Raw genomic sequence first — 72,089 nt, forward strand, 5'->3', positions numbered from 1 at the left:
TAGGGAAACCAGGAGAGAGAATGCATTAAAAATGTAGAAAGCAGTCAAAATGTGGTCAGGCTGTGAAGTTATGGAATTGAATATTAACTCCTACAGGCTGTAACGTACCCAAGTGTAAAGTGAGTTGTTACTCAAGCTTGGGTTTTGCTTCTGTGGAACATTGCAGCATACCCAGGACTGAAATGTTAGCATGAGAGCAAGGGAGGTTATTGAAATGGGAAGCAATGAGAAAGTCTGACAGACAGAGTGGACGGGTTCCCCAAAGTCATCTCTGTTTGGTCTCCCCAATGTAAAGGAGACTGCATTGTGAGCAGCAGTGACAGTCGACCGGATTGAAATGGTACAAATGAAATGTTGCTTCATCTGGAAGGTGTATTCGGGGCCTTGGATAGGGAGGAGGGAAGAGGTGAATCAGGAAGTGTAACAGCTTCTGTAATTGCATAGGAAGGTGCTATGGGGGAATGGGGAAGTGTTCGGGGTGACGGAGGGTGCCTCTGAGGGAACGCTCTGAGGGAATGCCTCTGATGGAACGGACCTTATGAAAAAGAATAAAGGACAAAGAACAAAGAAAAATTACAGCCTAGGGACAGGCCCTTTGGCCCTCCAAGCCTGAGCCAATCCAAACCTACTGTCTAAACCTGTCGCCCAATTCCTAACCATCTGTATCCCTCTGCTTCCCACCTACTCATGCATCTGTCCAAACGCATCTTAAATGAATCTACCGTGCCTGTCTCTACCACCCCTGCTGGCAACATGTTCCAGGCACCCACCACACTCTGTGTGAGGTACTTGCCACGTGTATCCCCCTTAAACATTTCACCTTTCACCTTCAAAGCGTGACCTCTTGTTATTGAATCCTTCACCCTGGGAAAAAGCTTATCCACCCTGTCTATACCCTTCACGATTTTGTAAACCTCAATCAGTTCCTCCCTCAATCTCCTTTTCCCTAATGGAAACAAACCGAACCTACTCAACCTCTCTTCATAGCTAGCACCTTCCATACGAGGCAACACCCTTGTAAACCTTCTCTGCAACCTCTCTAAAGCGTCCACATCCTTTTGGTAATGTGGTGACCAGAACTGTACACAGTATTCTAAATGTGGCCGAACCAGTGTCTTGTACAATTTTAACATGAATTGCCACCCCAATTCCTCCACTTCCGCCGTATCTGCTCCCAGAAGGACCAGTTCCACCACAGACTCCCACAGCTACCTGGATTACGCCTCTTCCCACCCTACCTCTTGCAAAAATGCCATCTTGTATTCCTAATTCCTCCACCTCTGCCGTATCTGCTGCGAGGAGGAGCAGTTCCACCACAGAACACACCAGATGGCCTCCTTCTTTAGAGACAGCAATTTCCCTTCCCACGTGGTTAAAGATGCCCTCCAACGCATCTCGTCTACATCCCGCACTTCTGCTGTCAGACCCCACCCCTCCAACCGTAACAAGGACACAACGCCCCTGGTGCTCACCTTCCACCCTACCAACCTTCGCATAAACCAAATCATCTGCCGACATTTCTGCCACCTCCAAAAAGACCCCACCACCAGGGATATATTTCCCTCCCCACCCCTTTCCGCCTTCCGCAAAGACCGTTCCCTCCGTGACTACCTGGTCAGGTCCACGCCCCCCCTATAACCCACCCTCCCATCCTGGCACCTTCCCCTTCCACCGCAGGAACTGCAAAACCTGCGCCCACACCTCCTCCCTCACCACCATCTAAGGCCCTAAAGGAGACTTCCACATCCATCAAAGTTTTACCTGCACATCCACCAATATCATTTATTGTATTCGTTGCTCCCAATGTGGTCTCCTCTACATTGGGGAGACTGGATGCCTCCTTTCATTTGCCACCTTTCTGCCCAGCTCTGCTACTTATCTATATCCCGCTGTAACCTGCCACATCCTTCTTCGCTGTCCACATCTTCACCGACTTTCGTGTCATCCGCAAACTTGCTCACCCAGCATTCAAGCCCCTCTTTCAGGTCATTTATAGAAATGACAAACAGCAATGGTCCCAAAACAGATCCTGTGGAACACTGCACTCCAAGGTGAACCTTTTCCATCAACTACTACCCTCTGTCTCCTTCCAGCCAGCCAATTCCTAATCCAAACCTCTAATGCACCCTCAATGCCATACCTTCGTAGTTTTTGCATTAAACATCGATTTTACTGCTCCTCGGATGCTGCCTGAACTGCTGTGCTCTTCCAGCACCACTAATCCAGAATCTGGTTTCCAGCATCTGCAGTCATTGTTTTTACCTACCTGATACTCAATACCCCATCCAATGAAGGCAACCATACTATATGCCTTCTTGACCACTCTATCCACCTGTGCAGCAACCTTCAGGGTACAATGGACCTGCACTCCCAGATCTCTCTGCCCATTAACTTATCCCAAGGCTCTTCTGTTCATTGTATAATTCGTTCAAGAATTAGTCTTGCCTAAATGCATCACCTCACATTTGTCTAGATTGAACTCCATCTGCCACTTTCCACCCAACTCTCCAATCTATCTATATTCTCCTGTATTCTCTGACAGTTCCTTATGCTTTCTGCTACTCCACCAATCTTCGTGTCATCTGCAAACTTGCTGATCATACTAACAGTGCCCTCTTCCAGATCATTTATGTACATTACAAACAACAGTGGCCCCAACACTGACCCCTGTGGACCACCACTGGTCACTTTTCTCTATTTTGAGAAACTCCCTTCAACTACTACTCTCGGTATCCTGTTGCTCAACCAGTTCTTTATCCACCTAGCTAGAACACCCTGCACACCATGTGACTTCACTTTCTCCTTTAGTCTACAATGGGGAACCTTATCAAAAACCTTACTAAAATCCATGTATATGACATCAACAGCCCTTCCTTCATCTATCAACTTGGTCACATCCTCGAAGAACTTTATTAAGTTGGTAAGGCACGATCTCCCCCGCACAAAACCATCATTGATAAGATCATTCTTTTCTAAATATAAATAGATCCTAACCCTCAGATCTTTTCCAGCAACTTTCCCATCAGGCGTCAGGCTCACTGGTCTGTACTTACCTGGAATATCCTTACGACCCTTCTTGGACAGGGGGACAACATGAGCAACCTTCCAGCCCTCCGGCACCTCACCTTTGAGGTGTTTAAGAATGCTGACAGGGGATGAGAGGGGACGATGTGTTTGATGGTGCTGTTCTGCAGGAGGTGGTGGAAGTGGCGGGGATGATTGTGTGAATGTGGAAGTGAGTGCAGTGGAGAGTGAGGATAAGGGAACCTCCATCATTGTTCTGGAAAGGAGGTGAAGGGGTGAGGGGATGAGCACAGGAGCTGGGTCCCTCACAGGTGAAAGGCCTGTCCACCAGAGTTGGGGGGGGGGGGGAAGGGTTTCTCATTTGAGGGAAAGTGAAGCCATGTCGGAGGTTTCCCACTGGAATGTGGCATCATCAAACAGAAATAACAGAGAGACGGGGAACCTGGGAGAATGGAGTCACTCTCGGCTGATCATGTGTTCGGGATTAGTGGTGCTGGAAGAGCACAGCAGTTCAGGCAGCATCCAAGGAGCTTCGAAATCAACGTTTCGGGCAAAAGGCCTTCATCAGGAATAAAGGCAGTGAGTCTGAAGAGTGGAGAGATAAGCTCGAGGAGGGTGGGGGTGCGGAGAAAGTAGCATAGAGTACAATGGGTGAGTGGGGGAGGGGATGAAGGTGATAGGTCAGGGAGGAGAGGGTGGTGTGGATAGGTGGAAAAGGAGATAGGCAGGTAGGACAAGTCCGGACAAGTCATGGGGACAGTGCTGAGCTGGAAGTTTGGAATTAGGGTGAGGTGGGGGAAGGGGAAATGAGGAAACTGTTGAAGTCGACGTTGATGCCCTGGGGTTGAAATGTTCTGAGGTGGAAGATGAGGTGTTCTTCCTCCAGGCATCTGGTGGTGAGGGAGCAGCGGTGAAGGAGGCCCAGGACCTCCATGTCCTCGGCAGAGTGGGAGGGGGAGTTGAAATGTTGGGTCACGGGGCGGTGTGGTTGTTTGGTGTGGGTGTCCTGGAGAAGTCCCCTAAAATGCTCTGCGAGGAAGCGCCCAGTCTCCCCAATGTAGAGGAGACCACATCGGGCGCAACAGATACAATAAATGATATTGGTGGATGTGCAATTAAACCTTTGATGGATGTGGAAGGCTCCTTTCGGTCCTTGGATGGAGGTGAGGGAGGAGGTGTGGGCACAGGTTTTACAGTTCCTGCGGTGGCAGGGGAAGGTGCCAGGATGGGAGGGTGGGTTCTAGGGGTGTGTGGACCTGACCAGGTAGTCACGGAGGGAACGGTCTTTGCGGAAAGCGGAAAGGGGTGGGGAGGGAAATATATCCCTGGTGGTGGGGTCTTTTTGGAGGTGACAGAAATGTCGGCGGATGATTTGGTTTATGCAAAGGTTGGTAGGGTGGAAGGTGAGCACCTGGGACGTTCTGTCCTTGTTACGGTTGGAGGGGTGGGGTCTGAGGGCGGAGGTGCGGGATGTGGACGAGATGCGTTGGAGGGCATCTTTAACCACGTGTGTAGGGAAATTGCGGTCTCTAAAGAAGGAGGCCATCTGGTGTGTTCTGTGGTGGAACTGGTCCACCTGGGAGCAGATACGGTGGAGGCAGAGGAATTGGGAATACAGGATGGCATTTTTGCAAGAAGTAGGGTGGGAAGAGGTGTAATCCAGGTAGCTGTGGGAGTCGGTGGGTTTGTAAAAAATGTGAGTGTCAAGTCGGTCGTCATTAATGGAGATGGAGAGGTCCAGGAAGGGGAGGGAGGTGTTTTTGGAGGATCTTGAAGGAGAACTGTTGCTGGTGTTTTTGAATCTGTAGTCTGTCCTGTTTGTCCTGTTCGGGTCTGAACTCTGCTAATTTAAAGGTGGTCTGGAGTCCGTGTGGAATGAGTTGGTGTTCAGCCACATGGAGAAGATCTTCTTGAAAGATTGAAAAGAATCAAGCATTTTAATTGCAGATTTTTGTCTTACACCCAACCTAAAGCGGGATCAAAAATATAGGGTCAGACACTTAAATAGATTTTTCATAACGTTCAGCAATGATTGTTTCTGTTCAAAAAGGAGGACTCAGTAAGAAGATGAACAACCCACAGTTTAAAGACTCTGTCAAAGAGAGTATTCAATCCCAAACTAGAAAATTCAAACTGGCAAGAACTAGTGTAGGCCCGATTTGGAATGCTTATTTTCGGAATAAGAGGCAGATTATATCAAATGAAAAACAAGAAAAATGTGATGAAAATAAATTGGCATGAAATCTCACAACAAGTAGCAAGTATTTCTCCGTGTATCCAAGAAGATAGTTCAAGATGGGTGTGTGATCCTCGGAAGAAAGAAAGTCAGGCAAGTCCACATCTCCATTTTGCCAGAGTGGTGAGGAGAGAAGGACTGGGGAAGCGAGGGCTGCTGGGAAGGGTGAGTTTTCCCACATTAAAAGGGACTTATCTCGGGAGTTGGGCCTCCATTTGCTGAGAGGTGCGAGGGAGGAGCGAAGGACTTCTGGGAAGTCATATATTTGTGTGGTTGCGTTACCCAAAACACTACTCTGATAATGTCTCCCACCCATCTTCCTCCTCTAACCAAAAAAAAAGATTCTGTGCACCAGATTGGTGAGGTCACAAGTTTATTTTTTTATTCTTATTTTTCAACAGTCTCTTTGGGAATTTAGAATCATGGGAATGGAGATTAGGGCAGTTGAATGTACATCCTGCAGAATGTGGGAGCTAAGGGTCACCACTAGTGTCCCTGCTGACGACAGCTGTGGGAAGTGCACCCAACTCCAGCTCCTCGAAAACCACGTTAGGGAACTGGAGCTGGAGCGGGATGAACTTCAGATCATTCGGGAGGCAGAGGGGGTTATTGAGATGAGTTACAGGGAGGTAGTTGCACCTCAGGTACAAGAAAAAGGCAGATGGGTTACAGTCAGGGGATGGAAAGGGAACCAGCAGGCAGTGCAGGGATCCCCTGTGGCTATTCCCCTCAACAATAAGTATACTGTTTTGGATACTGTTGGAGGGGACGACTTACCAGGGGAAAGCAGAGGGGCACAGGGCTCTGGCACAGAGTCTGTCCCTGCTGCTCAGAAGGGAAGGGGGAAGAGGAGCAGAGCAGTAGGTCATTGGGGACTCTATAGTTAGGGGGACAGATAGGAGGTTCTGTGGGGGTGAGAGAGACTCACGGTTGGTGTGTTGCCTCCCAGATGCCAGGGTTCGTGATGTCTCTGATTGTGTTTTTGGTATCCTGAAGGGGGAGGGGGAGCAGCCCCAAGTCGTGGTCCACATAGGCAGCAACAACATAGGTAGGAAGAGAGATGGGGATTGAAGGCAGAAATTCAGGGAGCTAGGATGGAGGCTTAGAGCTTGGACGAACAGAGTTGTTGTCTCTGGTTTGTTTCCCGTGCCACGTGCTCGTGAGGCAAGGAATAGGGAGAGAAAGGAGTTGAACATGTGGCTACAGGGATGGTGCAGGAGGGAGGGTTTTGGCTCCTTGGATAATTGGGGCTCTTTCTGGGGTAGGTGGGACCTCTACAAGCAGGCTGGTCTTCACCTGAACCAAAGGGGTACCAATATCCTGGGGGCGTGGAAATTCGCTAAGGCTATTGGGGTGGGTTTAAACTAATCGAGCAGGGGGATGGGAACCATAATTGTAGTTCAAGTATAGAAAAGGTTAAGAGTAGGGACGTCCAAAATCAAGTTTCAGGGACACAAGATGGCACCGGCAAGCAAGAAGTTGGTTTGAAGTGTGTCTACTTCAATGCCAGGAGCATCCGGAATAAGATGGGTGACTTTGCAGCATGGGTTGGTACCTGTGACTTTAATGTTGTGGCCATTTCGGAGACATGGATAGAGCAGGGACAGGAATGGTTTTTGCATGTTCCAGGATTTAGATGTTTCAATAAGAACAGGGAAGGTGGTAAAAGAGGGGGTGGTGTGGCATTGTTGGTCAAGGACAGTAGTACAGTTGTAGAAAGGATGTTTGGGGACTCGTCAATTGAGGTACTTTGGGCTGAGGTTAGAAACAGGAAAGGAGAGGTCTCACTGTTGGGAGTTTTCTATAGGCCTCCGAATAGTTCCAGAGATGTAGAGGAAAGGATAGCAAAGATGATTCTCTATAGGAGTGAGAGAGACAGGGTAGTTGTCATGGGAGACTTCAACTTTCCAAATATTGACTGGGAACACTATAGTACGAGAACTATCGATGGGTCAGGTTTTGTCCAGTGTGTGCAGGAGGGCTTCCTGACACAGTATGTAGACTGGCCAACAAGGGGTGAAGCCACATTAGATTTGGTACTGGGTAATGAGCCTGGCCAGGTGTTAAACTTGGAAGTAGGTGAGCACTTTTGTGATACTGACCATAATTCTGTTATGTTTACTTTCGTGATAGAAAGGGATAGGTGTATACCACTGGGCAAGAGTTATAGCTGGGGGAAAGGCAATTAGGATGCGATTAGGCAAGATTTAGTAAGCATAGGATGGGGAAGGAAACTGCAGGGATGGGCACATTAGAAATGTGGAGCTTATTCAAGGAAAAGCTCCTGTGTGCCCTAGATAAGTATGTACCTGTCAGGCAGGGAGGAAGCTGCAGAGCGCAGGAACCATGGTTTACAAAGGAAGTAGAATCTCTGGTCCAGAGGAAGAAGGCTTAAGTTAGGATGAGATATGAAGGGTCAGTTAGGGTGCTTGAGGGTTACAAGGTAGTCAGGAAAGACCTAAAGAGAGAGCTCAGAAGAGCCAGGAGGAGACATGAGAAGTTGTTGGCGGATAGGATCAGGGTAAACTCTAAGGCATTCTATAGGTATTTAAGGAATAAAAGAATGATGAGAGTAAGATTAGGGCCAATCAAGGATAGGAGTGGGAAGTTGTGTGTGGAGTCAGAGGAAGATAGGGGAAGCACGAAATGAATATTATTCGACAGCATTCACTCGAGAAAACAACAATGTTGACGAGGAGATTACTGAGATACAGGCTACTAGACTCGGTGGGATTGAGGTTCACAAGGAGGAGGTATTAGAAATCCTGCAGAGTGTGAAAATAGATAAGTCCCCTGGGCCGGATGGGATTTATCCTAGGATACTCTGGGAAGCAAGGGAGGAGGTTGCTGAGCCTTTGGCATTGATCTTTAAATCGTCATTGTCTACAGGAATAGTGCCAGATGACTGGAGGTTAGCAAATATGGTTCCTCTGTTCAAGAAGGGGAGTAAAGACAATCTTGGTAATTATAGACCAGTGAGCCTTACTTCAGTTGTTCGTAAAGTGTTGGAAAAGGTTTTAAGAGATAGGATTTATAATCATCTAGAAAAGAATAATGTGATTAGGGATAGTCAGCACAGTTTTGTGATGGGTAGGTCATGCCTCACAAACCTTATTGAGTTCTTTGAGAAGGTGACCAAACAGGTAAATGAGAGTAAACCAGTTGATGTGTTGTATATGGATTTCAGCAAGGCGTTCGATAAGGTTCCCTACAGTAGGCTATTGTATGAAATGCAGAGGAATGGGATTGTGGGAGATATAGCAGTTTGGATCAGTAATTGGCTAGCTGAAAGAAGACAGAGGGTGGTGGTTGATGGGAAATGTTCATCCTGGAGTCCATTTACTAGTGGTGTACCGCAAGGGTCAGTGTTGGGTCCACTGTTGTTCATCATTTTTATAAACGACCTGGATGAGTGTGTAGAAGGCTGGGTTAGTAAATTTGCAGATGACACTACGGTCAGTGGAGTTGTGGATAGTGACGAAGGACGTTGTAGGTTACAGAGGGACATAGATAAGCTGCAGAGCTGTGCCGAGAGGTGGCAAATGGAGTTTTATGCGGACAAATGTGAGGTGATTCACTTTGGTCGGAGTAACCGGAATGCAAAGTACTGGGTTAAGTGAAAGATTCTTGGTAGTGTAGATGAGCAGAGAGATCTCGGTGCCCAGGTACACAGATCCTTGAAAGTTGCCACCTAAGTTGACAGGGTTGTTAAGAAGGCATACAGTGTTTTAGCTTTTATTAATAGAGGGATCTAGTTCTGGAACCATGAGGTTATGCTGCAGCTGTACAAAACTCTAGTGCGGCCGCAATATAAGAAGGATGTGGAAGATTTGGAAAGGTTCTGCTTGCCTGGTATGGAGGGAAGGTCTTACGAGGAAAGGCTGAGGGACTTGAGGCTGTTTTTGTTGGAGAGAAGAAGGTTGAGAGGTGACTTAATAGAGACATACAAGATAATCAGAGGGTTAGATATGGTGGACAGGGAGAGTTTTTTCAAATTATGGTGATGGCGAGCACGAGGCGGCATCGCTTTAAATTGAGGGGTGATAGATATAGGACAGATGTCAGAGGGAGTTTCTTTACTTAGAGAGTAATAAGTGTATGGAATGCTTTGCCTGCAATGGTAGTGGATTCACCAACTTTAAGTACATTTAAGTTGTCATTGGACAAGCATATGGACGGACATGGAATAGTGTAGGTTAGATGGGCTTCAGATTGGTATAACAGGTCGGCACAACATCGAGGGCTGAAGGGCCTGTACTGCGCTGTAATATTCTGTGTTCTATACCGAGAGAGACTCAATTAAACTGGATAAATAGAACATAGAACATAGAACAATACAGCACAGAACAGGCCCTTCGGCCCACGATGTTGTGCCGAACTTCTATCCTAGATTAAGCACCCATCCATGTACCTATCCAAATGCCGCTTAAAGGTCGCCAATGAATCTGACTCTACCACTCCCACGGGCAGCGCATTCCATGCCCCCACCACTCTCTGGGTGAAGAACCCACCCCTGACATCTCCCCTATACCTTCCACACTTCACCTTAAATTTATGTCCCCTTGTAACACTCTGTTGTACCCGGGGAAAAAGTTTCTGACTGTCTACTCTATCTATTCCTCTGATCATCTTATAAACCTCTATCAAGTCACCCCTCATCCTTCGCCGTTCCAACGAGAAAAGGCCGAGAACTCTCAACCTATCCTCGTATGACCTACTCTCCATTCCAGGCAACATCCTGGTAAATCTTCTCTGCACCCTCTCCAAAGCTTCCACATCTTTCCTAAAGTGAGGCGACCAGAACTGCACACAGTACTCCAAATGTGGCCTAACCAAAGTCCTGTACAGCTGCAACATCACCTCACGACTCTTGAATTCAATCCCTCTGCTAATGAACGATAATACTCCATAGGCCTTCTTACAAACTCTATCCACCTGAGTGGCAACCTTCAAAGATCTATGTACATAGACCCCAAGATCCCTCTGTTCCTCCACCTGACCAAGAACCCTACCATTAACCCTGTATTCCGCATTCTTATTTGTTCTTCCAAAATGGACAACCTCACACTTGGCAGGGTTGAACTCCATCTGCCACTCCTCAGCCCAGCTCTGCATCATATCTAAGTCCCTCTGCAGCCGACAACAGCCCTCCTCACTGTCCACAACTCCACCTATCTTTGTATCATCTGCAAATTTACTGACCCACCCTTCGACTCCCTCATCTAAGTCATTAATAAAAATTGTGGAGTAATTTTTGGATTGGGTGCCTACTTGTTCGACACCCGTCTTGCAAGAACGTTTCAATAAAATTCGCTGAATCAGAATTTGACTCGGACTGAAATATATTGATACATGAGCTCTGTTTCTCACAATTTGGGTGCTCGTCTGGGATGGCCATCATCACCAGCAGGGTAGGCACCATCGATGGCTGGGAAGGCATGTCCCGTTCCTTTGAGAACAGTCCTGTGTTCCTCGGCGGTGGGTTCCCCCTTCTGGTTGACTGACCGAGATCTGATGAGAATCTATCTGAAGGGCATGGATAGGATAAATAGACAAAGTCTTTTCCCTGGGGTTGGAGAGTCCAGAACTAGAGAGCATAGGCTTAGGGTGAGAGGGGAAAGATATAAAAGAGACCTAAGGGGCAACTTTTTCACAGAGAGTATGGTACGTGTATGGAATGAGCTGCTAGAGGTTGTGGTCGAGGCTGGTACAATTGTAACACTTAAGAGGCATCTGGATGGGTATAAGAATAGGAAGGGTTTGGAGGGATATGGGCCGGTGCTGGCAGGTGGGATGAGATTGGGTTGGGATATCTGGTTGGCATGGACGGGTTGGACCAAAGGGTGTGTTTCCATGCTGTACATCTCTATGAATCTATGAGTGCTTATGAATTGGTCCCAAAAGCGTACAGACAGCAGTTCAGAAACATAAAGAAGGAACCACATCAAATTTAAGTTAAGTTTGAAAGAATGAAACATAATCATTTTGATAGATGGATGTGAGCCTTAACGATAGATAAGACCTATGAGGCTCTGAGAGATTACTCTGCTGGAGGAGTTTAAAAACTCACTTCCAGAGATGGTAAGAATTCGTGTGGAAGAACAGAAAGTTCAGGAAGTGAGATGTGCAGCAGGATTAGCAGATGAATACATATTGGTGTATATGAGAAGTTTCCGGGCAGAATTTCGCCCTGTGTGGGATAGAAGTTGGGAGAAGGGGAGATTCTGCACGAGGAAACAAAAAGTAGAGAACATGTAAATATTTACCAGGTTCGAAAACAAGCCCAAGATGGTGGAAAGGAGGTGAAAGGCCTCAGGTGTTCCCACTGTGGGAAAGTGACACATGTAAAGTCACAGTGCTGGTTGTTGAAGAAAGGCATTGTGGGAAAAGATGTGGTAAAAGGAGCTGAGCCAGTGGCCTTAGTGAAGGTAGTAAAGGAGACCCCAAGAAGAGCCGAGGAGCTGAAGGAGAGTGCACAGCCGAGGCAGGGGCTGGGTATGGGGTTAGTATCTGATCTCCTTTGTGGGTAAAGGTTACTCTGGGACAGCAGGGGGAGAAGAACAAGAAATTATAATTTTGAGAAATACACAATCTAACCAGTCTCTAATAGTAAGAGATGAGCGAATTTGTACACTTCCTGATCTGTTACCCGAGAGTTTGGTAATCTGTGGGATAGACAGACAGAAATGTAACATTCCCTGATGTAAGATCAGGTTGCAGTGCCAACTCAAGACTGGGAGAGTAACAGTCCTGCTCCTCGGATGCTGCCTGATCTGCTGTGCTTTTCCAGCACCACTGTCTAATCTCGACTCTGGTTTCCAGCATCTGCAGTTCTTGGTTTTACCTGGGAGAATAACAGTCAGAGTTTGACAGAGTGTTGGTTCCAGGAATTCAGTTTGTTCTTCTGAATGATTTGGCAGGATCCAAGGTGGGAGTGACATCCCTTCTTGTGGTGAAGCCTAAGGAAGATCAAGAAACTGAGGAGTTAAAAGAAAAATATCCTGATATTTTCCCAGATTGTGTAGTAACAAGATCCCACTGACATAAGTCACAGCAAAAAGCAAAAACTGAAGAGAAAGATGAAGGAGTTGAAGTTCAGTTGGTGGATACCCTGTTTGATGTAATGGTGCAGAAAAACCTGAACAGGCAGAGGGTCAGACAGAAGCGTTTAGTCCTGAAAGGCTAAGGGACTTGCAACAGCAAGACAAGGCAATAAAAGATATATGTGTGGATGTTTACTCCGAAAAGGAGGCAGAGTGTATTCCTAAGGGTTATTATCTGAAAGATAGAATTCTCACATAGAAATGGAGACCACGGCAGGTTAGTGCAGAGGAGAAATGGGCCAAAGTGCACCAGGTTGTGTTGCCGGTAGCATACAGACAGGAAGTGTTACGGTGAGCACATGAACTTCCTGTAGGAGCTCACCGAAGGGTATGAAAGATTCAGGCTAAGGTACAAAAACATTTTTATTAACCTAGAATGCACAATGATGTGGTTAACTTTTGCTGTATGTGTCATACATGCCAAATGGTTGGTAAGCCCCAGGTCATAACAAAACCAGCCCCTCTGTTGCCAATTCCCTTTCGCGTGGGTTGTAATTGATTGTGTAGGTCCCCTCCCGAAAATTAAAAGTGGGAACCAGTACATGTTAACTATAATGGATGTGTCTCCCAGATTTCCGGAGGCAATTCCATTACAGTGTATCAAGGCAAAAAAGATGGGAGAAGAGTTAGTAGCTTTGTTCACACGGTATGGGCTACCAGAGAGATTCAGTTGGATCAAGGGTCACATTTTACTGCTAGGCTGTTTAAGGAGATTACAGATAGCTTCAGCATATGGCATTTTAATCCCAGTGTATATCATCCTGAATCCCAGGGAGCTTTAGAAAGGTGGTATCAGACCTTGAAGACCATGTTGACAACATACTGTCAGGATTACCCGAATGACTGGGGTAAAGGTATCCCATTCATATTGTTTGCCCCAAATAAATCTACTCATATTACTCCCTTCTAGTTAATATTCCACATGAAATGAGAGGCTGTTTGAAATTAATCAAGGAGAAATTGACAGGACCAAAGTCGGAGATCTCACACTTAGATTACGTATCAGAGGTGATGGAGACACTAAATCGAGTCGATGATTTAGCTAAACAGCACATAAAGAGGGCACAGTGTAGAATGAAGCAGGTTGCAGGTTAAAAACTCTGAGACTCAGACGTTTTCCTGAGGGGAGGATGTGTTCGTATTGTCACAAGCAATAGGCGATCCCTTCAAAACCAGGTTTAGTGGGACCTATCAGATTGAGAAAAAGTTAAGTCAGGTGATCTATCTAGTAAAGATGGCAGATAGAAGAAAAACTGTACTGGGGATGTCATGTGAACATGTTGGAACCTCATTATGGTCGAGAGAAAGATTGGGAGAAATGGGTGTTAGTTACTGCCCCACAGAGCGAGGAATCAAATCCAGATATTGTGAATTTTGATGTCCCTCAAAATATGTTAAAAAATGAAGAGATCCTCGAGAAGTTGGACAGGTTAGTGAGCTGTCGGTCTAGGGGCTCAGTTGAAAGGTTTGCTACTGCAGTTTGAAGACATATGTGAGAATCAGATGGAGAGGACTAATGCTGTTGTACATGAACTGGACATAGGGAATACTGTTCTGATAAAACAACACCCCTGTTGGCTTAATCGTTTCAAAGCCAGACAGGTCCAGATGGAGGTGGAGGCCATGTTTGACAAGGACAGCATTGAACAGAGCCAGAGTGAGTGGAGTTTGCCGATTGTCTCAGCTCCCAGTCCAAACAGGAGTCAATGATTTTTTTGTGTGTTATCAGAAGGTGAACAACATTACAAAATTGGACTCATATCAGACAAGCCAGTTACATCACAAAGTTAAGCTTACTGTGTGATTACCTTTTTCAGAGACGGTGATAGAAATTTCTGTGTTTGTAACCCCGAATGGGCTACATCAATTCAAGGTGATGCCTTTTGGAATGAATAATGCACCCACCACATTCCAAAGACTCCTGAACAAAGTTGTGGCTGGGTTAACAGACTGTGCAGTCTATGGGGACAATGTCGTGATCTTTAGTAAGTCCTGGAAAAGGCACATGGTACAGTTGGCAGAACTCTGAATGACGACGAGAAGCAAAACTTGTAACAAACTTCAACAAAACTGAATTTGCAAAAGCAGAGGTGACATTATTGGGATGTAACATCAGTCATGGAAGGTTGACCCCCATGGAATGCCAAGACGAAGGCCGTCAAGGAATTTCCACAACCAACCTCGAACAAAGAGGTGCATCAATTCTCGGGACTAAGCAGATTCTATTTGCTGAAGAGTAACACAGCGTTTTGGTGGGCAGAACAATGCCAGGAGGCTTTCGGCCATTTCAAAGCAATATTAACCATCACACAGTTTCAGCGATACTAAACCTTTCAAAACCTTTCAAAGTTGCCATCGATGCTCGTGACACAGGAGTTGGAGCAGTACTGCTACATGAAGATAAGGATGGGATTGAACTGCCAGGTGGTTACTTTTCAAAGAAACTCAACACCCACCAGACAAAATACTTCATGTTCAAAAAAGAACTATTGAGTTTGGTACTGGCCTTACAACATTTTAATTTGGATATCACAAACAATGTGTCAGAGACGGTTGTACACACGGATCACAATCCTCTTTCATTCTTGGAAAGCTTTAAAGACAAGGAAATGAGACTATTTCATGGGAGTCTTATGTAACAGATTTTAATTTAAAAATCATACATGTTCCGGGTCATAAGAATGTAATCACAGATGCAGTATCACGGATTTAACTGATAATGTATTGGTATCTATATATAGGGAAGATGTTAATATGAAATTTGGTTAAAGTCATATGTATGTCATGGTAATGTGGTTAAGAAATAGAGACAAGAAGAAGCAATTTTTTCTTTATGATGGTTCATTTTCTTCTTAAGGGGGAAGTGTTACGAAGGTGTGGGCGTGTCCTGTACCTTTAAGAGAGAGAGGAAGCTAGCAAGGCCTGACTGAAAACACAGAGTGTCCTGAATAATTTAAAAATGTAACACTTGGTTGAAACAAATAGCTGCAGTTGCATTGCCATGGAACAAAAACAAATTCAAATTCAGCCAATCAGTTTAAATTCTGCCCCAGATACCAAAATCCAATCGAATTTGAATTTAGTGTTTTGATAACATCAGACCGATGAAATGATTCGATGTTTTAGGGGATAAAACCACACATTTTGAACAGTTAGGGGGAACACTGTCATGAACCCCAACAAGAATAGACTGCTCATCGAATAATTCTCTGACAGGTACCAGTCCATAAAAAAAGCTGAGCAGGAGAAGGCCGAGGAACAGCCAACCTCGAAAAATCTACAGAGGAAAATCTACAAAGGAGAATCGACAAAGCTGACAGGTTTTGAAATGTGACTTTCTTTTGTAAACTTCATCGAGTTTTTTTAATCAGCCCAGTATTGTGGAGTGGGCGGTAAAAGACAGGTTTAAGAAAAAGGAGTTGTAAATAATTGTCTAACATTCTCTGTTGAACTTAAAGAATAAAATTGTTAATTTTTATGTGAAGTAGTGAAAACTGGGATGGTCCTTTGCCTCTTGCAATTTAACAGGTTACAGCAAGAGGTGAACATCTCTGTGTGTTGGGTTTAAATTAACAGAGGGGTTTATCCCATGTCATAACACCCTGCTGACTCCATCTGTGGGAAGTGCACCCAACTGCAGCTCCTTGAAGAACACTTTAGGGATCTAGAGCTGGAGCTGGATGAATTTTGGGTCATTCCGGAGGCGGGGGAGTTAATGAGAGGAGTTACAGGGAGGTAGTTGCACCTCAGGTACAAGAAAAGGGCTGATGGGTTACAGTTAGGGGATGAAAAGGGAACTAGCAGGCAGTGCAGGGATCCCCTGCAGCTGTTCCCCTCAATAACAAACAGACCAATTTGGATAGTGTTGGGGGGGAGCAACTTACCAGGGGTAAGTCATGGGGTACAGGTCTCTGACACAGAGTCTGTCCCTGTTGCTCAGAAGGGAGGGGGAAGATGAGCAGAGCATTAGTCATTGGGGACTCCATAGTTAGGGAGAAAAGCAGGAGGTTCTGTGGGAATGAGAGAGACTCACGGTTGGAGTGTTACCTCCCAGGTGCCAGGGTGCAGGAAGTCTCGGATCATGTTTTTGGAATCATCGAATCATAGAATTCCTACAGTGTGGAAACAGGTCCTTCTGTCCAACACGTCCACACCGATCCTTGGGAGATTAACCCACCCAGACCCATTCCCCTACCCTATTATCCTATATTTACCCCTGACTAATGCACCTAACCTACACATCCCTGAAAACTATGGCCAAATTAGCATGGCCAATTCACCTAACCTGCACATGTTTGGATTGTGGGAGGAAACTGGAGCACCTGGAGGAAACCCATGCAGACACAGAGAGAATGTACAAACTCCACACAGACCGTCGCTAAAGGCTGGAATCGAACCCGGGCCCTGAGTGCTCTGAAGTGACAGTGCTAACCATGTAGTCACTGTGCCACCCATAAGGACCCCCATGAGGGTGACGGGGGAGCAGCCCCAGGGTGTGGTCCACATAGGCACTAATGACATTGGTAGGGAAAGGGGTGGGGACATAAGGCAGAAATTCAGGGAGCTATGGTGGAAGTTTGGAGCTCGAACTAAGAGTTGTTATCTCTGGTTTGTTGCCCGTGCCAAGTGCTGGCGGGGCAAGGTATATGGAGAGAGAGGAGTTGAACACGTGGCTACAGGGATGATACAGGAGGCAGAGTTTTGGATACCTCGATAATTGGGGCTCATTCTGGGGTAGGTGGGACCTCTACAAACAGGATGATCTACACCTGAACCAGAGGGGCTCCAGTATCCTGGGTGGGGAACTTTGATATTGCACTTCGGGACGGTTGAAACTAATTCAGCCAGGGACGGGAACCAAAATTGTAGTTACAGTGTCCAGGAGGATGAGAATAGTGTGGTCAGAAATATGGTTTCATGGTCACAAGAGTCCACCAGCCAGCAGGAAAATGGTTTCAATGTCAGGAGCATCCAGAATAAGGTGGGTGAATTTGCAGGATGGGTTGGTATCTGGGACTTTGGTGTTATGGCTGTTTTGGAGACATGGATATAACAGGCACAGGAAAGTTTGCTGCAGATTCTGGGGTTCAGATGTTTCAGTAACAACAGGGAAGATGGTAAAGGAGGGGGAGGTGTGGCAATGTTAGTCAAGGACAGTATTATGGTGGCAGAAAGGACATTTGAGGACTCATCTACTGGGGTAGAATGGGCTGAGGTTAGAAACAGGAAAGGAGAGGTCACCCTGTTGGGTGTTGTCTATGGGCCTCCGAATGGTTCCAGAGATGTCAAGGAAAGGAAAGGAAAGATGTCGAGGAAAGAAAGCATACGGTGTGTAAGGTTTTATTGGTAGAAGGATTGGGTTTTGGAGCCACGAGGTCATGTTGCAGCTTTCCAAAACTCTGGTGCAACTGTACTTGGAATGCTGTACAGTTCTGGTTGTCGTATTATAGGAAGGATGTGAAACCTTTGGAAAGGATTCAGAGAAGATTTACTAGGATTGCCTGCTATGGAGGGAAGGTCTTATGAGGAAAGGCTGGGGGACTTGAGGCTGTTTTCATTAGAGACAAGAAGGTTGAGAGGTGACCTAATTGAGACGTATAACATAATCAGAGGGTTAGATAAGGTTGACAGTGAGGGCCTTTTTCCTCAGATGGCATTGGCTCATACGAGGGGACATAGCTCTAAATTGAGGAGTGATAGATAACAGACAAATATCCAAGGTAGTTTCTTCACTCAGAGAGTAGGAGGGCCATGGAAAACCCTGTCTGCAACAGTAGTGTACTCACCAACATCGAGGACTGAAGGACCTGTCCTGTGCTGTATTGTTCTGTGTTCTATGTTTCGTGTGAGGAATTGAATGGAAACAAAGTATGTTATTGTTGAAAATAAAGGTGCAATCAAAAGACACAGAGTGCTGACACGATGTTATTTCCTCTTTTAAACTTCTCATGTATTTTGTTAGTTTGCCCAGATGTGTGGCTCAGAGAATTCAGTGAGGACAGGGGCCTGTCGTTGCATTTCCCTCTCTGGCCTGCAGTGAACGATTACATTCCTGCCTCAGGTGAATGTCTGTGTGGGGTTTGCACATTCTCCCTGTGTCTGCGTGGGTTCCATCAGGGTGCTTCAGTTTCCTCCCACAATCCAAAGATGTGCGGGTCAGGTGAATTGGTAATGCGAAATTGCCCACAGTGTTAGGTGCATTAGTCAGCGGTAAATATAGGGGAATGAGTCTGGGTGGGTTACTCTTCAGAGGGTCAGTGTGGACTGGTTGGGCCAAATGGCCTGCTTCCATACTCTGAGGAATCTAATCTAATCTCATTTTATACTCACCTTCCTCCATATCATTTATTTTTCTCCCCACTTCACTCACTGTGAACAGATTACTTGACATGAATGTTGCTTTTGTGCATATCTAATTCATCTTTTGGTTTTGCTTTTGTTGTCCCACTTCCTACTAATTGTTGCTGATTACTAACAGCCCTTTACACTGGCTTTACACCTCCAGTCTCTGTCATTTTGCCCCTCAGATGGAGTCAGTCCTTGCCCATGAGGAAAGGAGTGTTATCATGTTGCTGCTCCTCCTTCTCCTTTCGGTCCATTCCTCACGTGGACTCCTCGTTCCGTTATCTGCTGCATCCAACGTTGGCTCTGAGTTACTTGGATTGATTCACCAATTGAATTATTGTTCTAACTGGATATGTCACGGCATACTTTAACTGGTCTCTGAAATGTTTCTGTGTCACCACATAAATAAGGGCATTTGTGCAGCAACTTAAGTTCCTCAGCATATATCCAATCTGAGCAAAGAGACCAAAAGAAACAGAATCCAAGGAATAACCGGCATTAAAGAAATATAAAATATGCAACAACCAGAGAAGTATGAAGCTGGCAGATATGGCAAAGAGTAAAATCACAGAATTCTTCCTGCTCTCTACCTCTGGATCATTCTCTGTTTTTCTCTGACCTCTCAGTTCCTTCCGCACCTTAATGGCCTCGAAGATATGTCTGACAGTCAGAATATTGATAAAGAGAATAAAAGTGAATGGGAACAGTGGTGTTAAAAAAGTCTCAAAATATCTAAAACCTATCCACCGAGGGTCATTATAATAACTAGACCTGATATAACAGTACCAGCGAACATTGTTGATCATCTTTCCAGGGTAATACACAAAGTAGTTGGGAATATTCTTTAAACAAAAGAAGATGCAGATTTTTGCTAGAACCCTGGTTGCAGTTTTCCCTGTGCAATACTTAGTCTTCATCTCATGTAAACAAATGGCAACAAATCGATCAAAGGAAAAAGCAATGGTGAACCACACAAAACAATCAATGGTCAAGCGGTTGAGGACATAGAGAACACTACAAACAGGAGTGATTTGCAGGAAACATAGTGGATAATAATAACGTTGAAATCGGTGAAGGACGTTCCAAATACAATGAACAGTAGATCCGAAATTGTCATGGCCACCAGATAGCGAGTGCTGCATGTAGAAAGGCCACAGTTTCTCCGAGCTAGGATTATAATTACCACAAGACTAACTGTAAGAGAATGGAAAAAGAGACTTGAGGTTATTGATCAAACATTCTCTGTGCCTGAGCCCAGACTGTAAGTAATGATACAAAGATAATTGTTGTTCCATGTTATATAAAGTTTAAAGAATCTGAACCACAGCAGCAAACTCTCTCTAAAAGGAACATTTGCATTTTAAACATGAGCAGCAGATTACTCACAGAAACACAGTCATATATTCAAGGGGTTTTTTTTGGTTCAGCAGCAGGCGATTTCACCTGCTTTCCAGATTACTCTGACTGGCTGACATTTCCTATAAGCCCACAGCATTCACACAAAGACACCTGGGATCAGGAAAACAAAGAATAGGAGACACCGAACATGGACATTGATCGCAAAATTACTGTATTTGGTTTTGGAGTCTCCACTGTTCAGTTTGCCTCCAGAATTCTATATCCCCACTGTATGATCTACAGGACAGGGCATTGGACCACCCCACAGTGTCCCAGAATGGTTGGCCTTCACAATGATAGGATGAACAAATGAGAGGGCATTGAGTCCCTCCCTCAAGCACAGGATTGAACGTCCTGATGATCTGAACCATGAAGTTGTTCAGCAGTGAATCCAATCATATTGTGGTGAGTATTCAACCTGGTGCAATCAGAAAAACTTCAATATTTGTCCTAACTCCCCCTCCCCTCCACCCCCCCCCCCCCCCCCCACCTGTCCACGATGGTACAGCACAGCCTTTAGCAATTAAAACCTGAATTCAAGCAACATTGGTCACTGTAACTGTCCTGAAGAAGAGTCCTGCTTGAAACCTTGACTCTCTTCCTCCTGAGATGTTGCCTGACCTGCTGTGCCTTTTCCAGCACCATGTTCTATCTGCAGCCCCCATTGTCTCCACATTCCTAATGACCTGCCGGACCCACCCATTGTCCTGTTGTATCTGGGCTTCCATTTGGAGCGAGCTGCCTGAGCAAGATCCACCAACACAATCCCTTTCCATCAAGGAATGGGAAACACCAGGTGTCACTGCGAGGTGGGTTGTTACAAACCCATCTGACCAATAGCAGGCTGTGAACTACCACAGAGAGAGGGTGGTCTTCCGAAACCCTTTCTAGACCAGCCAGGACCGGTGCTCAGCCAAACCCCATCAATGTGGCCTCAGTGTAAACCCATCCTGCACAGTATAGGGAAACACACAATACTGCACATTACTGAGGAGCCCCCGAACTGACAAACTATTCACTTTAAATTCAGTCAGTGAGGACACTATTGTCTGACAGTGGGATTTCCCTACGAAGTGGAAATATATTATCATCAGTTGTTGTCGAAATAAGGATGATTCAGTGCAGAGTTTTGTATGAGCTAAGTTGTTCCAAGACTTACCAGGAACACCAACGACAGCGAGGATGGTGTTGTACACTCTGTCGATCCTTTCCCTGAGAAGATCCATTTCGTTGTTTGTGACACAACCTTTCCCTTCCTGCTGCTGGCAATCTGTCGGAATTGGAGAATTCTCTCGGAGATGGAGCTGACACAGTTCCAGAGACTTTGTTTTATATTGTGTGGTATCTTCACTGGGAAACCATGATTATATCTTTTTATATCATTTTGAACAATTAACGACAACAGGTTTATTTTAATGAACTTCCTCTCGGTCACATTTTCTCAAAACAAAGACAAAACAAAAATCAGAACCTTACATTCAAATTAATAGCATGATGGCATCATACAGGGTAAATGTCCCCTTTGGTCCATCGAGTTTGTACCTCCAAAATTACTCTAAAGCAACACAAGTCTCAGTCCCCAGCACTTAGTCCATGGTCTTGAATGTTATGACCTTTCAGTGCGAGTCCAAGTACTTTGTGATGGTTTTGAGGATTTCTCCCTCAATTCCCCTCCTGGACAATGCAGCACAGGCCCCTACCATCCTCTGGGTGGCATGTCCCCTCTAAACCCTTCGCTTTTCAGCTTAAAATTACACCACTTTGTTAATTGCCCTCTGATTAAGGGGGAAAACTGCTTTCCATTCACCCTGTCCACATCCCCCTTGGTCTTATATACCCCGATCTCTGCTCTAAAGAAAGCAGCCTGAGCTTATCCAGCCTCCCCCTTCACAGCGAAACTGCTGCAGCCCAACCCATGTTCTGGTGAATGTCCTTTACCCTCCCTCCAGTGCAATCACATCCATCCCATGGTGCAGTGACCAGAACTGTACACAATACTCCAACTGTGGCCTATCCAAATGGCTGTAGAGCTCCAACAGGACCCTCCCTGCTCTGATCATCTCTGCCTCAATGGGTAAAGGCATGTTTCCTATCTGCCTTCTTAACTGCTCACTTAACTCACTGGCCTCTGCACTGGGACTCGATTCCCCTGACTGGCCTCCGCACTGGGACTCAATTCCCCTCACTGTCTCTGCACTGGGACTCGATTCCCCTCACTGGCCTCCGCACTGGGACTCGATTCCCCGAACTGGGACTCGTTTCCCCTCACTGGCCTCCGCACTGGGACTCGATTCCCCACACTGACCTCCGCACTGGGACTCGATTCCCCTCACTGACCTCCGCACTGGGACTCGATTCCGCTCACTGACCTCCGCACTGGGACTCGATTCCCCTCACTGGCCTCCGCACTTGGACTCGATTTAACTCACTGGCCTCCGCACTGGGACTCGATTCCCCTCACTGGCCTCCGCACTGGGACTCGATTCCCCTCACTGACCTCCGCACTGGGACTCGATTCCCCACACTGACCTCCGCACTGGGACTCGATTCCCCTCACTGGCCTCCGCACTGGGACCCGATTCCCCTCACTGGCCTCTGCACTGGGACTCGATTCCCCTCAATGGCCTTCACACTCGGACACGATTCCCCTCACTGGCCTCCGCACTGGGACTCGATTCCCCTCACTGGCCTCTGCACTGGGACTCGATTCCCTCACTGGCCTCTGCACTGGGACTCGATTCCCCTCACTGACCTCTGCACTGGGACTCGATTCCCCTCACTGGCCTCCGCACTCGGACACAATTCCCCTCACTGGCCTCCGTACTGGGACTCGATTCCCCTCACTGGCCTCTCCACTGGGACTCGATTCCCCTCACTGGCCTCCGCACTGGGACTCAATTCCCCTCACTGGCTCTGCACTGGGACTCGATTCCCCTCACTGGCCAACGCACTGGGACTCGATTCCCCAAACTGACCTCCGCACTGGGACTCGATTCCGCTCACTGGCCTCCGCACTTGGACTCGATTCCCCACACTGGTCTCCGCACTGGGACTCGATTCCCCTCACTGGCCTCCGCACTGGGACTCGATTCCCCTCACTGGCCTCCGCACTGGGACTCGATTCCCCTCACTGGCCTCTGCACTGTGACTCGATTCCCCTCACTGGCCTCCGCACTGGGACTCGATTCCCCTCACTGACCTCCGCACTGGGACTCGATTCCCCTCACTGACCTCCGCACTGGGACTCGATTCCCCTCACTGGCCTCCGCACTTGGACTCGATTCCCCTCACTGGCCTCCGCACTGGGACTCGATTCCCCTCACTGGCCTCTGCACTAGGACTCGATTCCCCTCACTGACCTCCGCACTGGGACTCGATTCCCCACACTGACCTCCGCACTTGGACTCGATTCCGCTCACTGGCCTCCGCACTGGGACTCGATTCCCCTCACTAGCCTCCGCACTGGGACTCAATTCCCCTCACTGGCCTCCGCACTGGGACTCGATTCCCCTCACTGGCCTCCGCACTGGGACCCGATTCCCTTCACTCGCCTCCGCACTGGGACTTGATTCCCCTCACTGGCCTCTGCAGTGGAACTTGATTCCCCTCACTGGCCTCTGCACTGGGACTCAATTCCCCTCAACGGCCTTCACACTGGGACTCGATTCCCCTCACTGGCCTCCACACTGGGACTTGATTCCCCACACTGACGTCCACACTGGAACTTGATTCCCCTCACTGGCCTCTGCACCAGGACTCGATTCCCCTCACTGGCCTCTGCACTGGGACTCGATTCCCCTCACTGGCCTCTGCACTGGGACTCGATTCCCCTCACTGGCCTCTGCACTGGGACTCGATTCCCTCACTGGCCTCTGCACTGGGACTCGATTCCCCTCACTGACCTCTGCACTGGGACTCGATTCCCCTCACTGGCCTCCGCACTCGGACACAATTCCCCTCACTGGCCTCCGTACTGGGACTCGATTGCCCTCACTGGCCTCTGCACTGGGACTCAATTCCCCTCACTGGCCTCTGCACTGGGACTCAATTCCCCTCAATGGCCTTCACACTGGGACTCGATTCCCCTCACTGGCCTCCACACTGGGACTTGATTCCCCACACTGACGTCCACACTGGAACTTGATTCCCCTCACTGGCCTCTGCACCAGGATTCGATTCCCCTCACTGGCCTCTGCACTGGAACTTGATTCCCCTCACTGGCTTCTGCACTGGGACTCGATTCCCCTCGCTGGCCTCCGCACTGGGACTTGATTCCCCACACTGACCTCTGCACTTGGACTCGATTCCGCTCACTGGCCTCCGCACTGGGACTCAATTCCCCTCACTGACCTCTGCACTGGGACTCGATTCCCCTCAATGGCATCCGCACTGGGACCCAATTCCCCTCACTGGTCTCCGCACTGGGACTCGATTCCCCTCACTGGCCTCTGCACCAGGACTTGTTTCCCCTCACTGGCCTCCGCACTGGGACCCAATTCCCCTCACTGGCCTCTGCACTGGGACTCGATTCTCCTCAATGGCCTTCACACTGGGACTCGATTCCCCTCACTGGCCTCTGCACTGGGACTCGATTCCCCTCAATGGCCTTCACACTGGGACTCGATTCCCCTAACTGACCTCCGCAGTGGGACTCAATTCCCCTCACTGGCCTCCGCACTGGGACTCGATTCCCCACACTGACCTCCGCACTGGGACTCGATTCCCCTCACTGGCCTCCGCACTGGGACTCGATTCCCCTCACTGGCCTCTGCACTGGGACTCGATTCCCCTCACTGGCCTCTGCACTGGTACTCGATTCCCCTCACTGGCCTCCCCACTGGGACTCGATTCCCCTCACTGGCTTCTGCACTGGGACTCGATTCCCCTCACTGGCCTCTGCACTGGTACTCGATTCCCCTCACTGGCCTCCCCACTGGGACTCGATTCCCCTCACTGGCTTCTGCACTGGGACTCGATTCCCCTCACTGGCCTCCGCACTGGGACCCGATTCCCTTCACTGGCCTCCGCACTGGGACTCGATTCCCCTCACTGGCCTCTGCACTGGGACTCGATTCCCCTCACTGGCCTCTGCACAGGGACTCGATTCCCCTCACTGGCCTCTGCACTGGGACTCGATTCCCCTCACTGGCCTCTGCACTGGGACTCGATTCCCTCACTGGCCTCTGCACTGGGACTCGATTCCCCTCACTGACCTCTGCACTGGGACTCGATTCCCCTCACTGGCCTCTGCACTGGGACTCGATTCCCCTCACTGGCCACCGCACTGGGACTCGATTCCCCAAACTGACCTCCGCACTGGGACTCGATTCCGCTCACTGGCCTCCGCACTTGGACTCGATTCCCCACACTGGTCTCCGCACTGGGACTCGATTCCCCTCACTGGCCTCCGCACTTGGACTCGATTCCCCTCACTGGCCTCCGCACTGGGACTCGATTCCCCTCACTGGCCTCCGCACTGGGACTCGATTCCCCTCACTGGCCTCTGCACTGTGACTCGATTCCCCTCACTGGCCTCCGCACTGGGACTCGATTCCCCTCACTGACCTCCGCACTGGGACTCGATTCCCCTCACTGACCTCCGCACTGGGACTCGATTCCCCTCACTGGCCTCCGCACTTGGACTCGATTCCCCTCACTGGCCTCCGCACTGGGACTCGATTCCCCTCACTGGCCTCTGCACTGGGACTCGATTCCCCTCACTGACCTCCGCACTGGGACTCGATTCCCCACACTGACCTCCGCACTTGGACTCGATTCCGCTCACTGGCCTCCGCACTGGGACTCGATTCCCCTCACTAGCCTCCGCACTGGGACTCAATACCCCTCACTGGCCTCCGCACTGGGACTCGATTCCCCTCACTGGCCTCCGCACTGGGACCCGATTCCCTTCACTCGCCTCCGCACTGGGACTTGATTCCCCTCACTGGCCTCTGCACTGGGACTCAATTCCCCTCAATGGCCTTCACACTGGGACTCGATTCCCCTCACTGGCCTCCGCACTGTGACTCGATTCCCCTCACTGGCCTCCGCACTGGGACTCGATTCCCCTCACTGACCTCCGCACTGGGACTCGATTCCCCTCACTGACCTCCGCACTTGGACTCGATTCCCCTCACTGGCCTCCGCACTTGGACTCGATTCCCCTCACTGGCCTCCGCACTGGGACTCGATTCCCCTCACTGGCCTCTGCACTGGGACTCGATTCCCCTCACTGACCTCCGCACTGGGACTCGATTCCCCACACTGACCTCCGCACTTGGACTCGATTCCGCTCACTGGCCTCCGCACTGGGACTCGATTCCCCTCACTAGCCTCCGCACTGGGACTCAATACCCCTCACTGGCCTCCGCACTGGGACTCGATTCCCCTCACTGGCCTCCGCACTGGGACCCGATTCCCTTCACTCGCCTCCGCACTGGGACTTGATTCCCCTCACTGGCCTCTGCACTGGGACTCAATTCCCCTCAATGGCCTTCACACTGGGACTCGATTCCCCTCACTGGCCTCCACACTGGGACTTGATTCCCCACACTGACGTCCACACTGGAACTTGATTCCCCTCACTGGCCTCTGCACCAGGACTCGATTCCCCTCACTGGCCTCTGCACTGGGACTCGATTCCCCTCACTGGCCTCTGCACTGGGACTCGATTCCCCTCACTGGCCTCTGCACTGGGACTCGATTCCCTCACTGGCCTCTGCACTGGGACTCGATTCCCCTCACTGACCTCTGCACTGGGACTCGATTCCCCTCACTGGCCTCCGCACTCGGACACAATTCCCCTCACTGGCCTCCGTACTGGGACTCGATTGCCCTCACTGGCCTCTGCACTGGGACTCAATTCCCCTCACTGGCCTCTGCACTGGGACTCAATTCCCCTCAATGGCCTTCACACTGGGACTCGATTCCCCTCACTGGCCTCCACACTGGGACTTGATTCCCCACACTGACGTCCACACTGGAACTTGATTCCCCTCACTGGCCTCTGCACCAGGATTCGATTCCCCTCACTGGCCTCTGCACTGGAACTTGATTCCCCTCACTGGCTTCTGCACTGGGACTCGATTCCCCTCGCTGGCCTCCGCACTGGGACTTGATTCCCCACACTGACCTCTGCACTTGGACTCGATTCCGCTCACTGGCCTCCGCACTGGGACTCAATTCCCCTCACTGACCTCTGCACTGGGACTCGATTCCCCTCACTGGCCTCCGCACTGGGACTTGATTCCCCACACTGACCTCTGCACTTGGACTCGATTCCGCTCACTGGCCTCCGCACTGGGACTCAATTCCCCTCACTGACCTCTGCACTGGGACTCGATTCCCCTCAATGGCCTCCGCACTGGGACCCAATTCCCCTCACTGGTCTCCGCACTGGGACTCGATTCCCCTCACTGGCCTCTGCACCAGGACTTGTTTCCCCTCACTGGCCTCCGCACTGGGACCCAATTCCCCTCACTGGCCTCTGCACTGGGACCCGATTCTCCTCAATGGCCTTCACACTGGGACTCGATTCCCCTCACTGGCCTCTGCACTGGGACTCGATTCCCCTCAATGGCCTTCACACTGGGACTCGATTCCCCTCACTGACCTCCGCAGTGGGACTCAATTCCCCTCACTGGCCTCCGCACTGGGACTCGATTCCCCACACTGACCTCCGCACTGGGACTCGATTCCCCTCACTGGCCTCCGCACTGGGACTCGATTCCCCTCACTGGCCTCTGCACTGGGACTCGATTCCCCTCACTGGCCTCTGCACTGGTACTCGATTCCCCTCACTGGCCTCCCCACTGGGACTCGATTCCCCTCACTGGCTTCTGCACTGGGACTCGATTCCCCTCACTGGCCTCTGCACTGGGACTCGATTCCCCTCAATGGCCTTCACACTGGGACTCGATTCCCCTCACTGACTTCCGCAGTGGGACTCAATTCCCCTCACTGGCCTCCGCACTGGGACCCAATTCCCCTCACTGGCCTCCGCACTGGGACTCGATTCCCCTCACTGGCCTCCGCATCGGGACCCAATTCCCCTCACTGGCCTCCGCACTGGGACTCGATTCCCCTCACTGGCTTCTGCACTGGAACTCGATTCCCCTCACTGGCCTCTGCACTGGGACTCGTTTCCCCTCACTGGCCTCTGCACTGGGTCTCGATTCCCCTCACTAGCCTCTGCACTGGGACTCAATTCCCCTCATTGACGTCCACACTGGGACTCGATTCCCCTCACTGCCCCCTGCACTGGGGCTCGATTCCCCTCACTGACCTCCGCACTGGGACTCGATTCCCCTCACTGGCTTCTGCACTGGAACTCGATTCCCCTCACTGGCCTCTGCACTGGAACTTGATTCTCCTCACTGGCCTCTGCACTGGGACTCGATTCCCCTCACTGGCCTCTGCACTGGGACTCGATTCCCCTCACTGACCTCCGCACTTGGACTCGATTCCCCTCACTGGCTTCTGCACTGGGACTCAATTCCGCTCACTGGCCTCCACACTTGGACTTGATTCCCCACATTGACCTCCGCACTGGGACTCGATTCCCCTCACTGGCCTCTGCACTGGGACTCGATTCCCCTCACTGACCTCCGCACTGGGACTCGATTCCCCTCACTGGCTTCTGCACTGGAACTCGATTCCCCTCACTGGCCTCTGCACTGGAACTTGATTCCCCTCACTGGCCTCTGCACTGGGACTCGATTCCCCTCACTGACCTCTGCACTTGGACTCGATTCCCCTCACTGGCCTCTGCACTGGAACTTGATTCCCCTCACTGGCTTCTGCACTGGGCCTCAATTCCCCTCACTGGCCTCCACACTTGGACTTGATTCCCCACATTGACCTCCGCACTGGGACTCGATTCCCCTCACTGGCCTCTGCACTGGGACTCGATTCCCCTCACTGACCTCCGCACTGGGACTCGATTCCCCACACTGACCTCCACACTGGGGCTCGATGCCTGTCCTGCTGCCTTCAGGGATCTGTTAACAATCGCCTCAAGATCTTTCTGCTCCTATTAGCTTCCTCGTATCCTCCCCTTCATTGCCTCCTGTCTTATCGTGTAACTTCTGCTCGAGCCATCACCTCTCGTTTATCAGAGTTACATTTCATCCGTCATTGATCTGCCCATCGGACCAATCTCTCCATTTCTACCAATAACCTGAGACTTTCTTACTCACTGTCAATGACTTGATCAGTATTTGTGAATCTATCAAATCATCATTCCCAAGTGTCTCCTGCCCTACCCCTCCCCCACAACAAACACACACAAACACACAGACACACACACAGACACACTTACACAGACAGACACACACACAGACACATACACACTCACACACACACACTTACACAGACAGATACACACACAGACACGTACACACAGATATAGACAGACAGACACACACTCACAGACATTCACACACATAGACACACAGACACACACATGCAGACACACATATTATCACAACCACACCGACTCACGCACACAGACACACATATGTAGACACACACACACACTCACACAGACAGACACACAGACACACAGACATTCACACATACAGACACACACATAGACACACTCACACATACAGACATACCCACACAGACACACACGTATTCACACACACACACACTTACACACACATAGTCTCACACAGACAGACAGACAGACACACACACACACACACACACACACACACACACACACACACACACACACATAAACACACACTCAAATATCCTGAGTCTCTGACTTCTCGTTTCCCTTCCTTGACATTTCTGTTTCTATTTCATGGGATAGACTGGCCACCAATGTCCACCATAAACACCAAGTCTATACATCCACATCCTGTATCCTGCAAAGACTCTATTCCATTCTCCAACTTCCTCTATCTCCATCACATCTGTTCTAATGATGCCAACTTTGCCACGTTCCTCCTTAACAAAGAATTCCCCAGCTCCATTGTTGACAGGGCCCTCAGCGGGTCCAACCTATCTCCTGTACTTCAGTCCTCACCTCTTCTCTTCCCTCTCCAAAAGAGATAGGGTTCCCATTGTCCTTACCTACCATCCCACCAGCAACCATATCCAGAGGATCATTAGCCACCATCTCCAGCGAGATGCCACCACCAGACATGCTCCAGGTAAGTTGAAAAAAAATCAGAAAAAAGGGGAAAAGGAGAAAAAAAAAGAAGAAAGAAATGGAAAAAAGATCAGGTGGAGCAGAGGAGTTCTGGCTGGAGCATCTGACTCTGCTGCCATTTTGGATCTGCACAAAAAGCTGACATGTTTCCAACTACCATCAGGTCTGAGGAAAGGCCACTTGACCCCAAACATTAACTCTGATTTCTCTCCACAGATGCTGCAGACCTGCTGAGCTTTTCCAGCAATTTCTGTTTTAATTGCTAATTTACAGCATCTGCAGTTCGTTCAGTTTTTATTTCATGATCAAACCTTGCCTCTCAGAATGGAGATCAATTCTTTGTTTCAGAATTTTCTCTCATAGTTGCCCTGACACTGATGAATACTCACTACTCTGTTATTCCTGGTCAATCCCTACCACTGTTCTTGAAAGGTGGAAACACATCAAATGCCCTCAAATCTCCTGGCACCTTCCCTGTGACCGGAGAGGAACTAAAGATTTGGGTTAGAGTCCCTGTAAATTCCTCTCTCGTCTCCTTGGATACAACTCCTCTAGACCATGGGGTCTGTCTACTTTTAAGCTCCCCAAACTGAGGGTATCTGCTCACATCATATATAAATCCCCTGAAGAGAAGCTGGGAGCGATGTTTATTTTGGAATTTTCCTTCCCAATGCTATTCTCATCCTAGATGGGGGCAAAATGTGTTCAAAGAGTAATAGAGTCATTGAGATGTGCAGCATGGAAACAAACCCTTTGGTCCAACCTGTCCATGCCAACCAGATATCTCAACCCAATCTAGCCTCACCTGCCCAACATCCGGCCCATATCCCTCCAAACCCTTCATAATCATATACTCATCCAGATGCCTTTTAAATGTTACAATCATACCAGCCTCCACCACTTCGTCTGGCAGCTCATTCCATACAGGCACCACCCTCTGTGTAAAAACGTTGCTCCTTAGGTATCTTTTATATCTTTCCCCTCTCATCCTAATCCTATGCCCTCTTAGTTCTGGACTCCCCGACCCCAGGGAAGAGACTTTGTGTATTTATACTATCCATACCCCTCGTGATTTTATAAATCTCTATAAGGTCACCCCTCAGCCTCCGACGCTCCAGGGAAAACAGCTCCAGCCTGTTCAACATCTCCCTTTAGCTCAAATCCTCCAACCCTGGCAACATTCTTATTATTTTTTTTCAGAACACTTTCAAGATTCACAACATCCTTCCGATAGGAAGGAGACTAGAATTGCATGCAATATTCCAAAAGCGGCCTAACCAATGTCCTGTACAGCCACAATATGACCTCCCTAATCCTGTTCTCAATACTCTGACCAATAGAGGAAAGCATACCAAAACCCTTCTTCACTATCCTATCTACCTATAATTCTGCCTTCAAGGAGCTATGAACCTGCACTCCAAGGTCTCTTTGTTCAGCAACACTTACTGGACCTTACCATTGAGTGTCTAAGTCCTGCTAAGATTTGCTTTCCCAAAATGCAGCATCGTGCATTTATCTCAATTAAAGGCCATCTGCTACTTCTCAGCCCATTGGCCCATCTGATCAAGATCCCATTTTAATCTGAGGTAACCCTCTTCATGGTCCACTACACCTCCGATTTTGGTGTCATGTGCAAATGTACTAACTATATCTCACATCCACATCAGTTATATAAATGATGAAAAGTAGTGGACCTAGCTGTGGCACTCCACTGGTCACAGGCCTCTGCAAAACAACCCTCCACCATCACCCTCTGCCTTGGTTTTGAATTCCAATTCTTCAAATAAACACATTCCAAAATCATTTCAGGCAAAGTGAAAGATAGTGTTGTTAATAAAATAACATAATGCAGAAGAATGTCAGGTATTTTACACACATTGTGGTCTCCATCCTACAGAAAGGATATTATGAAACTTGAAAGGGTTCAGAAAAGATTTACAGGAATGTTGCCAGAGTTGGAGGTTTTGAGCTGTAGGGAGAGGATGAATAGGCTGGGCTGTTTTCCTTGGAGTGTTGGAGGCTGAGGGGTGACGTTACAGAAATTTATAAAGACATGAAGGGCATGGATCGGATAAATAGACAAGGTCTTTTCCCTGGGTTGGGGGAATAATGAGCTAGGGGGCATAGATTTAGGATGAGAGGGGAAAGATTTAAAAGGGACTTAAGGGGCAACATTTTCAAGCAAAGGTTGGTGTGGGTATGGAATGAGCTGCCAGAGGAAGTGGTGAAGGCTGATACCATTACAACATTTAAAAGCCATCTGGATGGGTGTATGAATGTCCAGATTATACAGGAGGAAGTGCTGGATGTCTTGAAATGGTTAAAGGTGGATAAATCCCCAGGACTTGATCAGGTGTACCTGAGAACTCTGTGGGAAGCTAGAGAAGTGATTGCTGGGCCTCTTGCTGAGATATTTGTATCATCGATAGTCACAGGTGAGGTGCCAGAAGACTGGAGGTTGGCAAATGTGGTGCCACTGTTTAATAAGGGTGGTAAAGACAAGCCAGGGAACTATAGACCGGTGAGCCTGACCTCAGTGGTGGGCAAACTGTTGGAGGGAATCCTGAGGGACAGGATGTACATGTATTTGGAAAGGCAAGGACTGTTTAGGGATAGTCAACATGGCTTTGTGCATGGGAAATCATGTCTCACAAACTTGATTGAGTTTTTTGAAGAAGTAACAAAGAGGATTGATGAGGGCAGAGCAGTAGACGTGATCTATATAGACTTCAGTAAGGCGTTCGCCAAGGTTCCCCATGGGCGACTGATTAGAAAGGTTAGATCTCATGGAATACAGGGAGAACTAGCCATGTGGATACAGAATTGGCTCAAAGATAGAAGACAGAGAGTGGTGGTGGAGGGTTGTTTTTCAGACTGGAGGCCTGTGACCAGTGGAGTGCCACAAGGATCGGTGCTGGGTCCTTTACTTTTTGTCATTTACATAAATGATTTGGATGCGAGCCTAAGTGGTTAGTAAGTTAGTCAGTTAGCAGATGACACCAAAATTGGAGGTGTAGTGGATAGTGAAGAGGGTTACCTCAGATTACAACAGGATCTGGACCAGATGGGCCAATGGGCTGAGAAGAGGCAGATGGAGTTTAATTCAGATAACTGCAAGGTGCTGCATTTTGAGAAGGCAAATCTTAGCAGGACTTATAGACTTAATGGCAAGGTCCTAGGGAGTGTTGCTGCACAAAGAGACCTTGGAGTGCAGGTTCATAGCTCCTTGAAAGTGGAGTCGCAGTTAGATAGGAAAGTGAAGGCGGCATTTGGTATGCTTTCCTTTATTGGCCAGAGTATTGAGTACAGGAGTTGGGAGGTCATGTTGCGGCTGTACAGGACATTGGTTAAGCCACTGTTGGAATATTGCATGCGATTCTGGTCTGCTTCCTATCAGAAAGATGTTGTGAAACCTGAAAGGGTTCAGAAAATATTTACAAGGATGTTGCCAGGGTTGGAGGATCTGAGCTACAGGGAGAGACTGAACAGGCTGGGGCAGTTTTCCCTGGAGCGTCGGAGGCTGAGGGGTGGACCTTATAGAGGTTTACAAAATTATGAGGGGCATGGATAGGATAAATAGACAAAGTCTTTCCCTGGGGGTCGGGGAGTCCAGAACTAGAGAGCATAGGTTTGGGTGAGAGGGGAAAGATATAAAAGAGACCTAAGAGGTAACTTTTTCACACAGAGGGTGGTACTGGTATGGAATGAGCTGCCAGACGAAGTGGTGGAGGCTGGTACAATTGCAACATTTAAGAGGCATTTGGATGGGTATATGAATAGGAAGGGTTTGGAGGGATATGGGCCGGGTGCTGTCAGGTGGGACAAGATTGGGTTGGGATATCTGGTCGGCGTGGACAGGTTGAAGCGAAGGGTCTGTTTCCATGCTGTACATCTCTATGACTCTATGAATAGGAAGGGCTTAGAGGGATATGGGACTAGTGCTGGCCAATGGGACTAGATTAGTTTGTGATATTTGGTCAGTCTGGATGAGTTACACACACACACACACACACATACACACGTAAATAATGTTCCTGTCTTTCTACATAACACCTTCCTTTGCATGGGAAAACCATTCACTCTGCTCATCGACAGTTCCTTCAAACTTCAAACTTCAAACTGAGTGAATGTGCGCGGCACGGTGGCACAGTGGTAAGCACTGCTGCCTCACAGCGCCAGAGACCTGGGTTCAATTCCCGCCTCAGGTGACTGACTGTGTGGAGTTTGCACATTCTCCCTGTGTCTGTGTGGGTTTCCTCTGGGTGCTCTGGTTTCCTCCCACAGTCCAAAAATGTGCAGGTTAGGTGAATTGGCCATGCCAAATTGTCCGTAGTGTTAGGTGTAGGGGAATGGGTCTGGGTGGGTGTGCTTCGGCGGGTCGGTGTGGACTTGTTGGGCCTGTTTCCATGTTGTAAGTAATCTAATCTATCAGAATCAGATTGGGTGATCTCATACTTGTTCAGATAGGATTCCGATTAATGTAGTTGGCAGCACTAAGTCTGTCTGTATTTCTGTTTTCTAGGTACCAAGTAATGATAAATTAATATGACACTCAATGATGAATAATAAAACTTAAACCTTTATTTTGTAATTGGGATAGAAATGTCAAGTTGGATTCTAAATGAGCAAGGAGGCCAGCCATCGCATTAACTCATATTCAGATACTTCCCAACTATTATCATGGACCCGGGTCAAATCCTATCAATGACAGATATCAGAACTTCAATTGAAACACATGGAATTATGACTCTAATCTGACTATGAAACCCTTGTCAATTGTTGTTAAAACCCATCTGGTTCTCTAATGCCCTTCAGGGATTAGGGCTGTTCTTGTCTTGTCTGGTCTACATGTGACTCCATACCCACTGCAATTGGTGAGGTTGGTGGAGGTCAGCCATCTAAGCTTCAGGCCCTCACAGCAGGAGGTCCTCAAGATTGTGTCCTAGCCCGAACTATCTTTAGTGACTGTGTAACTGACCTTCCCTCAGGCAGAATGTCATGAGTCCGAGGGTTCTCTAATACTCACACAATGTTCAGCAGCATTCTTCCCTCCTCGGATACTGAAGCACTCCATGTGGCTCTGCAGCAAGATCCTGGCAACTTCCAGGCCTGGGCTGACAAATAACAATGAATATTCGGCCACACAAGTGCAAAACAATTACTACCTTCAATCATCTAAATAATGCCATTCAATGCCTTTGCTGTTACTGAATCCCCCAAGATCAACAACCTGGGAGTTACATTGAGCTGAAAATGAAATGGATTTACAATGTGGCTATAAGAGCAGGTCAGGGGGCAAGGTCAGTGCAGTGAGGGATGTACCTCATGGCTCCAAAAGCCTCTCCACCATCTCCAAGTCACACGTCAGGGGTGTGATGGAATACTCCCCACTTGCCTGGATGGAAATAGTTTCAAGATCCCTCATGAAATGGGATCCCAGCATGACCAAGCAGCCATATAAAAGCACAATGTTGCAGACACTCAAAATCCGAAATGAAATCAGAACGTGCTGGAGAAATTCAGCAAACCTGGCAACATCTGTGGAGAGAAATATAGAGTTAACCTTTGGAGTCCACATCTAACTCTTCTTCAGAACAGTGCTGACAAGGTGTCATGTCAGACTAGAAACATTCATTCTCTTTCTCTCTTCAAAGTTACAACGGGCCTGCTGAGTTTCTCCAACATTTACTCTTTTACGATGAAGTAACCAGTTTGATTGACACCACATCTACAACATTCAGTCCATGCACCACCAGCGTTCAGTAGCAGCACTGAGTATCATTGACAATACACACTGCAGAGACTCACCAATGCTCCGTAGACATCATCTTCAACATCTATGACCACTACCTTCCTAAAGACAAAGGCAGTCGATGCATGAGAACACCATGACCTGCATATTCCCTTCCAAACCACTCACCATCCTGGCTTGGATTATATTCCTTCAGTAAAGTTGCTTTAGTCCCAGTGGACCATAGGGCTGCTCTTTCAGAGACACAGTTGGTCGTGAGTTTAACCAGTGGAGGGGCGGGATTGAGAAGGTGGGAATTTCATGGTGATCTCAGCCAGTGTAGGGATTGAACCTGTGCTGTTAACATAGAACCTAGAACAGTACAGCTCAGGACGGCCCTTCTGCCCTTGATGTAGTGCTGACCTTTTTTCCACCCGAAGTTCAAACGAAGTGACATACTTTATTGTTCTATCTTCTATGTGCCTCTCCAAGAGTCGCTTAAATGTCCCTAATGTATCTGACTCTATTACCACCGCTGGCAGTGCATTCCACACACCCACCACACTCTGTGTAAAGAATCGACCTCTAAAACCTCCCTAATCCTTCCTCTAATTACCTTAAACCGATTCACCGTTGTGACAGCTTGGGAAAAAGTCTCTGCCTATCCAGTCTTTCATTGCTTCTCATCATCTTGCGCAACTTTATCATCCTTCTTTGCTCAAATAAGAAAAGCCCGAGCTCCCTCAACATTTCTTCATAAGAAATGCCCTCCAGTTCAGGCATGCATCCTGATAAATCTTCACTGCACCCATTCCGGAAGCTTCCATATCCTTCTTATCATGAGGCGACCAGAACTGAACACAATATTCCAAGTATGGTCTAACCAGGGCTCTGTAGAGCTGCAGCATAACCTCACGGCTCTTAAATTCAATCCCCCTGCTAATGAAAGCAAACACACCATACAGCTTCTTAACAATCCAACAACGTGGGTGACAACTTTGAGGGATCTATGGACATGGACACCAAGATCCTTCTGTTCCTGCCAAGAATCCTGCCTTTAACCCTGTATTCTACATTCAAATTTGACTTCCAAAATGAATCATTTCACACTTTTCCAGGTTGAATTTCATCTGCCACTTATCAGCCCAGCTCTGCATCCTGGGAATGCCCCATTGCAACCTACCACAGCCCTCCATACTGTTCACCACTGCACCAACCTTCATGTCATCAGCAAACTTGCTAATCCACCCTTTCACCCTTCCACTTCCTCATCCAGATCATTTATTAAAATCACAAAGTGCAAAGGTCTCAGAACGGATCCCTGTGGAGCACCATTGTTCACCAAGCTCCAGGCTGAATACTCCCCATTTATCACCAGCCTCTATCTTCCATGGGCCAGCCAATTCTGTATCCAGATTGCCAAGGGGATTTCAGCAGCTTTGAGACACGTCTTTGAAACTTGTTCTGTGCCTGTCCGTGGAACGCCTGTGTTAGTAACTCTCTGCTGATCATGTGTTCAGTAACATGAGGATTCCCCTCGACTGTTATTGATTTAGACCAGGCTTCTAACTTTGAGTTGAGAGGTATTTGATTTAATTCTCCTTTCCTCAAGGTTGTGTTCTCAAATCATAAAATCCCTTCAGTGTGGAAGCAGGCCATTCAGTCCATCAAGTCCACACTGACCCTCTGAAGAATATGCCACCACCCCCAAACCTGTAACCCTGCATGTCCCATGCAAACCCACTGAGCCTACACATCCCTGGACACAATAAGCAATATAGTGTGGCCAATCCAATTAACTTTCACACCTTTGGACTGTGGTAGGAAATCCACACAGACACAGGGAGAATGTACAAACTCCACCCAGCCCCTGGGTCCTGCTGCTGGAAAAATGGGAGAGGGCACCAGTTAGTACCTCCAAGCTCTGAGGGGCATCGAGCTTCTTGGCACCGTTACAGCTGACATGCGGCAGGTTGTCCCACAGAACCTTGTCAGCTTCCTCGCTGGACAGATCCGGAGAGAACAGAGCAGGAATAGACCCTGACTTGGGCCCTTAATCTGAAACAAGGGATCATCACGTGAACACGTGGCTGCAAGGATGGTGTAGGAGGGAGGGCTTCAGATATTTGGACAATTGGACTGCATTCTGGGGAAGGTGGGACCTGTATAAACAGGACGGGTTGCACCTGAACCAGAAGGGCACCAATATCCTGGGGGGTAGGTTTGCTAGCACTCTTCGGGGGGGTTTAAACTAATTTGGCGGGGGATGGGATCCGGACTTGTTGTCCAACAAGTAAGCTAGCTGTGTGTCAGGATGCCCAAGACTGTAGGGAGGCTGTGGAGAAGGTAGCACTGACAGGGACTACTTGCGGACACAGAGATGGGCTCAAGTGCGTATACTTCAATGCAAGGAGTATCAGAAATAAGGTGGGTGAACTTAAGGCGTGGATCGGTACCTGGGACTACGATGTTGTGGCCATCACGGAAACATGGATAGATGAGGGACAGGAATGGCTGTTGGAGGTTCCTGGTTACAGATGTTTCAGTAAGATTAGGGAGGGTGGTAAAAAAGGAGGGGGGGTGGCATTGCTAATTAGAAATGGTATAACGACTGCAGAAAGGAAGTTTGAGGGGGATCTGCCTCTGGAGGTAGTATGGGCTGAAGTCAGAAATAGGAAAGGTGCAGTCACCTTGTTGGGTGTTTATTATAGGCCCCCCAATAGCAGCAGAGATGTGGAGAAACAGATTGGGAAACAGATTTTGGAAAGGTGCAGAAGCCACAGGGTCGTAGTCATGGGCGACTTCAACTTCCCAAATATTGATTGGAAGCTCTTTCGATCAAGTAGATTGGATGGGGCGGTGTTTGTGCAGTGTGTCCAGGAAGCTTTTCTAACGCAGTATGTAGATTGTCCAACCAGAGGGGAGGCCATATTGGATTTGGTACTCGGTAACGAACCGGGACAAGTGGTGGGCTTGTTGGTGGGTGAACATTTTGGTGATGGCGACCACAATTCTGTGACTTTCACCTTGGTTATGGAGAGAGATAGGTGCGCACAACAAGGTAGATTTTACAATTGGGGGAAGGGAAATTACGATGCTGTAAGACAGGATTTGAGGAGCATACGTTGGGAGCATAGGCTGTTAGGGAAGGATGTGGTGGAAATGTGGGACTTTTTCAAGGAGCAGATACGACGTGTCCTTGATATGTATGTACCGATCAGGCAGGAAAGAAATGGTCGTGTGAGGGAGCCTTGGTTGACGAGGGAGGTTGAATGTCTAGTAAAGAGGAAGAAGGAGGCTTACATAAGGTTGAGGAAACAAGGTTCAGACAGAGCAGTGGAGGGATACAGGATAGCCAGAAGGGACCTGAAGAAAGGGATTAGGAGAGCTAAGAGAGGGCATGAAAAATCCCTGGCGGATAGGATCAAGGATAACCCCAAGGCATTCTATGCATATGTGAGAAACCTGAGAATGACGAGAACGAGGGTAGGTCCGATCAAGGACAGTGGTGGGAGACTGTGTATTGAGTCGGAAGAGATAGGAGAGGTCTTGAACAAGTACTTCTCTTCAGTATTTACGAACGAGAGGGACCGTATTGTTGAAGAGGAGAGTGTGAAACGGACTGATAAGCTAGAAGAGATACCTGTTAGGAAGGAAGATGTGTTGGACATTTTGAACAACTTGAGGATAGACAAGTCCCCCGGGCCTGACGGGATATATCCTAGGATTATGTGGGAAGCAAGAGAGGAAACTGCAGTACCGTTGGCAATGATCTTCTCGTCTTCACTGGCAACGGGGGTGGTACCAGGGGACTGGAGAGTAGCGAATGTTGTGCCCCTGTTCAAAAAAGGGAATAGGGATAACCCCGGGAATTACAGGCCAGTTAGTCTTACTTCTATGGCAGGCAAAGTAATGGAAAGGGTACTGAGGGATAGGATTTACGAGTATCTGGAAAGACACTGCTTGATTAGGGACAGCCAGCACGGATTTGTGAAGGGTAGGTCTTGCCTTACAAGTCTTATTGAATTCTTCGAGGAGGTGACCAAGCATGTGGATGAGGGTAGAGCAGTGGATGTAGTGTACATGGATTTTAGTAAGGCATTTGATAAGGTTGCCCATGGTAGGCTTATGCGGAAAGTCAGGAGGCATGGGATAGAGGGAAATTTGGCCAATTGGATAGAAAACTGGCTAACCGGTAGAAGTCAGAGAGTGGTGGTAGATGGTAAATATTCAGCATGGAGTCCAGTTACAAGTGGAGTTCCGCAGGGATCAGTTCTGGGTCCTCTGCTGTTTGTAATTTTTATTAATGACTTAGAGGAGGGAGTCAAAGGGTGGGTCAGTAAATTTGCAGATGATACAAAGATAGGTGGAGTTGTGGACAGTGAGGAGGGCTGTTGTCGGCTGCAGAGGGACTTAGATAGGATGCAGAGCTGGGCTGAGGAGTGGCAGATGGAGTTCAACCCTGCCAAGTGTGAGGTTGTCCATTTTGGAAGAACAAATAAGAATGCGGAATACAGGGTTAATGGTAGGGTTCTTGGTCAGGTGGAGGAACAGAGGGATCTTGGGGTCTATGTACATAGATCTTTGAAGGTTGCCACTCAGGTGGATAGAGTTTGTAAGAAGGCCTATGGAGTATTATCGTTCATTAGCAGAGGGATTGAATTCAAGAGTCGTGAGGTGATGTTGCAGCTGTACAGGACTTTGGTTAGGCCACATTTGGAGTACTGTGTGCAGTTCTGGTCGCCTCACTTTAGGAAAGATGTGGAAGCTTTGGAGAGGGTGCAGAGAAGATTTACCAGGATGTTGCCTGGAATGGAGAGTAGGTCGTACGAGGATAGGTTGAGAGTTCTCGGCCTTTTCTCGTTGGAACGGCGAAGGATGAGGGGTGACTTGATAGAGGTTTATAAGATGATCAGAGGAATAGATAGAGTAGACAGTCAGAAACTTTTTCCCCGGGTACAACAGAGTGTTACAAGGGGACATAAATTTAAGGTGAAGGGTGGAAGGTATAGGGGAGATGTCAGGGGTGGGTTCTTTACCCAGAGAGTGGTGGGGGCATGGAATGCGCTGCCCGAGGGAGTGGTAGAGTCAGATTCATTGGCGACCTTTAAGCGGCATTTGGATAGGTACATGGATGGGTGCTTAATCTAGGATAGAAGTTCGGCACAACATCGTGGGCCGAAGGGCCTGTTCTGTGCTGTATTGTTCTATGTTCTATGTTCTATGTTCTAATTTCATGCGGCCGTTCGGGCCATCGCGTCGTGTATCCACAATGTCTTTGTCGCAGCCAAGCTGGAGTGGGTCACCTAATCTGGCTGGAGCAGAGTTCAGGCAGATCTCAACTGCATGAAGGAGCTGCTGGAGAGCCCTGTCGCCTGGAGGTACTTCATCGACGTGTGTGGCCAAGACTTCCCCCTGAAGACCAACCGGGAGATAGTCCGCAGCCTCAGAGCTCTGAACGGCTTCAACGTGATTGAGTCAGATCCTGCACCAGGGTTCAAAAAGGTAACCGCCTTCCTGGCTGCTGGGCCTCTCTCCATCCAAGTGTTTTCCATCCTCCCTCCCTCCAACATCTCTCTCTCTCTGTCTCTCCATCCCCACCCCCCCACCCAGTTCTTCACTCCTGCCTGTTACAAAGGGGAAACGGAAGGGTAACCCCTTTGTAACTCCTCTCCTTCTATAACCCCTCTCCCTTTTGTAATCCCTTTCCTCCACTAACTTATCTCTCTCCCTCAGTAACTCTTCTCTCTCCCTCTGTAACAAAAGAGAGACAGGGTTGTTAAAACAGTTCAATTGCATGGAGGGAGGTTCAGAATGTACAAAGGAATATAGGAGGAGTTGGAGAGTTGAGCTGCAAACAGAATAGAAGGGCAATTGATGTTTCAGGTCGGAAACATGCATCAGAACCCGGGGAGAGGAAGGGGCTGCAGAATGGGGGTGTGGGGCTGGGGAAAGGTAGGTGGGATGGCGATTGGTGGATGTAGGGAGAAGGTGGCTGTGATTGGACAGTGGGTGGGGTGGAGCAGATGGGTGGAAGGGAAGGTGGTCAGGTGAAAGGGATGGGGTAGAAAGAGGGGGCTGAGCCTGGGATAAGGAGGGATATAGACTGATTACGAGAGTATACAGGAATGTAGATAGGTTAAGAGTGTAGGAGAAAATGAGGACTACAGATACTGGAGATCAGAGTCAAGCGTGTGGCACTGGAAAAGCACAGCGGGTCAGGCAGCATCTGAAGAATCAATGTTTTGGACACAAGCCCTTCATCAGGAATGAGGTTTGTGGACCGGGGGCCGAGAGATAAGTGGGATGGGTGTGGGGCTGGGGGTGGTAGGTAGCTGGGAATGTGATAGAAGAAGGTATCGGGGGGGGGGGGGGGGGGGGGGGGAAGGTGGAAAGTCAAGTGGACAGGTGGGAAGGAAGATAGACCAGTCAGGAGGGTGGTTCTGAGTTGGAGGCTTGGGACTGCGATAAGGTGGGGTGGGGAAATAATGAAACTAGGGAAATCAACATTGCAACCAGACAGATCAGGGTTCCAAGGTGGAATATCCAGGCGTCAGGACCTGCATTCCCTTGGTGGGAGGGGGAGTTAAAGTATTCAGGCACGGGGTGGTGGGGTTGGTTGGTGTGGGTGTCCCAGAGATGTTCTCTGAAACAATCCGCAAGTAAGAGTTCTGTCTCCCCGATGTAGAGGACACCACATTGGGTACAATGGATGCAGTAGATGACATTGGTGGAGGTACAAGTATATTTGTCAGATGTGGGAGGATCCTTTGGAGCCTTGGACGGCGGTGAGGGGGAGGTGTGGGTGCAGGTTTTGCACTTTTCAGAGGTCAGGGAAGGTGGGTTGTTGAGGGGTGTGGATCTGACAAGGGAGTTGCAGAGGGAATAGTCTCTGAAATGCAGATGGAGTGCAGAGGGAAATATGTCCCTAATGGTGCAGTCTGTTTGTAAGTGGCAGAAGTGGTGGAGGATAATGCAATGTATCCGGATGTTGGTGGGGTAGAAGGTGAGGACCAAGGGGTTCTGTCCCTGTTGCGTTGGGAGGGGTGTGGTTCAAGGGTGAAGGTACAGGATATTGAGCAGATGAACTGGAGGGCATTGTCAACCATGTGGGAGAGGAAGTTGTAGTTTTTGAGGTAGGACACCATCTGGGATGTTCTGTGGTGGAATTGGTCCTCCTGGGAACAGATGCAGCAGAGGCAGAGAATAAGGGATAATGTTTTTACAGGGGTAGGGTGGGAGGAGGTGTATTCCAGGTAGCTGTGGGAGTTGGTGGGTTTGTAGTAGATGTCCGCGATTAGTCGGTTGCCAGAGTTGGAGATGGAGATGGAGAGGTCCAGGAAGGGGAAGGAGGTGTCCGAGATTGTCCGGATGAATTTGAGGTCAGGTTGGAAGGTGTTGGTAGAATTAGAATTAATGAACTTTTCAACCACCTCATGCAAATACGAGGTAGTGCCAATCAAGTCATCAATGTAGTGGAGGAAAAGGTGGGGAATGGTGCTGATGGATGAAGAGGCAGGCATAGTTGGGGCCCATGTGGGTGATTATGGCTACCCCTTAAGAGTTAAGAGTGAACAAAAAAGAATGTAAGTTTGGTTCAGAGCATGTAAAGGATTGTTCTTAGTTTGATAGTGAAATAGTCTCACAAACTTGATTGAGTTTTTTGAAGAAGTAACAATCAGGATTGATGAGGGCAGAGCGGTAAATGTGATCTATATGGACTTCAGTAAGGCGTTCAACAAGGTTCCCCATGGGACACTGATCAGCAAGGTTAGATCTCATGGAATACAGGGAGAACTAGCCATTTGGATACAGAACTGGCTCAAAAGGTAGAAGACAGAGGGTGGTGATCTAGGATTGTTTTTCATACTGGAGACTTGTGACCAGTGGAGTGCCATAAGGATCGGTGCTGGGCCCTCTACTTTTTGTCATTTATATAAATGATTTGGATGCGAGCATAAGAGGTATAGTTAGTACGTTTGCAGATGACACCAAAATTGAAGGTGTAGTGGACAGCGAAGAGGGTTACCTCAGATTACAACAGGATCTGGACCAGATGGGCCAATGGGCTGAGAAGTGGCAGATGGAGTTTAATTCAGATAAATGCGAGGTGCTGCATTTTGGGAAAGCAAATCTTCGCAGGACTTATATACTTAATGGTAAGGTCCTTGGGAGTGTTGCTGAACAGAGACCTTGGAGTACAGGTTCATAGCTCCTTGAAAGCGGAGTCACAGGTAGATAGGATAGTGAAGGCAATGTTTGGTATACGCTCCTTTATTGATCAGACTATGAAGTACAGGGGTTGGGAGGTCATGTTGCGGCTGTACTGGACATTTGTAAGCCCACTGCTGTAATATTGCGTGCAATTCTGGTCTCTTTCCTATTGGAAAGATGTTTGAAACTTGAAAGGATTCCAAAATGATTTACAAGGATGTTGCCAGGGTTGGAGGATTTGAGCTATAGGGAGAGGTGGAACAGGCTGAGGTGGTTTTCCCTGGAGTGTTGGAGGCTGAGGAGTGAGCTTATAGTGGTTTACAAAATTATGAGGGGCAAGGATAGGATAAATAGACAAAGTCTTTTCCCTGGGGTCGGGGAGTACAGAACTAGAGGACATAGGTTTCGGGTGAGAGGGAAAAGATATAAAAGAGACCTGAGGGGCAACATTTTCATGGAGAATGTGGTACGTGTATGGAATGAGCTGCCAGAGGATGTGGTGGAGGCTGGTACAATTGCAACATTTAAGAGGCATTTGGATGGGTATATGAATAGGAAGGGTTTGGAGGGATATAGGCCGGGTGCTGGCAGGTGGAACTGGATTGGGTCAGGATATCTGGTCGGACCGAAGGATCTGTTTCCTTGCTGTACATCTCTATGACTGTAAGTGGGTACTGCAGATGCTGGAGATTACAGTCAAGATTAGAGCAGTATTGAAAAAGCACAGCAGGTCAGGCAGCATCCGAGGAGCAGGAAACCCCGACATCAGGAATAACTTCACAGAGGCCATTATCCAGTCACCAACTCACCATTTTGTTTACACATGCAGTCCTTGACACGGATCCAGCTTCCTCAGAGCCAGCTCAGAGTGAACAGAACATCTGATCATCCTGTTTATTTTTTTTAGAAGCAGCCTCAGGAGTAGCAGTCGAAGTCGTCCCCAGGTGTAGGTAGGCCCAGGCAGCAGCAGCAGGGGTGCAGGCGAGGTCCAGGCTTCAGTTGGAGGAGCAGGCCCAGACTATAGCAGCAGTGGTGGTAGGAGCTGCCTGGGCAGCTGAGCACAGCTTCAAATTAACAGAAATAAGCAGAAAGAAACCCAAGAAAACAAATCGCAACAAACTATGAAAAAAAATTAAAAATAAACTGCTCCTCAGTAGGAAGACACCAACAGCAGCACATAAGACACACTGAGGCTGTTTTGAAGTCAGTCTCCTCAAGACGATTGAAGAGTCCTTCATATGCTGATCCAGCTCCCCTAGAGCCAGCTCTCAGTGAGCAGATCCCTTGACATGCCTGTTTATTTTTCTTCCACTTCCACCCGACAGCAGTCATGCTTATGTTTCCTTAGTACCCATGTCATATATGTTGGTGTCAGATGCAGTGAAAAACAAGTGTGTAAACCTTAATTTATGTGGGAAATAGAACTCACTCACTTCAATAATTTCAGTCCAAGACAAGATCTTGCAGCAGCAATATCATCTGATATACTCTTGCAAGAGTGGTGTCTACAAGATAGGCACACAGTACAAAACCTTGAAACAATTTATTTCCCTTTCCCTCCTCCCACTACTCTAAACCCAGCGCCCATTCCTCTTGTTTATCTCTTGCCTTATCTGGCCCTGTGCGTAACAGTACAGGTTTTGCGTGGCCATTTCACCACATCCCTCTGTAGTCTACTGTTAGCGTATATCTTCCTTCAGTGCCATCTGCTTCCTTGCTTGCTAAAGCAACATTTCCTCTCATTCTTCATCCACACTGAGCCTTATGACCTCTTGATTGTGGTTTTGTTTTTGCAGAAGCGGGAAACAGATGCTTATAACTGTTTGTACAAGTATATCTAGCTTAACCTACACTCCCCTTCCTCTTTCATGATTCAGCTTTGTGATTTTCACAGACAACATTAATAATTGCTCCTCACAATTTATATTCCATCACCAGGAAGAAAGGAAACAGACAGTCCTGTTTATTTATATTTTATTAAACAATTCACAGTTTATACAAACAATTACATTTACAGCTGTATACAGAGAAACAGCAATTTTACAAGGGAGGGGAATGACAAAGCCAAGCCCCAAACCCTGACATTCAACCGGTTTTCAGGGAAATGAAGACAAACCTCAAACCCCAGTTTCAATCATTACCAACAGTAACAATGACATTCATACATATAAGACATTCCAACTGTGTAAGAAACAGTCCATACAATACAGACCCCCAAAAAAACAGCAAGTCTTCCCACCACCCCCACCCCAATCCCTCCCACCTTCCGGCCGCTCTAAGGCAGCCCGCCCCTACGTACCTTCCGGCTCTCGGTCTGCCATGACATACCTTTCGACCACCTCTAGGACAGCCTGCCCCGTTACCCGCCCGGGGCAGCAGCGCTGAGGACTGCTTCTGGCTCTCTGTCTGCCCCTACTTACCACTGGGTTCTCATCACCCCAATGCACCGTCCGGCCAGTGGACTACCCCGACACACCTTCCGGCACCTCTAGGACAGCCTGTCCCCTTCCCAGGGAAGGACAGCATGCAGGGTAGCCCACAAGCCTTCCGGATCTCAGCCTGCCCCTATGCGCCTTCTGGCTCTTGGCTGCTCTGAGACATCTTCCGACCACCTGTAGGACAGCCCATCCAGATTACCCCTTCTCAGGGCAACTGTGCTCAGAATGGCCTACTCACCTACTGGCTCTAGGGGCAACTGGCATCAGGGTGGCCTACCCACCCTCTGGTTCTCGGGGTGACAGCTTTCAGGACAACCCATGAACGTCCCAGCTCACAGTAAGGCCTGCCAGACCCAGGGACACACAAGACAGTGCAGGTGATAAGCCCAACAAGAAACACAATCGAGTTAATTGTGAAAAAACAGAGTCCTTTCTGGTACACAGAGACTAAATATAGAGTCTTCAAAAAAATAGAGTTCTCAGGAACAGAGTCCACTCCAGTTTACAACATGTGTTGTCAGAAATAGAGTCCACTGCTAAAAACAAGGTCTACAACCAAGGGCAGAGTCCACTCCCAAAGGCAGCAAATGCACACCCCACAGCACACAGGTGTTCAGTCTCCATGGAGTCCTGGCACATCCTTGGAGAGCCAGGCCCACTCACAGGAACACAGTACATTGTAAAGGTGGTTAACTCACAGGGGTTTTGGTCCACTCCTGAAGGGAAGGTCTTCTCCCAAATTCCAGGATACAGCAAGTGTCTTGTTGGGTCTGCATTATCTGCACTTTTTAACGTAACAGGATTGTCTTATGCATAAATGTCATTGTTGCTGTCTTTTCATATTTGAAACTGGGATTTGTGGTTTGTCCTCAATTCCCTGTAAACTGGTTGAACGGTAAGGTTTGGGGCCTAGCTTTGCTGCTCCTCTCCCTTGTAAAATTGCTGATGTATACAGCTGTAAATGTTAACTGTTGTGCAGTAACCTCTTTTTTGTACTTGTTTAATAAAATAAACAGGGGAATGCTCCTCTCCCTTGTAAAATTACACACACACAGGTGTTCAATCTTTAGAAGCCCAGTCTCAGGGCTGGGCCTCCCCATAGGAACAGATCCTCTGGTAAAATGTATGTCTTCCACAAGGGCTCAGTCCAAACAGTGAGGACACATACAAAAAACAAAACTAGAGTCCAAGGGCTAAGCCCTACCACAAAATTAACATTGTCCTTTTCTCAAAAGTGAAGAAAAGAGTAACACACAGACTATAACCAGTCAGTGAAACAACAGTCCCGTAATGAGAACAGAGTTACACCTGAAACACAGTCTGTGCATCAGGAGTTTAACAATCAGTCCTCCCTAAAGGAATACCATTTAACAAACTGGCTAAATAATTCAGCCAGTTCAGGAATCAGGTTTCCCCCACACAAAAAACAAGCAGAAACCAACAGTAACACACTGACTGTGACCCAGCCAGCACAGAGTCAGTCCCCTCAATCAAGAAGACCTCTGAATCTCCTGTTTATAAATTTTGTTAAACAGTTACAAAACAATTTACAAAAACAGTTAACATTTACAACTGTATACAAGAGATAGCAATTTTACAAGGGAGAGGAGCATTCCCCTGTTTGTTTATTAAACAAGTACAAACAAGAGGTTACTGCACAACAATTAACAGTTACAGCTGTATACAACAGCAATTTTACAAGGGAGAGGAGCAGCAAAGCTAGTCCCCAAACCCTACCGTTCAACCAGTTTACAGGGAATTGAGGACAAACCACAAATCCCAGTTTCAAATATGAAAAGACAGCAACAATGACATTTATGCATAAGACAATCCTGTCACGTTAAAAAGTGCAGATAATGCAGACCCAGCAAGCCCCCGTCCCTCCCACCTTCCAACCACTCTCAGGCAGCCCCCCTCCCACGCGCCTTCCGGCTCTCGGTTCGCCCTGACACACCTTTCGACCACCTCTAGGACTGTCCGCCCCAGTACCCACCTGGGGTGACAGCGCTGAGGACGGCTACCCACCTTCTGGCTCTCGGTCTGCCCCTATGTACCATTGGGCTCTCACCCACCCCGATGGGCCATCTGGCCAGTGGGCTATCCTGGCACACCTTTCGGCCACCTCTAGGACAGCCTGTCCCCTTCCCTGGGACGACAGCGTGCAGGGTAGCCCACAAGCCTTCTGGATCTCAGCCCGCCCCTACACGCTTTCTGGCTCTTGGCTGCTCTGATACAGCTTTCGACCACCTCTAGGACAGCCCGTCCCGATTACCCCTTTTCGGGACAACAGTGCTCAGAACGGTCTACCCACCATCTAGCTCTTGGGGAGACTGTCATCAGGGTGGCCTACCCACCCTCTGGCTTTCGGGACAGCCTACCAACCTTCAGGTTCACAGGATGGCCTACCCACCCTCCGGCTCTCAGGGTGACAGCTTTCAGGACGACCCACGAGCCTCCCAGCTCACAGTAAGACCTGCCAGACCCAGGGACATGCAAGACAGTGCAGGTGATAAGCCCAACAAACCATATGACAGTTAATTACCAACAAACAGAGTCCTTTCTAGTCCAGAGTCTATTAACACAGACATTTTTCTTCAAAATGTAGAGTCCATTTCCAGACCTGAGGGGTGGAGAGAGTGCCACATAAGGCCTTGATGAGACCACATCAGAATTAGTCTGTACATTTGTCTCTCATTTAAAACATAAAATAATTACATTGACAGCAAGTTTCACCTGCCTTTTTCCTGGGAATTAAGGGTTTATCTTATGAAGGAAGATTGAACAAATTGGCTTTTACACATTTAAGTTTGGAAATCTGAGAGATCTTTTTGAAATGTATAAATTTCTCTAAGGGGACATGATAAGGTAGTTGATGGGACATTGATTCCTCTTGTAGGTTTGACAAGATGTTCTGTAGAATAAGATATCGTCAGAGTCCTACAGCACCGAAACATACCCTTTCGTCCAACTCATCCATGCCAACCAGGTATCCTAATTGGAACGAGTCCCCTTATCCTGTGTTTGGTCCATATCCTTCGAATCTTGTCCTATTTATGTCGTCTGTTAAATCTTGTGATTGTACCCACTACAACAATTCTTTTTGGCAACTTGCTTCGTATTTGCACCACCCTCAGGTCTCACCTTAAACCTATGCCCTCTGGGTTTGGACTCCCTCATCCTGGGGCTATTCACTTTTATTGATGTCCCCCACAATTTTATAAACCTCTATATGGTCACCCTTCACCCTCCAATACTCCAGTGAGAAAAGTCCTAGCCTATCTAGCCTCTCCTTATAACTGCAGTCCTGGCAACATCTTTGTAAATCTATTCTGCATCCTTTGCAGTTTAACAACACCCTTCTAACAGCAGGGTGATCACAAGTTTATCCAATACTACAAAAGTGGCCTCACCAATGCCTTGCAGAATTATGTTCCCCTGAGAGGGCTGTTGCACTGTGTAAGTCTCTTCTGTACGAAGTTGTGAAGGCTGAGTTGATGAAGTTATGAAAGGGTGAGCAAGGTGACCTTTTTTTAAAAAAAAGATAAGGACCCCGGGACAAACGATAGAAATGTGGAATTGAAATTACAACCAGAAGAGCAGTGATCTTCTTGAATGGTGGAGCAGACTTGAAGGGATGAATGGCTGACTTATGCTTTGATATTGGTGGAGACAGGTTATGCCTTAGTTCAAATAAAGAGTAGGGAGTTTTCTGACCACTCAGCTAAGGGCTTTGGTGTCCCTCCTGATAACATGAACCTTGAAGTTAATCTCCCTCTGCGCCAGTCACAGAATTAAAGAATTCTTGCGGAAGGATGTCATTCAGCCCATCGTGTCTGTAATTATTCCACATCTAGTACCAATCTCCTGCATTTCCACATTCAGCTCTGGCAACATCTTGTAAATCGTTTCTGAACCTTTTCAAGTTTCACAACATCCTTCCTATAGTAGGGAGACCAGAATTGCATGCTGTATTCCAGAAATTGCCAAACCAATGTCCCGTTCAGCCACAGCATGACCTCCCAAATCCTACACACAATGCACTGACCAATAATGACAAGTGTAGCAAACGACTTCTTCACTACCCTGTCTATCAGCGACTCCTTTTTCAAGAAACTATGAATCCGAATTCCACGATCCCTTGTTTCATCATCACTCCCCAGACTTTTCCATGAAGTGTATTATTCCTGCCCTGATTTGCCTTTCCAAAATGGAGCACCTCACATTTATCGACATTAAACTCCATCTGGCACTCCTCGGCCTATTATCCCATCTGATCAAGATCCCGTTGTACTCTGAGGTTGACTTGAAATATTACTCTGGATGTAGGTTTGCTCATTGAGCTGGAAGGTTCATTTTCAGATGTTTTGTCACCATACTAGGCAATATCTTCAGCGAACCTTCCAACTCAGGGAGCAAACCTACATCTCGAACCTCAACCTGAACTACAAACCTTCTCAAACCTTGCTGATATATTACTGTCATGTATAATCGAGTTACAGTAAAAAATGTTGTCTTATGTGCTTTACAGTCAGATATTGATAGGTTAAGTTGGCAAAAATGTTGGCAAATGGAGTGCAATGTGGGAAAATGTGAAATTGTTCATTTGGAAGGAAAATCAAAAGAATAGAATATTATTTAAATGGAGAAAGCTTCAGAAAGCTGCAACACAAAGGGACTTGGGGGAAGTAGTGAATGAAACATGGAGAGCTTGCACACGGGGGCAGCAGGTAATTGGGAAGACTAATGGAATGTTGGACGAAAACAGAAATTTCTGGAGAGACTCAGCAGGTCGGGTAGCATTCATGGAGAGAAAACAGAGTCAATGTTTCGAGTCTGGTGACCTTTCTTGAGAACTGAAGTGGAATGTTTGCCCTTATTTGAAGGGGGGTTGGAGTATAAAAGTCAGGAAGTCTTACTGCAACTGTGCAACGTGCTTGTGAGAGCACATCTGGAATACTGTGAGCACTTCTGTTCACCATATTTAAGAAAACATGTTGTTTCATTGGAGGAAGTTAAGAGAATGTTCAGTGGGATGGCCCCATTATGGAGGGATTATCTTAAAAAACAAAAGGCTAAACAGGATTCTACTCACTGGAGTTTAGAAGAATGAGAGGTGACCCCATTGAAATGGACAGGATTAAGGGGCTTGACTGGGTAAATGCTGAAACGATGTTTCTCCTCATGGGAGAGTCCAGGTCTGGGTGGGTCGGGGGGGGGGGGGGGGGGGTATTGTCTCAGAATAAAGGGGCACCAGTTTGAGACTGAGATGAGGTGGAATTTCCTTTCTCAGAAGGTTGTGAATCTTTGGAATTCCTAGCCACAGAGAGCTGTCCTTGTATATATTTAAGGCTCAGATGGATAGATTCTTGCTCAGTTGGGGAATTAAACATTACGGGGATAGGGCAAGAACATGGACTTGAGGAATGTTGAATCAGCCACGATCCGAGTGAAGCTGGCTTGAGGGACCAAATGGCCGACTCCTGTCCCGACTTGTTAATGGTCTTACATTTACTGATGAACCTGTTCAAAGATGTTATCGCACAACTCTGGAACAGAAGCGACTTGAACCTGGGTCTCCGAGGCTCACACCGCATGGATCCTAGTTTACTTTATATCATGCACTTGACATTCATGCTGGTAGTTACGGCTGCAATTCGCACCAACCTGCTTTAGATCAAATGAATGAAGCAAAGCCAGTGCAGGTTTTCAAAAGGTAAGTCTCCAACCTCACATCATGCATTGATGAAGTAGCTGAGAATTTGGATGCAGAGAATATTGTCTGAACTGGATTCAATGAAGTGTTTCACTCGGCACTAGATAAAAATGGCTGGACAACAAAATTGACAACACAAGCCCTGCTTCATGGATCTTGTTTTGGACGAGAGGTTGGTAGGTTGGTAGGTGGGAATGATCCACACAGCTGGGACATATAAACATCAAGACCCGGAGCAGGAGAAGATGATTTGGCCCTCCATGAGGCCCACCATACTATATGATCGTGGCTAATCCTCTATCTCAATGCCATACTACCGCTTTCTCCCCATGCCTTTGATGCTTTTGAAACCTAAATATTTGTTCATCACATTCTTGGATATATTCAATGACTCAAACTCCACAGCTTTCTGTGGTACAGAATTCCATAACTTCACTATCGTGTAAGTTAAATGTTTCTGTTTCTCAGCCTTAAATAGACGACTGCTTTTATTCAATATGTCAGTGATATCAATCTTGGAGTATGTGGCAGAATGCCCATATTCGGGGCAATGATAAACCTGGAGGATTGGCAAATGGTGAGGATGATGTGAATTGTCCAGAGTCACCACAGTGAACAGACAGCATCCAGTCAGAGGTGAATACAGAAGAGTGTAAGGTGATATGTTTTGGGAGAAGGATGTGGAGAGGTAATAGAAATGTAATGGTACAATCATAAAGAGTGCGCAGGATTAGAGGGATCTGGCGATAAACATTCATCAACATTAGAAGATGGGGGAGGCCATAAGAGGGTAGAAAAACAGAAGGCTTCATAAATAGAGGCATTGATGCCAATAAATGGTTGAGTTATGCTGCATGTCGAATTGGTTTAGCCCCAGTTGGATTGTTGAGGTCATTTCCGGTGACTATAAAACGATGTGAGGGCCCTCAGGACAGGGAGGAGATTTCACAGAATGGTGCCAGGATTTAAGTTGGATGGCACAGTTGGAAAGGTCAACAATGCTCCCATTTTTTAAAAATTTCAAAATATACTTTATTCATGTAAATAAATCTTTGGTACTTGTACAATTTTCCATGTTGTTCATAGTTATATACATTGCATGTCTTAACATTATAAAGAACAAATTTAATTAATCGAATTCACAGTTATCCTATTAACAGTTACCTTTATTAACTATCCAGTCTCTTGGTATTTGGCTGTGGCTTCAGCGGAACCCACCTACTGAGTGGGTGCCCTGTTATATGAAAGCAAATGAAACTTCTTTAACCCCCAGTTTATGGGGGTTACCATTGTCCATATGACTGTCCTGTCTCTGGGGTGGCTGTCTACATCCCCAAGGTAAGCACGAACTGCTGAACCTTCGCTGGGCTGAGGTAGCTATCCAGCTCCTCGCTGGGGTCATTTACCCGCTCTGGTGTCATTGAGCCAGGGCAAGGGTCCTCACTGTCCAGTTCTGTGTCTGACAATGGGACTGTCAGAGGATCACAGCTCTCGGTTGCCTGTAGTTGTGGGGCAGTGGGTACCCCCTGGTTCTCACTGGGTGGAGGGTGGACTTCGGGGGGTCCATTGTTTCCTGGTTGGGAGGAAATGCCCTCCTCTTTACCGACGGCGCTCTGTCTCTCCTTCTGGTGGTGATGGCCTTCTTTGCGTCCATCTTCCCCCTCCGAAGAGCTGGCCGTCCCTCCCTCGTGCAGCTGTCTTTTCCCCTTTTGCTGGGAGGCTTTGGGGGCCTGGCAAGATTTCCTCTTCCTGTTTTTAACAGGTATCCATTCCTCCGCCTGCTTGATTACCTCCTCCTCCATTTCTTCCATCTGCCCGGCTAGAGCTAGGATCAGCTGCTGTGTCTCCCCGCTGGCTGCTGCCTCCTCCACTCCAGCCTGTTCTTCTTTCTGGGTGCCACCAGACTCTGTTTCCCTGCTGTCCGGGTGGACCTTACTGGTCTTTGGGGGTCCACGGCTCACATTACCACCTCCAGCCATCTGTGCGTAAGTGGGGGCCCCCCGTCTTGGGCAGGTCTTATACATGTGGCCCGCCTCTCCGCACAGGTTGCAGCTCTTTTCCTCCCGACAGTCCTTAGTCAAGTGACCCTCCTGTTTGCAGTTCCTGCAGATGGTCACTTTGCAATCCGCCGCCACGTGTCCCGACTTCCCGCAGGTTCGGCACACTTTCGGATGCCCTGCATATGTCAGGTAGCCTCTGCTCCCTCCAATTGCGAAGCTCGAGGGTGGGTGGAGGATGTTCCCACTATCATCGGCCCTCAGAGTTACCCTGACCTGCCGCTTACTGGTCCAGATTCCAAGGGGTCGATCACATCAGTGGCTTCTCCCTCAACTTGGACGTATCTTCCCAGGAAGGTCAGGACATCAGCCGCTGGAACGTAGGGGTTGTACATATGGATTGTAACAACCCGATTCCTCTGTGCAGGAAGCACACACAATGGGGTCGCCGACAAGATGGAAAACAGCGGCTCCCCTTCCTTCTCCTTGAAGACCTTCAGGAGCTGTTCACACTGCTTCACACTTCGGAAGGTCACATCGAAGTAGCCTGCCCCAGGGAAATCTTGCAGGCAGTACACATTTTTTTAAATTTCAAAAATATACTTTATTCATAAAATGATTTTATGGTCTGTACATTGGATCATGCCATACATATGTCCATATTTACAAACACAGATTCGACTTTATCCTTGTCATTTACAATCCTGTGCATTTTTTCAATCTTGTACATATACATATATTTGGCTGAGGCATCAGCAGAGCCCAAAAAAACGTTCGCATGGGCCCCCTGTTCTCCTTTAGGCAGGCCGATCTTACACGGTGGTCTTTCCCCACCGCGCCTTGGCGGCAGCTGCCCCAAGCTACAGCGCGTACCTCAGCACGTAGTCTTGGACCTTGGAATATGCCAGTCTGCAACACTCGGTCGGGGTCAACTCCTTCAGCTGGAAGATCAACAGGTTTCAGACCACCCAGAGAGCGTCCTTCACCGAGTTGATGATCCTCCAGGCGCAGTTAATGTTCGTCTCGGTGTGAGCCCGGGGAACAGGCCGTAGAGCACGGAGTCACGCGTCACGGCGCTGCTCGGGACGAACCTCGACAAGCACCACTGCATTCCTCTCCAGACTTCCTCTGCATAGGCACATTCCAGAAGGAGGTGTGTGACAGTCTCGTCCCCCCCGCAGCCACTTCGAGGGCAGCGTGCGGTGCGGCAGAGAGTCCGGGCGTGCATAAAGGATCTCACAGGCAGAGCCCTTCTCACCACCAGCCAAGCCACGTCTTGGTGCTTGTTGGAAAGTTCTGGCAATGAGGCATTCTGCCAAATGGCTTTGACAGTCTGCTCAGGGAACCGCTCGACAGGATCCGCCCTCTCCTTTTCCCGAAGGGTCTCAAGGACGCTACGTGCTGACCACTTCCTGATGGACTTGTGGTCAAAGGTGTTTTTCCTCATAAATTTCTCCACGAAGGACAGGTGATACGGAACGGTCCAACTACTCGGAGCGTTCCGCGGCAGCGAGGCCAGGCCCATCCTTCGTAACACCGGGGACAGGTAGAACCTCAGTAGGTAGTGACACTTGGTGTTTGCGTACCGGGGATCCACGCACAGCTTGATGCAGCCACACACAAAGGTGGCCATCAGGGTGAGGGTGGCATTGGGCGTGTTTTTTCCCCCATTGCACCGGTCTTTGTACATAGAGTCTCTTCAGACCCGGTCCATCTTTGATCTCCAAATGAATTGGAAGATGGCCCGGGTGACTGCGGCGGCACAGGTCCTGGGGATAGGCCAGACCTGTGCCACATACAGCAATACTGAGAGTACCTCACACCTGATGACCAGGTTTTTTCCCGCGATGGAGAGCGACCGTTGCCCCCATCTGCCTAGTTTCTGTCTCATCTTCCTGATCCGCTCCTCCCAGGTCTTGGCGCACGCCCCAGCCCCCCCGAACCAAATACCCAGCACCTTCAGGTGGTCAGTCCTGACGGTGAAGGGGATAGAGGATTGGTCGGCCCAGTTCCCGAAGAGCATGGCCTCGCTCTTGCCTCGGTTTACCTTGGCCCCCGAGGCCCGTTCGAACTGGTCGCAGATGCACACGAGTCTGTGCACGGACAGCGGATCCGAGCAGAAAACAGCGACGTCATCCATGTACAGGGAGGCCTTAACCTGCAGGCCCCCGCTGCCAGGAACAGTCACCCCTCTCAGGCTCGCATCCTTCCTGATGGATTCGGCAAATGGCTCTATGCAACACACAAACAAGGCGGGTGAGAGGGGGCATCCCTGCCTGACTCCAGACCTTACAGGGAAGCTATCTGATTCCCACCCATTGATTGAGACTGCACTGACAATGTTGGTGTAGAGCAGTCTGATCCAATTTCCGATTCCCTCCCCAAAGCCCATTTTGGAGAGGACATCCCTCATATATGTATGCGATATCCTGTCAAAGGCTTTCTCCTGGTCCAGGCTGATGAGGCAGGTGTCCACCCCCCTGTCCTGCACGTAGGCGATCGTATCCCTGAGGAGTGCGAGACTCTCAGAGATCTTCCTGCCCGGTACAGCACAGGTTTGGTCCAGGTGCATCACCGATCCCAGAGCAGACCTGACCCGGTTGGTGATGACCTTTGACAAGATTTTGAAGTCTGCATTTAACAGTGAGATCGGTCTCCAATTTCTAATTTCCTCCCTCTCCCCCTTCCGCTTGTAGACGAGGGTGATGATGCCTTTCCTCATGGATTCACTCATGGTACCTGCCCGGAGCATACTGACATACACCTCCAGCAGGTCCTGGCCGATCAAGTCCCAAAGAGCGGAATAAACCACGACCGGTAAGCCCTCGCTTCCGGGAGTTTTATTCTTTTCGAAGGACTCGAGGGCCTTGGTCAGTTCATCCAGAGATAGCGGCTGGTCCAGCCTCTCTCGTGTTCCGTCATCTAGGACCTCCGTGATAGAGGACAGGAATGACTGGGAGGCCGCGCTGTCGGTCGGCTTCGAGTCATACAGGCTGGCGTAGAAGGATTTGCTGATCCTCATGACGTCAGCCTGAGATGACGTTACCGAGCCATCTTCTTTCTTCAGGCTGCTGTTTGTGCACCTTCTGGAAGAAGAAACGTGAGCACGTCTCGTCCTGTTCCACCGAGCGGACCCTGGACCGGAAGATTATCCTGGAGGCCTCCGAGGCAAAGAGCGAGGCTTGCTGGCCCTTCACCTCCTTGAGGTCCTCCGTGACATCGACCCCCATCGTCTGCAGCAGGAGCAGGTTCTGCATACTATCCTGGAGCTGGGACAGTTTTCCCCGCCTCTCTCTCGCCTCCTGGACACCTTTGAGGATAAAGAACCTCTTGATGTTCCCTTTTACCGTTTCCCACCAGTCTGCTGGAGACTCAAAGAGGGGCTTCACGGTTCTCTAACCTGCGTAATCCCTCTTGAGCTCTTCGATGTTTCCCGGGGTCAACAGCTTAGTGTTCAGTTTCCACGTTCCCTTGCCCGCCCGCTGTTCGTCCTGTAGGTGACAGTCGGCCAGCAGGAGGCAGTGGTCAGAGAAGAACACCGGCTTGACGTCGGTGGATCTGAACACATCTTTTTTTTATTTCAAAAATATACTTTATTCATAAATGATTTGATGGTCTGTACATTTGATCATGCCATACATATGTCCATGTTTACAAACACAGATTCGACTTTATCCTTGTCCTTTACAATCCTGTGCATTTTTCAATCTTGTACATATACAGGTATTTGGCTGAGGCATCAGCAGAGCCCAAAAAACGTCTGTATGGGCCCCCTGTTCTTCTTTCGGCAGGCCGGTCTTACACGGTGGTCTTTCCCCACCGCGCCTTGGCGGCAGCTGCCCCAAGCTTCAGCGCGTCCCTCAACACGTAGTCTTGGACCTTGGAATGTGCCAGTCTGCAACACTCAGTCGGGGTCAACTCCTTCAGCTGGAAGATCAACAGGTTTCGGACCGCCCAGAGAGCGTCCTTCACCGAGTTGATGATCCTCCAGGCGCAGTTAATGTTCGTCTCGGAGTGAGTCCCGGGGAACAGGCCGTAGAGCACGGAGTCCCGCGTCACGGCGCTGCTCGGGACAAACCTCGACAAGCACCACTGCATTCCTCTCCAGACTTCCTCTGCATAGGCACATTCCAGAAGGAGGTGTGTGACAGTCTCGTCCCCCCCGCAGCCACTTCGAGGGCAGCGTGCGGTGCGGCAGAGAGTCCGGGCGTGCATGAAGGATCTCACAGGCAGAGCCCTTCTCACCACCAGCCAAGCCACGTCTTGGTGCTTGTTGGAAAGTTCTGGCGATGAGGCATTCTGCCAAATGGCTTTGACAGTCTGCTCAGGGAACCGCTCGACAGGATCCGCCCTCTCCTTTTCCCGAAGGGTCTCAAGGACGCTACGTGCTGACCACTTCCTGATGGACTTGTGGTCAAAGGTGTTTTTCCTCATAAATTTCTCCACGAAGGACAGGTGATACGGAACGGTCCAACTACTCGGAGCGTTCCGCGGCAGCGAGGCCAGGCCCATCCTTCGCAACATCAGGGACAGGTAGAACCTCAGTACGTAGTGACACTTGGTGTTTGCGTACCGGGGATCCACGCACAGCTTGATGCAGCCACACACAAAGGTGGCCATCAGGGTGAGGGTGGCATTGGGCGTGTTTTTTCCCCCATTGCACCGGTCTTTGTACATAGAGTCTCTTCAGACCCGGTCCATCTTTGATCTCCAAATGAATTGGAAGATGGCCCGGGTGACTGCGGCGGCACAGGTCCTGGGGATAGGCCAGACCTGTGCCACATATAGCAATACTGAGAGTACCTCACACCTGATGACCAGGTTTTTTCCCGCGATGGAGAGCGACCGTTGCCCCCATCTGCCTAGTTTCTGTCTCATCTTCCTGATCCGCTCCTCCCAGGTCTTGGCGCACCCCCCAGCCCCCCCGAACCAAATACCCAGCACCTTCAGGTGGTCAGTCCTGACGGTGAAGGGGATAGAGGATTGGTCGGCCCAGTTCCCGAAGAGCATGGCCTCGCTCTTGCCTCGGTTTACCTTGGCCCCCGAGGCCCGTTCGAACTGGTCGCAGATGCACACGAGTCTGTGCACGGACAGCGGATCCGAGCAGAAAACAGCGACGTCATCCATGTACAGGGAGGCCTTAACCTGCAGGCCCCCGCTGCCAGGAATAGTCACCCCTCTCAGGCTCGCATCCTTCCTGATGGATTCGGCAAATGGCTCTATGCAACACACAAACAAGGCGGGTGAGAGGGGGCATCCCTGCCTGACTCCAGATCTTACAGGGAAGCTATCTGATTCCCACCAATTGATTGAGACTGCACTGACAATGTTGGTGTAGAGCAGTCTGATCCAATTTCCGATTCCCTCCCCAAAGCCCATTTTGGAGAGGACATCCCTCATATATATATGCGATATCCTGTCAAAGGCTTTCTCCTGGTCCAGGCTGATGAGGCAGGTGTCCACCCCCCTGTCCTGCACGTAGGCGATCGTATCCCTGAGGAGTGCGAGACTCTCAGAGATCTTCCTGCCCGGTACAGCACAGGTTTGGTCCGGGTGGATCACCGATCCCAGAGCAGACCTGACCCGGTTGGCGATGACCTTTGACAAGATTTTGTAGTCTGCATTTAACAGTGAGATCGGTCTCCAATTTCTAATTTCCTCCCTCTCCCCCTTCCGCTTGTAGACGAGGGTGATGATGCCTTTCCTCATGGATTCACTCATGGTACCTGCCCGAAGCATACTGACATACACCTCCAGCAGGTCCTGGCCGATCAAGTCCCAAAGAGCGGAATAAACCACGACCGGTAAGCCCTCGCTTCCGGGGGTTTTATTCTTTTCGAAGGACTCGAGGGCCTTGGTCAGTTCATCCAGAGATAGCGGCTGGTCCAGCCTCTCTCGTGTTCCGTCATCTAGGACCTCCGTGATAGAGGACAGGAACGACTGGGAGGCCGCGCTGTCGGTCGGCTTCGTGTCATACAGGCTGGCGTAGAAGGATTTGCTGATCCTCATGACGTCAGCCTGAGATGACGTTACCGAGCCATCTTCTTTCTTCAGGCTGCTGAGCACGGAGCTCTCTTTGTGCACCTTCTGGAAGAAGAAACGTGAGCACGTCTCGTCCTGCTCCACTGAGCGGACCCTGGACCGGAAGATTATCCTGGAGGCCTCCGAGGCAAAGAGCGAGGCTTGCTGGCCCTTCACCTCCTTGAGGTCCTCCGTGACATCGACCCCCATCGTCTGCAGCAGGAGCAGGTTCTGCATACTTTCCTGGAGCTGGGACAGTTTTCCCCGCCTCTCTCTCGCCTCCTGGACACCTTTGAGGATAAAGAACCTCTTGATGTTCCCTTTTACCGTTTCCCACCAGTCCGCTGGAGACTCAAAGAGGGGCTTCACGGTTCTCCAACCTGCGTAATCCCTCTTGAGCTCTTCGATGTTTCCCGGGGTCAACAGCTTAGTGTTCAGTTTCCACGTTCCCTTGCCCGCCCGCTGTTCGTCCTGTAGGTGACAGTCGGCCAGCAGGAGGCAGTGGTCAGAGAAGAACACCGGCTTGACGTCGGTGGATCTGATCGAGAGCGTTCGGGACACAAACAGGTAATCGATCCTTGAGTGGATAGACCCGTCTGCCCGTGACCAGGTGTATCTACGCTGCGCTCCATCTGCAGGGGTGCTGAAGACATCGTGCAGCTTGGCGTCTTTAACCGTTTCCATCAGGGCCCTGGACGTAGCGTCCGGTTTACTGTCCCCCCCGCCGGATCGTCCATCTGCATCAATGATGCAGTTGAAGTCTCCGGCCAGAATGACGGGCCTGGACGTAGCCAGCAGCAGTGGAAGCTGTTGCAGGACGGCCAACCGTTCACTCTTACCCACTGGGGCGTACACGTTGATTAGTCTCACGGGAGCGTTTCTGTATTTGACGTCCATGACGAGGAGGCGCCCGCCCACCACCTCCTTAACCTCGGAGATGGTGAAGTTGCCTCCCTGCAACAGGATACCCAGGCCGGAGGCGCGGCTATCGTTGCCCCCCGACCACACTGACGGCCCGTGGGCCCACAAGCTCGACCATCTCCTGTAACTGCTGAGGTGCGGTATCCCACACTCCTACAGAAACAGGACATCGGCTTTGACGTTGGCCAGGAAGGCCAGCGTTGAAACACATCGCGTAGCCGCTTCAATGCTACGCACATTTATGCTGGCAATTTTAAACCCCATTTTAACAGGTTACGGGGTTACCAGTGTCCATTTTCTTCTGGTCTTGCTCCAGTGGGGTAGCTGCGTGCATCCCCGTGGTGACAGCAAACTGCTGGACCTTCCCAGGGCTGAGGTAGTCGTCCGGCTCCACACTGGAGTCATTTCCCCGCTCTGGTGTCATCGTGTCAGACCCAGGGTCTGCATCGCCCCGTTCTCCATCTGACAGCAGGGCTGTCACTGGGACGCTGCTCCCAGTTCCCTGGAGCTGTGGGCCGGTGGGTACCCCTTGGTTCTCACCGGGTAGGGGGAGGCCTTCACCCACCCCCTCAGAGGGATCGTCTTTTCCTTCTTGGGCGGTGCTGCCCTCCTTTCTCTCCACGGCGCTCTGCCTCTTCCTCCGGAGGCGACCCTTCTTGCGCCCGTCCTCACCCTCGGAGGAGCTGCCTGTATCCTCCTCTTGGAGGTGTCTCTTCCCCCTTCGCCTGGTGGCTTTGGGGCCCTCGAGAGGTTTCCTTTTCCTGTTTTTAACGATAATCCACTGCTCTGCCTCCTTTGATCCCTCCTCTTCCATTTCCTCAGTCTGTCTTGCAGGAGCTTGGGTCGGCTGCTGCATCTCCCCGCTGTCTGCCGCCTGCTCCTCTACAACCTTTCCCTTCCTTCTGGGTGCCTCCAGGCACCGTTCCTTTGCTGATTCGCGGTACCTCGTTGGACTTTGTCGGTCCGCGGCTCGTGTTGCCACCTCCGGCCATCTGTGCGTAGGTGGCGGCTCCTCGTCTTGGGCAGGCCTTGTACATGTGGCCCGCCTCCCCGCACAGGTTGCAGCTCTTTTCCTCCCGACAGTCCTTAGTCAAGTGACCCTCCTGTTTGCAGTCCCTGCAGATGGTCACTTTGCAATCCACCGCCACGTGTCCCGACTTCCCGCAGGTTCGGCACACTTTCGGCTGCCCTGCATATGTCAGGTAGCCTCTGCTCCCTCCGATTGCGAAGCTCGAGGGTGGGTGGAGGATGTTCCCACTGTCATTGGCCCTCAGAGTTACCTTGACCTGCCTCTTACTGGTCCAGATCCCAAAGGGGTCGATCACATCGGTGGCTTCTCCCTCGACTTGGACGTACCTTCCCAGGAATGTCAGGACATCAGCCGCTGGAACTTAGGGGTTGTACATATGGATTGTAACAACCCGGTTCCTCTGTGCAGGAAGCACACACAATGGGGTCGCCGACAAGATGGAAAACAGCGGCTCCCCTTCCTTCTCCTTGAAGACCTTCAGGAGCTTTTCGCACTGCTTCACGCTTCTGAAGGTCACATCGAAGTAGCCTGCCCCAGGGAAATCCTGCAAGCAGTACACGTCTGCGGCTGCAAGGCCGCAACACTCCAGCAGAACTTTCTTCACAAACACCGTCCGATCCACCGGTGTGTGCTCCTCCACCTTCTTCACAGTCACCCTGACTGTGTTCCGAATGCCCTGGCCCGGGCGGCGAGTGGCTGCTGAGGCCATAGCCAAAAGGCCGAACACATCTTTTTTTTTATTTCAAAATATACTTTATTCATGTAAATAAATCTTTGTTACTTGTACAATTTTCCATGTCATTCATAGTTATATACATTGCATTTCTTAACATTACAAAGAACAAATTGAATTAATCAAATTCACAGTTATCCTATTAAGTTACCTTTATTAACTATCCAGTCTCTTGGTATTTGGCTGTGGCTTCAGCGGAACCCACCTACTGAGTGGGTGCCCTGCAAATGAAACTTCTTTAACCCCCAGCTTATGGGGTTACCATTGTCCATATGACTGTCCTGTCTCAGGGGTGGCTGTCTACATCCCCAAGGTAAGGACGAACTGCTTTTTTTTATTTCAAAAATATACTTTATTCATAAATGATTTGATGGTCTGTACATTGGATCATGCCATACATATGTCCATATTTACAAACACAGATTCGACTTTATTCTTGTCCTTTACAATCCTGTGCATCTTTTCAATCTTGTATATATACATATATTTGGCTGAGGCATCAGCAGAGCCCAAAAAAAAAACATCTGTATGGGCCCCCTGTTCTTCTTTCGGCAGGCCGATCTTACACGGTGGTCTTTCCCCACCGCGCCTTGGCGGCAGCTGCCCCAAGCTTCAGCACGTCCCTCAACACGTAGTCTTGGACCTTGGAATGTGCCAGTCTGCAACACTTGGTCGGGGTCAACTCCTTCAGCTGGAAGATCAACAGGTTTCGGACCGCCCAGAGAGCGTCCTTCACCGAGTTGATGATCCTCCAGTCGCAGGACGAACTGCTGGACCTTCGCTGGGCTCAGCAAACCCACAGCATCACAACAATACTTTCTTAAGAAACAGGGTGCGGCCAAGTGGTGTATGATCCTCAATCTTCTTCACAGTCACCCTGACTGTGTTCCGAACCCCCTGCCCAGGGCTGCGGGCAGCTGTCAAGGCCATAGCTCAGAGGTTGGCTGGTCCCTGAATTGGCGTTAGGCCGAAGCCAGCATGAAGATCCACCAAGAGCAGGTCAGCACAACCAAATGACCCTCCAGCGTCCAATCACGATCCAGCGATGAACTCTTCACTAGCTCTGATGACTCGCAACTCGACACCTGTCCTGATAAGAACAGACACTTGATCTTAGCCAAAAGGCCGAGAATCCCACCCCCGCCCCCGCCCCCGCCTAACCCTACCCCTACCCCTACCCCTACCCCATCGCTCCACCCTCCTTCCCTGAAAACTAGGCCGTGAATCCCCGCGGTCAGTTAGTTATATACTTACAGCTCTGCTCCACCCTCCTTCCCTGAAAACAAGGTCATGAATCCTCGCGGTCAGTTAGTTATATACTTACAGCTCTGCTCCACCCTCTGACCCTGAAAACAAAGCCGTGAATCCCCACGGTCAGTTAGTTATATACTTTCAGCTCTGCTCCACCCTCTGACCCTGAAAACTAGGCCGTGAATCCCCGCAGTCAGTTAGTTATATACTTACAGCTCTGCTCCACACTCTGACCCTGAAAACAAGGCCGTGAATCCCCACGGTCAGTTAGTTATATACTTACAGCTCTGCTCCACCCTCTGACCCTGAAAACAAGGCCGTGAATCCCCACGGTCAGTTAGTTATATACTTACAGCTCTGCTCCACACTCTGACCCTGAAAACAAGGCCGTGAATCCCCACGGTCAGTTAGTTATATACTTACAGCTCTGCTCCACCCTCTGACCCTGAAAACAAGGCCGTGAATCCCCACGGTCAGTTAGTTATATACTTACAGCTCTGCTCCACCCTCCACCCCTGAAAACAAGGCCGTGAATCCCCACGGTCAGTTAGTTATATACTTACAGCTCTGCTTCACCCTCTGACCCTGAAAACAAGGCCGTGAATCCCCACGGTCAGTTAGTTATATACTTACAGCTCTGCTCCACCCTCCTTCCCTGAAAACAAGGCTGTGAATCCCCGCAGTCAGTTAGTTATATACTTACAGCTCTGCTCCACCCTCCACCCTTGAAAACAAGTAATAATAACACACTTCCCTATCCATATAATCTTCACCAGGACCTGTACACTTGCATGTATCTGTATAACCCCAAAACACCACCTTATCAATGCAACCATTCCAGATCACTCGTTTCTTTTATTGTTTCTTTTTCAATCGTCTCCCTGGGAATTTCGAATAGTGAGAATGGAGGTTCAGGCAGTTGAATGTTCCTCCTGCAGAATGTGGGAGGTAAGTGTCCCCACGAGTGTCCCTGCTGACTACATCTGCGGGAAGTGCACCCAACTCCAGCATCTCGGAAACCACGTCAGGGAACTGAGGCTGGAGCTGGATGAACTTCGGATCATTCAGGAGGCAGTGGGACTTATTGAGAGGAGTTACAGGGAGGTAGCTGCACCTCAGGTAGAAGAAGGAAGCAGATGGATTACTCTCAGGGGATGAAAAGGGACCAGGCAGACAGTGCAGGGAACTCCTGTGGCCATTCCCCTCAATAACAAGTATAAAACTTTGGATACTGTTGGGGGGGGAAACGACTTACCAAGGGTAAGCCATGGGGTACAGATCCCTGGCACAGAGTCTGTTCCTGTTGCTCAGAAGGGAAGCTGGGAGATGAGCAGAACACTAGTCACTGGGGACTCCATAGCTAGGAGGACAGATTGGAGGTTCCAATGGAGAGAGACTCACAGTTGGTGTGATGCATCGCAGGTGCCAAGGTTTGGGATGCCTCGGATCATGTTTTTGGGATCCTTGAGGGGGAGGGGTAGCAGCCCCCAAGGTGATCCACATAAGCACTAATAACATCATTTGGAGAAAACAGGATGGTCTCCACCTGAACCAGAGGGGTACCAATATCCTGGGCGGGGGAGGAGGGCGGTGTGTGGAAATTTGCTAATGCTCGTGGGGAGGGTTTAAACTAATTCAGCAGGGGGATGGGACCCTGAACTGTAGTTCCACTATCCAAGAGGTTGAGAGTGGTGAGGTCAGAAATATGGTTTCAAGGTTGTAAGAGTGCATCGGCATGCAAGAATTGGTTTTGAAGTGTGTCTACTTCAGTGCCAGGAGCATCCTGAATAAGGTGGGTGAACTTGCAGCATGGGTTGGTACCTGGGACTTCGATGTTATGGCCATTTCAGAGATATGGATAGAGCAGGGACAGGAATGGTTCGTGCACGTTCCAGGATTTAGATGGTTCAGTAAGAACAGAGAAGATGGTAAAAGAGTGGGAGGTGTGGCATTGTTAGTCAAGGACAGTACTATGGTGGCAGAAGGTACATTTGAGGACTCGTCTACTAAGGTAGTGTGGGCTGAGGTTAGAAACAGGAAAGAAGATGTCACCTTGTTGGGACTTTTCTACTGGCCTCTAAATAGTTCCAGAGATGTAGAGGAAAGGAGAGCAGATTCTGGATAGGAGAGAGAGTAACAGAGTAGTTGTTATGGGGTCTTTAACTTTCCAAACATTGACTGGAAATACTATAGTTTGAGTACTTTAGATTGGTCAGTTTTTGTCCAATATGTGCAGAAGGTTTTCTTGACACAGCGTGTAGACAGGCCAACAAGGGACGAGACCATATTGGATTTGGTACTGGGTAAGGAACCTAGCCAGGTATTAGATTCAGAGGTTAGTGAGCATTTGGTGATAGTGCCCACATTTGGTTGTGTTTGCTTTAGCAATGTAAAGGGTTAGGTATATACCATGGGGCAAGAGTCATAGCAGTGGTATAACTGTTGCAATTAAGATGCAATTAGGAAAGATTTAGGATGCAGAGAATGGGAAAGGAAACTTCAGGGGATGGGCACAATTGAAATGTGGAGCTTATTCATGGAACAGCTCCTGCGTGTCCTTGATAAGTATGTACCTGTCAGGCAGGGAGGAAGTGGTTGAGTAAGGGAGTCACGGTCTACAAAAGAAGTTGAATCTCTTGTCAAGAGGAAGAAGAAGCTTCATGTTAGGATGAGATGTGAAGGCTCAGTTAGGGTGTTTGAGAGTTATAGGTTAGCCAGGAAAGACCTAAAGAAAGAGCTAAGAAGAGCCAGGAGGGGATGTGAAAAGTCATTGGCAGGTAGGATCAAGGAAAAACCTAAAGGTTTCTACAGGTATATCAAGAATAAAAGAATGACTACAGTGAGTTTGGGGCCAAACAAGGACAGCAGTGGGAGGTTGTGCGTGGAGTCTGAGGAGATAGGAGAAGTGCTAACTGAGTTCTTTTCAATGTACTCGCATAGGAAAATGACTGCGTTGTCTTGGAGAATACTGAGATGCAGGTGACGAGACTAGACAGGATTGAGGTTCACAAGGCGGTGTTGTTAGCAATTCTGGAAAGTGGGAAAATAAATAAGTCCCTTAGAGCAGATGGTATTTATCCTCGGATTCTCTGGGAAGCCAGGGAGGAGATTGCAGAGCCATTGGCTTTGAACTTTATGTCATCATTGTCGATAGGGATAGTGCCAGAAGACTGGAGGATAGCAAGTATTGTCCCCTTGTACAAGAAGGGGAGTAGAGACAACCCTGATAATTATCTCCCAGTGAGCCTTACTTCGGTTGTGGGTAAAGTGCTGGAAACGATTAGAAGAGATAGCATTTATAATCATCTCGAAAGGAATAGGTTGATTACGGATAGTCAACATGGTTTTGTGAAGGGTAGGTCATGCCACACAAACCTTATAGAGTTCTTTGAGAAAGTGACCAAACAGCTGGATGAGGGTAAAGTGGTTGATCTGGTGCATATGGATTTCAGTTCGATAAGGTTCCCCACGTTAGGCTATTGCATAAAATACGGAGCCGTGGGATTGTCAGTGATTTAGCAGTTTGGATCAGACATTGGCCAGCTGAAAGAAGACAGAGGATGGTGATTGATGGGAAATGTTCACCCTCAAGTTCAGTTACTAGTGGGGGACTGCAAGGCCTGTTTTGGGGCCATTTCTGTTTGTCTTTTCTATAAATAAACTGGATGAGGGCATAGAAAGATGGGTCAGTAAATTTGCAGATGACACTAAGGTAGGTGGAGTTGTTGTGGTTCTGTTCACCGAGCTGGGAATATCTGGTGCAGACGTTTCGTCCCCTGTCTCGGTGACATCCTCAGTGCTTGGGAGCCTCCTGTGAAGCGCTTCTGTGATCTTTCCTCCGGCATTTGTAGTGGTTTGTCGATAGAGGTGAACAGTGCCATTACATCGAATGAAACCATGGTTTCTTCCTTGTCTATATGTGTCTATGTGTATATTCCTGGGACAACTGGGACAACACTACTATTATAGAACAAGCCAAACAGAGAACAGCCAGGGAATTCCTAGAGGCATGGCACTCATCCGCAGATTCAATCAATCAGCACATCGACCTGGACCCAATATACCGACCACTGCAACAGATAGCTGGAACTGACAACCGGAAGCGGCAGATTCAAACCACTACAAATGCCAGAGGAAAGATCACAGAAGCGCTTCACAGGAGGCTCCCAAGCACTGAGGATGTCACCTAGACAGGGGACGAAATGTCTGCACCAGAAATTCCCAGCTCGGCGAACGCAACCACAACAACGAGCACCCGAGCTACAAATCTTCTCACAAACTTTGAGACCTGTAAGATAATCAGAGGATTAGATAGATTGGGCATTCTTTTTTTTCTTGAATGTTGATGGTTAACATAAGGGGACATAGGTTTAAATTGAGGGATGGTAGATATAGGACAGATGTTAGGGGTAGTTTATTTACTCAGAATGTAGGAGGGGGCATTGAACACACTGCCTGCAACAGTAGTAGACTCACCAACTTTAAGGGCATTTAAATGTTCATTGGATAAACATGGATGAAAATGGAATTGTGAAGGTGAGATGAGTTTCAGATTGATTTTACACTTCGGCACATCAAGGGCCAAAGGGCCTGTACTGCGCTGTAATATTCCATGTTCTATGTTCTATCCTATCCCCATTCCCTATCCCTGAATCCTCCTCCAGCCCCTTCACTGCAAACTGTGGCTGTAATATTCAGTTCACAAATAGGAGACTCATCACATGCACAAACATTGCTCATCAACAGACACAGTCTGCCTTTGTTTAATGCAGATGTCCCATGATAGTCCACTCCGTCATTCAATCATGGCTGATGGGCATTTCAACTCCACTTACCCGCATTCTCCCCGTAGCCCTTAATTCCTTGTGACATCAAGAATTTATCAATCTCTGCCTTGAAGACATTTAGCGTCCCATCCTCCACTGCACTCTGTGGCAATGAATTCCACAGGCCCACCACTCTCTGGCCAAAGAAATGTCTCTGCATTTCTGTTCTGAATTTACCCCCTCTATTCTATGGTTGTGTCCATGGGTCCTAGTCTCCTCACCTAACGAAAACAATTTCCTAGCGTCCACCCTCTCCAAGCCCTGTATTATCTTGTAAGTTTCTATTAGATCTCCCCTTAATCTTCTAAACTCCAATGAATACAATCCCAGTATCCTCAGCCATTCCTCGTATGTTAGACCTACCATTCCAGGGATCATCCGTGTGAATCTCCGCTGGACGCGCTCCAGTGCCAGTCTGTCCTTCCTGAGGTGTGGGGATCAAAGCTGGACACAGTACTCCAAATGGGGCTGAACCAGAGCTTTATAAAGTCTCAGTAGTACAATGGTGCTTTTATATTCCAACCCTCTTGAGATAAATGACAACATTGCATTCGCTTTCTTAATCATGGACTCAACCTGCATGTTTACCTTCAGAGAATCCTCGATTAGCACTCCCAGATCCCTTTGTACTTTGGCTTTACAAATTTTCTCATCGTTTAGAAAGTAGTCCATGCTTGTATTCTTTATTGCAAAGTGCAAGACCTCGCATTTGCCCACATTGAATTCCATCAGCCATTTCGGGGACCACTCTCCCAAACTGTCTAGATCCTTCTGCAGCCTCCCCACTTCCTCAGTACTACCTGCCTGTCCACCTAACTTTATTTCATCGACAAACTTCGCTAGAATGCCCCCAGTCCCTTCATTCAGATCATTAATATATAACGTGAACAGCTGTGGCCCCAACACTAAACCCTGTGGGACACCACTTGTCACCAGCTGCCATTCTGAAAAAGATTGTTTTATCCCAACTCCCTGCCTTCTGCCAGTCAATCCTCAATCCATGCCAGTAGCTCACCTCGAGCACCATGGGCCCTCACCTTACTCAGCAGCCTCCCGTGTGGCACCTTATCAAAGGCCTTTTGGAAGTCTAGATAGACCACATCCACTGAGTTTCCCTGGTCTAACCTACTTGTCACCTTTTCAAAGAATTCCAACAGGTTTGTCAGGCACGACCTCCCCTTACTAAATCCATGTTGACTTGTTCAAATCCGACTCTGCTCATCCAAGAATTTAGAAACCTCATCCTTCATCCTTCATGATGGATTCGAGAGAAACCTCATCCTTAATGATGGATTTTTCAACAGAGAGAGGACATTTCCCTGTGTCTTCCCACTGAAGCTGGGCTGGAATGGAATTTCTATCCAACAATGAATTGACTGCTTGACTCCAGCTCCCTTTGCTGAAACAAGATACTTTAATATTGACAGTAACTGGCCATACACGAGTTGGTGATGAGAAACCAGGCAGAAGTCATTCAGAATCTCACGGTAACTGTGTACCCTGTAAGCAATAACAAAGTCATGACAGAGTATCTCAAATTGTTATTTCTGTCACCATTTTCTTTCATTTTGATTGCTTTTGGACAACAGCTTTTGAAGATCCTGTCATTTACACCCTCAGCTTTTGTTTCTTCACTTATTGATTTCCCCCTGCCCACCCTAGTCCTTGTACCATTTTGGTCATTCCGTCATTGAAGTTTCTCCTGCCCTCCACCCATCACCGACTTTCCCTTCTGCTTTCCTTCCCACCTTTCTCCTGAGATCCAAGGAATAATGCAGGTGGTTCCTTCTCTCCCGCAGTCGGTACATTATCACTCACAGAGATACAGAGATACACAGAGATCATCAAACCAAAGGCTCAAATAGAGACTGTGTCCAGTCCCACTCCGATCTCACAGTCCAGTGACATATTTATATTCTAACATTCAAACAGATCAACAGAGAAATAAGTCATATCCAATTCTCTGCACGCCAGTCTGTAGACAAATCCTAGGAGAAAGTGAGGACTGCAGATGCTGGAGATCAGAGCTTAAAAATGTGTTGCTAGAAAAGCGCAGCAGGTCAGACAGCATCAAAGGAGCAGGATAAGCCGTTCTTCAGGAAACATTCCTGACCTGCTGTGCTTTTCCAGCAACATATTTTTAAGCTGGAGACAAATCCTAGCCTCCAAATCACAGCGACTATAAGATCAAAAAGGACTGTGTTAATCTCTCAATAGTTACCCACATCAACCAACTGAATAATACTTTGTGAAGGTTTATAATTGGAAAAGCTGTATTGTCCAGATGCTGTGAACATTAAATAAAAACAGAGACTGCTAGAAATACTCAGTCATTTTCTCTGATGAAAGGTCATTGACCAGAAACATTCATTGTGTTTCTCTCTCCACAGATGCTGTTTGATCTGCTGAGTATTTGCAGCACTTTCTGTTTTACATCATGTAGGTTCACTCCATGTTCAGAATGCACACAAGTTATTTAATTAAAACAGATATTCCCATAGAGTTCAGGTTGTTTATGATTGATATACGACAGAAATCTATTTATACTTTACACTATTAAAGATACAATTACAATCACAAATGTGGAGATAAACATTAAATATATGAACATAATCCATCAGACATACAAAGAATAACAGAGATCTGAGTGCTGAGTGGTCTCACTTCATGTACAATATCAAAGACTGGGAAACCAACTCGACACATCACATTTACAGGCTGGAATGTCCAGAGATTGAATTATTCCCACTGTCAATTCGAAAATCTCTAACTTTTGGATCAGGCTTATCCTTTTCCATAGGTATTTTAAAACTGATAGAATTGTGGTGAGTGTTTACCCACTAATATCTCAGTGACTTGCCCTGCCTTATTCCCTAAGGGGACGTTAAATTTTGCCCCTTCTCTCAGAGGACCATCTACATATCGATTCAGAAGGTTTTCTTGAAT

The sequence above is a fragment of the Chiloscyllium punctatum genome, chromosome 29, assembly GCF_047496795.1.
Source record: "Chiloscyllium punctatum isolate Juve2018m chromosome 29, sChiPun1.3, whole genome shotgun sequence".
In the NCBI taxonomy this organism is placed as follows: Eukaryota; Metazoa; Chordata; class Chondrichthyes; order Orectolobiformes; family Hemiscylliidae; genus Chiloscyllium; species Chiloscyllium punctatum.